A 72089-nucleotide genomic window follows, 5' to 3' on the forward strand; every position below is an offset into this window, starting at 1 on the left:
TAAATCCATATTGCATGGAACAAACTGCAACTGATCGGATCATGGACACACAGATCAAGCACACTCGCCAGCAGCACATCCAACTGTATCAAGTTGTCAAAGCAGGCCAACTCCTTCACCAGGGCAAGTGGCTCACCAAGGACCAAGGTCAGCAGAAGTTTCCTCATCTCATGGAGGAACTCAATGCAATGGGGACCATTGCTTCCTAAGGGGGGAGGAATGATCCAGGTGGATATTGGTGGCCACCCGCCTAGTCCACTTGGACCCCCACCATTGTTTCTTTTAGCTTTTCAATTTCCTTAATTGTAGCACAATTTACTATTTTTAGCAATTTTTCGAGTCCTAAACTTCCATAGCCGTTTTGAGGCCCTAAACGACGCTTTTTGGGAAATCTGGGAGCAACATAGTTGCTCTTCCGAAAGTTGTAGTTCTCAGATAGATCTTTCTAACAAGATATTGTACGTGTCAAATGGAGATCGTATGCCAAAGTTACGACCCCGGGAAGTTGATGTACCAATTTACCCAAACGGGGCCCACAGTTTGGCGTTTCATCTTCTAGGGTTAGATTTTTGGATGTTCAGGGTTTTTCATTGTTTCTCAACAATAAATAAGCCTTCGAGCCTCATTGTAACACAGTTCAGAGGCATGTAGCCACCACATCTCTTCTTATAGATAAGCTACCATAGTCCTAGCTGTTTATTTCCATTTTCTGTTTGTAAGCGTATCTAAATATTTTACATTAATGAAATGAAGTATTATTTCCGCTGCATCTTTGTGTAATTTGTTGTGTTCCTGTTTAAATCCGGATCAAAATACTCAAGAGCTTGAGCCATAAACCACTGCAGAACACTGTTTCCCTAAAAACTCTAAATCCCTCCCCACACTCAAATCCACAAGAACTGAGTATGGCTACCCCAATTGTAATGGATGTGAGGCCCATCACTACACCTCATTTAGACCTAGACCACCTTCCCTTGACTGACAGAGACTTCCAAATAAAAGATACCATTGTCATAGAGCTCCTACTCAAAGTGCATTGCCAAAGTAGGGACAGGTTCCTGAATCATGCTAATGAAATTGGCCTTTGGGAATCAAATTTTCCCAAGTACCAGTTCCCCCAAGTCCAAATTTTTCCTGAAATTGTTCATATGTGCTATGCTTGCTACATCCCCAGTCACAGAACCATCATGTCTCATGACCAGAAGGTCCTTTTCACCATTACCGCCGAATCCATCAATGAAATGTTGTAGCTCCAACCAGGACCAAATCTAACTCCCCTCTCAATTGGAAACCTATTGGACTTATTCCCCAAACTCAGCTCTGCCAAATTGGCCAAACTATTCCAAGCCTTCATCATAGAAGAAAAGCACATCCCTAACAACCCCCCTCCATATGTAGCAGCTATATTTTCCCCTTGGGGTCGAAATATTGCGGCCATGATATCTTGTGTTTTGGGTTACTCCACAAGTTAGTATATTGATGAAATTATCTTGGCTTTCATGTCCATCTATACTCCAAGACAACCTCTTGCAACCATTTATGATTTTGCCACATTCATAGCTGGCAGGATGCATGAGAAGTTCACAAGAATGGGAAATGAAAGGATTTTCAAATACTCTTCAGTGTTATACCATATGTTCTTATATTATCAGTCTAATAAGTTCCCATTCACCCTCCAAAAGCTGGATACCAAGGGTCAACCAAGGTCAGTGATTTTTTGGACCCCATTAATCCATGAGTATTAGTCTCCATACTCCTATTCAGACTTTATTGACTTATTTGTACATCTAGTTATGACAATGTTGACTGGAAACCCTCCTCCAAGAATCAGTTCAGAAATAAAGTGAGTCCTTCAACTGTCAAAGCAGACCAAAGTGGGTGACTGGTACCTTTACCAGAATCACACATAAATCAAGATATATGGTTGCATGCTTGCACCATACAAATTGCCAAGATACCTCCCTATGAGGTAGTTTGCATTAGAATACTACAAGCAAATTATCAACGCAGATGAGATAAACTTTGTAAATGCCAAGAAGAAGGCCAATTTCAAAATAAAAGACCAACTAGACCCCTTCATATGTAACTCTAGGGAGGCTAGGACAGAGGCAAATTTGATACTATAGAAGATGAAGTTCCAGAGAAGTTTTGTTTGGAGATATGACCCTTTGGAATTCATCACCAAGAAGAGGCAAAAGGTCAATCTGGGACCTTTTATTCACCATCCCATGCTTGAGATTGAAGCATATGCTAACCAATCAGAATGGGTGGAAGGAACCCTAGTAGATCAAGACAACACCAGAATAGACATAGAGAACACTCTAATCGATCTTGAAAAACAACTTGATGAGGGTTCTTTCCTGCAGGTGCTAGAGCAGTCAGACAGACCAAAACAGTCAGATAGGCCAAAGAAATCAAGCAAACCAGAGACTACCATGAGTACCCCCTCAGTTGTGCAGACTCCTCTAAATGAGGAGAAGTCCTAAAAAGAAGTAGGGAGGAGGTCACCACATCAACAAGGGTTACTTCACAGACTTATGTAAATACAAGCCAAGCAAAAAGACAGAGAGTGAATCCTGTCTCTGAACAGGAATACACAAAGGAGACAACAGAAGTCACCAGTACAGAAGGAAACAGGAGCAGGCCCATCACCCCAGCAGAAGGCACACCCTCCACATCACAAACTCAAGGGTTGGAAAGGCAGCTCAGTGTTGAGTTATCTTCCTTCAAAATGCCTCTTGACAAATACCAAGACATCAAGGAAAGGTACAGGGAAATAAAAGCAAGGAATGAGAAGCTTAAGGTCCAAACTTATGCCCAGTACCTGAAGATGACCCCTACCAATCAAACAAGGCTAATGTTAGCCTTTGATATCAAAGAGGGGAAAATGTAGATGACTTTTGTCAAGCCTACAACTCAACAAACAAAGATAGCCAAAGAGAGCCTCAGATTTCAAGAAAGTAGATTTTGAAGTGCTGGCAAGGGATATCCATCCCATAGACCAGATTGAGCTACACAAACAAATAGGGGAGATGATATATTCCACTGTGACTAGAAAGGCCATAGTTGCCCACCAACCACAGAATTCCTTAAACAACATATTGCACAATTCCAGTTGGAAAAGGCCTGCTCACAGGCCAAGGACATAAGAATCAAGTCCTTAGAGGACTTAGTAATTGAATTGGGACACGATCCCAAGGATATAAAAGCCACATAATAGTTAATTAAAAAGAAAAATGATGATATCGCTGCACTCAAGAAGCAGCTAAAGATACCCTAGCTGCATCATCCACAAACATTAGAGGTCCTGGAAGCCCAACAAGGACATGAAGAGCTCATGGACTTGGTCCTGAAGCTAAATGATCAACTCAAGGAGACAGAGAAGAAGTTGGACACTTTAATTCAATCAAAGCAAAGTGACTTGGCCACAACTTCTAGAATTGTCATCCCCACGGTATCCACTGTAGTTTCTTCTACACTGGCAGTATCACTAGCACCCACAACTCCACCTACAACAGCTTTGCCAGTAACAATAAAATCTACTACAGTAGCAGGAGCACCAGGGAACAAAGCAGCAGAACGTGTGAAAGCCATGGAAGATATGTCTATCCAAGCTACAGAGATGAAAAGATGAAGGAAAAGGTGGCGAGTTTGGAAACTGACTGCAAACTTGCCCAACTAAAGCAGAAAGAGGAAACACAAAGGGCCTAAAGAATGGGTGAGAGGATCAAAATCCTGGAAAAGGATTTGACACTTGAGAAGCCACTGGGACAAACCAAGGAAACATTATGGGCCAATATCATTGACTCTGTCAATGATATTTGGCCATCAATCCAAGTTATTTTTTAGCAAACAAAGCTAGTAAAGATAGCTACTGAAACTATCCAGAAAGTGAAGGAGGAATTGGGAAATAAGCCTGAGGATGCAAATAGACTCATCCATTTCCTCAATAGAAAAAACAAATATGAGCTACATGAGTTGAACATTGAAGACAGAACTGCCACCATTCTAGAAATAAGGAAAGTCCTTTCTAAAAGGAACCTTATGCTTAATTTGGAAGAAAAGCTCCACAATATGCAGGTAGCCATTGATAGGTTCATGGCTAAATTTCAGATTTTGAGGGAGAAGGGTCCGCCCAGTCCTATGGTCATAAATGATAAACTCATGACACAATTGGACTATGGCAACAGACTCAAACAGTTGGCTAAGGAACAAGCCAGCTCTTCATCCATTAAAGCCTTGCCAATGGGCAAAGTACTATATGACACATTTGAGAACTTGTTTTTCCTTGAGCATGAGGCAAAACATTTATTCCTCACCAAGCCAAATTTCGCTAAATATACTGAGGCTGATGAGATTTACAAGAGAATGGTAAATGTGAAATTACCAAATGCAAAATGGTGGGAGACAATGACAGATTTATTATGATAAATAAACAACTGAAAGTTATTGTGCAGTAAAAATGAAGGCAACAGAGTAAAACAAGTAAAAACAGCACGACAGGGTCAAAGAGTAGCAGGGTCAAAGAGTATCAGATGAAAGATCAAAGTAAATAAGGCTCTAGCGTAAAAATGCCACAACTATCAACCAGCATAAAGGGCTACACCTCAACCACAAAGGCCAACACAACCAAAATTAAAGGGACAACAAGAAACAATTCATTAGCTATCTCTATCTTCGTGCTAGAAGATATTTGTATTTCCTAGAATAAATCTCTAGTTGTTTTGAGATATTTTGTAATAAGTTTTTGTATAAATACTTCACAATTCGAAGTATGTGGGGGATTCCAAAACATTTCTATAGACTTTTTCTCTCGAATCAGAAATTATATTATATCAATGACTAGATTGGCTTACTAGATCAAGGAATAAAGATTAGATATTTTACAGGATTCTTGTGTAAAGCGAAATACAAATAAGTACTCTCTCATGTTCAATGTTGTTTTCTTTCAAGTTTTTCATAATCTTTATATCTCTAAAATCTAAATGTTATAACATGGAATGATATTTTAGAAATTGGTTAAATGCACTCTGTCTTGATTGTTATGCATTATTATATGTTTTCTTTCTTCACAGATCTAAGTTAAGGAATTCTTGATTGCTCCTTAGTTTAGGTGACTTCTTGTGATCTGTACCAAAGGATTATTAATTGCCCTTTGTTCATGATTATCCTCTGTTCTCCATTCTGATCTTGGTCTAAGGATTCTTGAGTGCCCTTTCACCCTGGTTGGAGTTACTTCCCCCATTACGCCTAAAGATTTGCATTTTGCTCTGCTAGCATGCCCTATGAAGATTCCTTTTAATGAATTGGTCTAGTCCTGCTATCCATTTGTTGACTCCATAGCCCAATGGCTTGAAGACCTAGCTCTATCCATCTGCTCTAAGAATTCCACCACCCAACCTTCAAATCAAAACCAAAACCCCAAAGAACATTAAGAACTAGCCTAAAATCCCATAAGAAACAAAGCTAAATTATATAGAGAGAGCCCTCTCTGAGTTATAGGTTGGCTAGAGCCTATACTTAAAAGATTGGTTTTTGGTTACCTCGGTTTCTTCCTTCTTCTGATAACTTCTAAGGAAAATTATGAGTGATAACAGGTTGCATTAAAGGCTCCCAGCACTGTTTTATATTTCCTTGAGTCTTCCATAATGGCATGGACTTCCTCTTTAATAGTTAACTAGCAAGCTTTGAAAAGGTTGGTGGTGAATCCATCTAGCCCGGGGGCTTTTCCTGATGGCATTGAAATTACAGCTTCCTCAACTTATTACATGGTGATTTCTTCGAGAAGCATAATATTGTGGTCTTGATTAAGGATTGTAGGAATATTGTTAATATTCTCCCTATTGGCTTGGGATCTATCCAGGTTGGATCCTCAAGGAGGCTTCCATAGAAGGTGTTCAATTCCTCAATATTTATTCCTGAGAGCATATCGTTTCTCCATCTGCTCTTTTGAGGGATAATATTCTATTTGTCTTCATGTGGTTGATCATGGATCTATGGAAGAACTTGGTGTTTCGCTCCCTGCATTTAACCATTAAATTCTAGATTTATGTTGCCGCAGTTTCTCTTATTTCTTGGCTCTTTCCTCCCATCTTCATTTCAGGTATTTTTCCTCCTGCTTCATTTGATCTATGATATCATGTTGAATTCTTCTTCTCCGTATATTTCTTGTCTTTGAGAATGTTCCCAAAGATTTATTTGTTCCACTATTTGATTTTATTTTTGATGTGTTTTAATTTCTGTTGAAATCGAAACATTTGGGATCCTCTTTGGGGAGGAGTTTCATTCCACCATTCCTTCATGTTGGCTTGGAAGTCTGGGTCATCCAGCCAAAAGGCCTCAAATCTGAAAGGTCTATTCTTGGGGGCTCCTAAAACGTGGATCTTTAAGGCAATAGGCCAATGGTTAGAGCCGACATGGGGTATGATTCTACCATCTATTTCTGGGGTGGTTAGGAGAATAGATTCTAAAATTAGGAATCTGTCGAGACGTGAAGGAATTTGTCTTTCCCAGTCTCTTCTGTGGTTCCAAGTGTGTATTCCATTGGTGGTCTACACATCGTCCATTTCCATCAGCTGTAGGGCCCTTTTAAAAGCCTTTGCATCCATATCAAATCTCCCGAGACCCCCTTTATTCTTAGAAAGGTTGATTATCATATTGAAATATCCACCTATGATTTTATGGGGGTAAGGAAACTCTTCAATTATTCTTCTTAGGGTGTTCAGCATGTGGATTCTATCAGCAACTCTGTGTAGTCCATAACCATTGGTAATGCATAATTTTAGGTGCTCCAATTAATTGAAGGACTAAAGTTATTGAGTTTTGGGTGGTTATGGATGTTTAAGCTCAAATGGATTTTCATTCAAAATTAATTATTGTCCACCTTTCGTACCTCTAACAACATGATCCGAATTGGATCCTAAAACACTCTCTAAGTTTTCATGACTCTTTCAAATTATGCTAAAAGATTCAAGTCCTAGAAAAATCAAAGCTATAAGAAGGAATCCTCGTAATAGTTGCAGTTGTGGCCAGAGCGGAGCAACGAGGACCCTTGATCGAGCACGCAGTCTGTTGGCCATGGTAACGCGCGTTGGCGCAAACTGACAAAACCGGAGGCTGAATCAAGAAACGGGGGTGGTTTCTGATTAGTGATATCGCAAGGCGTCCCCCTTAGTGAAGGAAGGCCCCGAAACACCCGAACCCGAAATCGCTATAAAATTTAGAAAAAAGTAACGCATCCGATTCTGTAGCACGGGATTCCACAAACCGGTAGGATATCGGAAGGCCTCGAGGCGGTAAGTAGTTTTGACTAAGTCTCGCCCAATGCCACACATCGAATGACACGCGTCCGGCGGATGAGAGAGAAAACCACCCTTATTAGATGGGTAAACATCGTGCGACTTGTTCGCCCGATATGAAAGACGACCATAGGATCTGGGGGGGTCCAGATCAACGGCAGAGATGCGTTCTGATGACTGACCGGATTTGAAAGTCAAAAAGCAAGATGACAGGGGATTTGAAGTCTGACGTGGACGATGAGTTGGCAAACGATTCATGTTTCATGAGTGATCTTGAAGTAAACGAAATTAACGGCCATTCAAATATGATTCAAGGAATCTGACACCCAGTTTGTTACGAAACAGGCGGCCACCTCCCTACAAGGCGGTACCTAGTAATCATGACACAGCGCAGAGGAATTCGAACGGACAAAGGTAAGGAAACTAGAAGGCTGGGAAGCGGAAACGAACAATCAAAAGAACATACTGGCTTTAAAGCCATGACCTGACAGAAACAAAAAAAGACAACAACACAATAAGGCAAACAACTAAGTGTATAAAATAGAGAGTAGAAGCCGAGCTGACCTGAAGGCAGCATCGAGCCAGACAGAGCTAGAGAGAGTCAGAGAGTCTATGTACTCCATAGAAGGCTTGAGAGGTTCAAACAAACTCCTGGGCATAGGCCTGTCATACTACTATGACCATCAGAGGTCGAATTTCAGTAAGGAGAGTCTGTGCACTCCATTCCTATTGACTTTTATCTGTTTAGTGAGACTCAGATTGAGCTCACTGTTGTAAAAACCCTGCTTAAAAACATAATAGAGAGGCCATGACTGAGAGTTGGACCAGGAGACGTAGCCCAGGAGCAATGGGTGAACTCCTTATTAAACTTGTTGTCTTACATGTTTTCCTGTTATGTTTTCTCTAACTGCCTTAGTGTCTGTGTATTTTGCAATCTTATCGATCCATTGCATAAGGTAACATAGGCACATTCATGCACATAAGTCTGTAATACCTGTAATTCTTTGTCCTGGATAAATTCCAGATCAAGTGGTATCAGAGCTCTAGGTTACTAAGGTTATACAATCTTGTGCTGGATCTTGTTGTTGAATGCTAACTAGATAAAAGCTTAAATTAGGAGAAGGAGAGTTGGCTAAAACGAACCCAGAAATTGAAAGAGTCTATTCTAAGAGGAAAATGTCAGAAGAAAATCCCTTGGAATTAGACCCCCAGTTCATGGATAGTTTTATGACCATGAGATCCATGGTAGAGGAAATGTATAGGGAATTTAAGAAAAATAGAGAGGAAGATTCAACAAACTGCAAACAAGACAAAGGAGTAGAAGAATCTCTCCTCCATGACCACTCTAAAGGCAAAGGGAAAGAAGAAAAATTTCTCACACCTCCTAATAGCAGTGAAAATAAAAAGAAGACATCTTTGATTAAATTAGATGTTAAATTTGATTTACCAATATATGATGGAGAGTTGAATGCAGAGAAGCTGGATAATTGGATCAGACAGATTGATGTTTATTGCAGAGTGCAGAGCGTTGATTCAGACAAGAGTAAGATTCAGTTGGCTAGCCTATGCCTTGGAGGCACTGCCTTGGTATGGTGGGAAGGCAGGACATAAGATGACATGAAGAAACATGCTAAGATTCTTTCTGTCTGGAGTGAATTTGTTTATGCAATTAAAAATCAATTCTATCCACTAGCCTACATGCAGAAAGCCATGATGAGCTGGCAAACTCTTCGGCAACTAAAAGCGCAAAGTGTACAAGGTTACACCCAAGAATTTAGGGAAAGAGCTTTGATTCTAGGAATTTCTTTAGACTCAGCTGAGACTCTGTTGAAGTATATAGGTGGTCTACACAGCTATATGAGGCACACTATCCTCATGTTTAATCCCACTAGTATAGATGAGGTATCCGTTCAAGCTATGCATCTATAAGCTAGAGGTAAGAATGGGAACCTAGAAGTTGGGGGATCATCCAAACCCACTGCAAGCAAAAATAAGGAGAAAAGAAAACAGAAATGGAAAGAGAGGAAGACAAACATTGTACAAAAAACCAAGTCTTCATGCACTCACTGTAAGAAGGATTATGATGATGAACACTGCTGGATTCTGCATCCGGAGCTGAAACCTAAGAAGTTCGAGGGCAAGAAGAAGAAGACTACTGCAACTATTCAAAAAGATTTGGGGCCAGACTTAGGAGATGAAGCAACAATCGCAGCCACAGGTATAAAAGGTAAAAATTCTGAAGCATCTACTAGTAATTTTGCACAATCTACTGATAATGAAGAAAATGAGAGAAAAAAACATAAGCTTTTTCATATTCGAGTTATTTCCAATCATCAAAAGATTGATACTTTCTTTGATAGTGGCTCACAAGTAAATTTAATTTCAGAAGCAATTGTAAAGAAGTTGGGATTACTAACCACACCTCACAAGAAATCATATCCATTAGGTTGGTTATGTGAGAAAGCAAAGCTACAAGTGACTAGACAATGTAAACTTAAGTTTTCTTTTGGGTCAGCATTTGTAGATGAGGTTGAGTTAGATATAGTTCCTTTGGATATATGTGGAATTGTTTTAGGAAGTCCTTACTTGTATGATAGAAAAGCTATTTTCTATAGAGTTGAGAATAAGTATCTACTCGTTAAAGATGGAATCGAATATATTGTAAGAGCTCATAAGCTCAAGAATAATTATACTCTCATAAACTCAGGGCAGATGGAACCAATTGTAAATTCATGCAAACAATTTTTACTGATGGTTGTAAAAGAAAATAAACCTGATAAAACCAATGTATTTGAGGGTCGTGATGCTAAACAACAAGCTGATTTAAAAAAAGTTGTTTCAGAATATGATATATTGTTTCAAGAACCTAAAGGTCTGCCACCCAAAAAGGAAATAGTGCATGATATTAATTTGCAACAAGATGCTCCATTGCCTAACATTAGAATGTACACGTTATCTGCTTTAGAGAATGCAGAAATCAAGAAGCAGGTACAGGAGCTGCTTGAGAAGGGGTTCATCAGACCTAGCACATCACCATGTGGGTCTCCAATTGTTTTGGTGAGAAAGAAAGATGGCTCGTGGAGAATGTGCATTGATTACCGAGCACTGAATAAGATAACGATAAAAATTCGTTATCCCCTTCCTCGCATAGATGATCTATTAGATCAATTGAAAGAAGTTGTTTATCTTTCCAAGTTAGACTTGCATAGTGGCTATCACCATGTTAGAGTTGTAGAGCAAGATGCATGGAAGTTTGCTTTCAAAACAAAGCAGGGATTGTATGAGTAGTCGGTTATTCCTTTTGGCTTAACTAATGCTCCTGCTACTTTCATGAGAGTAATGAATGATGTACTCAGACCTTTTCTTGATGATTTTGTTATTGTATATCTGGATGAAATTCTTATATTTAGCAAAACGTGGGAAGAACATTTAAAGCATGTTAAGCAGACTCTAGATGTTTTGAAAAGAGAAAATCTTTATGTTAAACTCTCAAAATGTGAATTTCGCAAAACAACTTTGAATTATTTGGGGCATATAGTAGGGGGTGGTGAATTGAAGATAGATCCCTCTAAGGTTGCAGTCATTGTAAAGTGGCCTAAACCCAAATCTGCTACAGAAGTTAGAAGCTTCTTAGGAGCAGCACAATATTGGAGAAAGTTTATTTCTAACTTTTCCGTAATTGCAGCTGCCTTACATGCTTTAATAGGATTAAACAAGGTGTTTCAGTGGGGAGGCAAACAACAGAAAGCATTTGACACCTTGAAAGAAAAGATTAGTACAACACTAGTACTAGCACTACCCGATCTTCAAAGACCATTTGAGATTGAAACATATGCCAGTGACTATGCCATGGGAGCAGTGTTGATGCAACACGTAAACCCATATGTTATCATTCTGAGACATTTAATTCTTCAGTAGTTAACTATCCCACATATGATAAAGAATTGTATGCATTAGTACAGAGTGTGAAAAAGTGGAAACATTACTTAATGGGCAAAGAGACAGTTATACATACTGATCATCAACCACTTCAATATCTACACTCCCAAACTAAGTTGCAGCAATCAAGACACTATAGATGGATGGGTTTTCTACAACAGTTTCATTTAGTCATCAAATATAAAAAGGGCATACACATTAAAGTTGCAAATATGTTGTCCAGACCAATTATAAATGCATCTACTATACTTAAGCATAATTCAGTATTGCATGAGAGCTACATTAAACAATATGCTCAAGATAAATATTTTAAAGATGCATATGCAACTTTAAGTCAAGGCAAACGAGTAGAAGAATTGGATTATCATGTTAAGGACCAACTCTTGTATCATTTTGGGAAGTTATGCATTCCACAAACTGAAAGAGTAAAGATAATTCGAGAAGCACACACTTCTCTAACATCAGGTCACTTTGGTATAAGTAAAACAGTTGCACAGCTGTTAAGATTTATTATTGGCCAAAAATGAAAGAGACGGTTTCTAGATATGTAAGAGGGTGTACCATGTGTGCTAAAAGCAAGCCCAACAATAGAAAACTTGGCTTGTACACTCCACTACTAATTCCTTCTCATCCTTGGGAAAGTGTTTCCATGGACTTTGTTGGAGGACTGCCTAAATGTAGGAAAGGTCATGACTATTTATATGTTGTTGTGGATATGTTCAGCAAAATGTGTATTTTAATACCTTGTAACAAACAGATTACAGCTGAACAAATTGCAAAGTTGTTCTTTCAGCATGTATGGGTTCATTTTGGATTACCCACTTCCATAATATCTGATCGAGATACCCGATTTGTTGGGAAATTTTGGTCAAGTTTGTGGGAATTGATGGACACTAGGTTGAAGAAGAGCACAACTTTTCATCCACAAACAGATAGCCAAACAGAAGTGGTCAACAGGACGGTGATCTAGTTGCTCAAAGGCTATTACAGCAAGCATCCCAAACTTTGGGATGAACATTTATGTTATGTGCAACATGCTTACAACCGAGCTAAACATTCTTCTACACAAAGATCTCCTTTCGAGACCTGTTTTGGTTTCACACCAAGGTCTCCCTTGGATTTTGTCTTTGGTAAAGACATAGTAGTTGATGGACACAATGATGTGGACAAGGCAACCAAGTTCATTGAACAAATCCAAGAGATTCACCAGGCGGTACAGGAATAGCTGGAAAAGAGCTAAGCCAAGTACAAGGCCAGACATGACAAGCATCGGATGGAGCATAGTTTCCAAGTTGGTGATCAAGTCTGGTTGTATATCAGCAAAGACAGAATGCAAGGTGAAGGTAAGAAACTGAAGCCAATAAGGTATGGACCTTTCAAGATACTTGAGAAAATTGGCGAGAATGCTTTTCGCCTTGATTTACCAGCTTACATGCACATCTACTCAGTCGTTGATGCAGACGGCTTGAGACTATTTGAACCTTCATTAATCGAAGATCCCGAAGAGCAGAGTCAATTGCCTTCTATTGATGATCTGTTGCCTAAATATCTTAATGAATTGCAGGAAGATACAGTTCTGGACAGGAAGGTAAGAACTACGCGCAGAGGGGACGTTGAATATCTCAGGATTGGACTCAAAGGTTCAAAGCCAAGCAGTGCGAAATGGATAGAAATTGAGCAAGCGAGGAAGCAATACCCTCACTTGATTGATGCTTAAAAGAAAACCAACTTTTGGTGGTCCAAAAGATTTTTTTGGTGGGAAGGCTATGATCTGAATTGGATCCTAAAACACTCTCTTAGTTTTCATGACTGTTTCAAATTATGCTAAAAGATTCAAGTCCTAGAAAAATCAAAGCTATCAGAAGGAATCCTTGTAATAATTGCAGTTGTAGCTAGAGTGGAGCAACGAGGACCCTCGGTCGAGCGCGCATACCGTTGGCCCATGGTAACGCATGCTGGCACAAACTGGGAAAATCAGAGGCCAAATCAAGAAACGGGGGTGGTTTCTGATACACGATTAGTGCTAAAACTCTAATCACGTATCGTAGGGCGTCCTCCTCAGTGAAGGAAGGCCCCGAAATGCCCGGACCCGAAATCGCTATAAAATTTGGAAAAGTAATGCATTCGGTTCCGTAGCATGGGATTCCACAAATCGACAAGATATCGGAAGGCCTCTAGGCGGTAAGCAGTTTTGACTGAGTCTCGCCCGATGCCACACATCGAGCGACATGTGTCCGACGGATGAGAGAAAAAACCACCCACATCGGATGGGTAAACATCGTGCGACTTGTTCATCCGATATGAAGGACGACCGTAGGATTTGGGGGGGCCTAGATCAATGGCGGAGATGCATTCCAACGACTGACCAGATTTGACAAGTCAAAAAGTAAGATGACAGGGGATTTGAATTCCGACATGTATGATGAGTTGGCAAAAGATTCATGTTTCGTGGGCGATCTTGAAGCAAACGAAATTAACAACCATTCAAATATGATTCAAGGAATCTAACACCCAGTTTGTTAGGAAATAGGTGGCCGCCTCCCTGCAAGGCGTTACCCGTAATGATGACGCAGAGGAGAGGAATTCGAACGAACAGAGGTAAGGAAACCAGAAGGTCAGGAAGCAGAAACGAAAATTCAAAAGAACAGACTGGCTTTAAAGCCATGACCTGACAGAAGCAAAAAAAGACAACAACACAAGAAGGCAGACAACTAAGAGCAAAAAACAGAGAGTAGAAGTCGAGCTGACCTGAAGGCAGCATCAAGCCAGACAGAGCCAGAGAGAGTCAAAGAGTCTGTATACTCCATAGAAGGCTTGAGAGGTTCAAGAAAACTCCTTGACATAGGCCTGTCATACTACTATGACCATCAGAGGTCGAATTTCAGTAAGGAGAGTCTGTGCACTCCATTCCTACTGACTTTTATCTATTTAGTGAGACTCGGATTGAGCTCACTGTTGTAAAAACCTTGCTTAAAAACATAATAGAGAGGCCATCACTGAGAGCTGGACCAGGAGACGTAGCCAAGGAGCATTGGGTGAACTCCTTATTAAACTTGTTGTCTTACATGTTTTCCTGTTATGTTTTCTCTAACTGCCTCAGTGTCTGTGTATTTTGCAATCTTATCGATCCATTGCATAAGGTAACATAGGCACATCCATGCACATAAGTCTGTAATACCTTTAATTCTTTGTCTTGGATAAATTCCAGATCACAACATTTGCTATGCAATTGTAGCCCTTGCAACACTGCTTCTAAAGAGTAGGTATGTCATCTATTCCTAATTTAGTTTCTTGAATGAGCACAATCTCTAGTTTACTTGCCATTATTTTCTACTTTAGAATCCTTCTTTTTGTGGGTCCATTTATACCTCTTATATTCCAGGATATAAAATTCATTGAGAAAGAGTTGGAGTTAGGGTGACGGCTCTTACCTTTCGCTCGTTTATCAGTCTTTCTCCGAGCTCTTGCAGTAATTGATTGGTTGGTTTTCTGCCTCTTTTCCTTCCCTCTTCTTTGGGATTGTATGGGATGTGAAACTTTATACTTGTGTTATTTTGGTCTCCATACTACCTCTTGTTGTAGCCATCTTGAGCTCTTCTTGGTAATGGTATGCCCCCTCTATTTTCTGAATATATTCTTCTCAGGTAGCTACTAGTCCTCACTTCTCCCATACTTTTTCAATCGTGTTGAGATCCATACTCCATAGGACCTATTCTATCATCTCTTCCTATGTTGTGTCACTATTGTCCCCTTGCTCCATTTCTACATCATCAATTCCTTGTCCAACAACATCTAGGCTTGCGCTGGGGTTGGCTTTTTGTTCCTGAGTTTGGTGGATGAGCGACGATTGATCTTTGTCACCTTCATCATTTGTGAATTCTTCCTATTCTTGTTCCTCCTATTCCTCACCCAGAGCTTCAAAATTATTCCTATTAACTTGGGATGTTGAGGCATGTTTTCCTTGGGTCCTTCGATTTTTTTTATTTTTGGACGCCACTTTCGTGAAGCCTTGTTCATATGTCCTCTTTTAAGATTGTGGGTTGGTGGTTTGGGAAGCATTATGAGGGAAATCCCTAAAGGGATGCCTGTGTTCATCACAATTTCAGCAATTAAAGGCTATGTGTTCATAATCAATGCTCTTGAGCCACACTTCATCCCTGAATACTAGTTTGATGGCTTTTGGAAGAGTGTTTAAGACATCAAGGTAAACACAGATGCAATCATATGATATCTAGTGCCCAACTCTAGTTCCTTCATACATTTTTATATATTCTCCTATTTGGTCACCAATGCCTTTAAGGACAGAGGGAGACCAATAGTGTGGGCAAGGAGTATAACCACACCCAGATGGAGACCTTGTGAAATCCTCCTTTTCAGGGGTGAAGTTTGTTGAAAATTGCAACAAGAAATTCTCAATTTTATTTTGCCTTGATTTAAATTGAGAAAATTCTAATTTCCACATTAGCATCCACTTGAAGATGTTAACTTGTGTGACATGGCTTGTGTCACCCAGTTTACTCAGTAAATTTGAGTTGGAGGAGTTAGAGTTTAGTTCAGCATGTGTGATTGCTAATTTGTAGCAATCAAGGTCAGTTATCTCAAGTTGTTTTCAGTTAAACTAGTTCCAAGTTTTGGAGGAACTAGTGGAAGGTCAGTTAAGCAGTGGGACTTTAGTCAAACTCAATGATCATCCAGTTAACTAATCAATCAACCCAAAATAGCTAGTGCATGCAGAGAATTTGAGTTACCCAGTTGAGGTGGAGATTCCAAGGCAGTGTAACATCAGTTGTAGACTAGTCTTGAGTGTATAGATGTTGCATGTAGTCAGATGATCAACCTAAGGAATTGTGCAATTCAATTAGAGGAATTTCCTAAATAATAGGGGCCTAATTCCTGAAGGAACATCACAAGGAAATAGGAGCTCAAGCAAAGGAAAATTTTGACTAAGTCTGGGTTAGAGGCCTTCAGTGAGAAGAGAGATAGGTTGTGCACTTGCAGGGTGAACTCAGTTGAGCAAAGCAATTGTAATACATCTATATTCATTTGATTAATGCAAGCAGACATTGGGGTTTTTAGCAAATTGCTTTCCCCATATAAAAATATTTGTTGCATGTGTGTTATTTCTTCTTGCATCTATGAGATTCTTGTTCTTAATTGTGAATTAATGTTCGTAGAGTAGTAGTGTAGGTTTTTGTCTTGTGATTTTGATTAAAACTTCATGAGCAATTGCAAATCTACAACCTAATTTCTACATGGTATCATAGCTAGATTCAAATTAGAGCAGGAAGTTCAAAATTGTTTCTCAGAGTTTCGAATTTGAAGATTAATGTAGCAGGATTTATTCATAGCTGAGAAGATAGCCTTCAATGGACTAAGGCTAGAGTATGCCTTGGAAGGCATCTCTAATTTTGTTGCATGGAAGGACCACATGGAGGCAATGTTGGATGACAATGGATTGCTTGAATATGTCAAGACAAATGTTGCAAAACCACAACCATTTGATGCCCATAACCTTGCTCATTGGGAGCAATATGCAGTCAAGGAAAGGAGAATAATATTGGAGGGAGTACGGCATCATAGTGTCTCGAATCTCCATGGAAAAGAAACGTCGTTCACAATGTGGAAATCACTGACATAATTGTTCGAGAATAGTAGTGACCATAGGAAGCTGGCGATCAAGGATAAACTTTGAAGTATCAAGATGAAGAAGAATGACACAATTCTGAAGTATCTGAGCAAGTTTTTACAATGTCGTTATGAACTTGGCAAGGTCGGTATTAATGTCCCTAAAGAAGACTTGGTAAGCCTATTCCTTCTGGGTCTTCTCAAGAGCTAGCATAGCTATCAAGATTCGGTGAATGGGAGGAAGAAACTACTAAATTGGGAGCGCTTATGATCCAATTTGGTACAGGAGGAAATAAGGCAGAATATTAGAGATGGGAGTTCATCCAAGGGTGAGGATGAAGAAAAAAAATGCATTGGTTGGAAAGGGAAATAAGGGAAAAGGGAAGAAATCCCAATCCAAACCGGAATCCAGCCAAGGGGGAAAGAAGAAAAATTTGTCAAAAATTAAATTCTTCCATTGTCATTTATTCGGGCATTATGCCACAAAATGTCCACACAATATGACAAGTAAGAAGACCTCAGGAGGAGAGATAGGTGAAGCTGTGGCTTCATAATTTGAACTTGACTTTACCCTCATTGCATGCATGACCAACACATTGATGGGGAGCATGTTGTACTTGGACTCAAGTGCATCGTTCCACGTGATGAGAAATAGATACCTTTTAAGTGACCTAGAAGAAAAAGATTTGCATATGCACATCGAGATGGGGAGCAATGTAAGGTATAATGCCACTGGGATTGGTACAGTCACCTTTCAGAGGGAGTCGAGCTCTCCCCTCAGGCTTAAAGATGTCATGTTCATTCCGGGCCTAAAGAAAAATGTCTTCTCTATTGTAGTTTTGGAAGATTGTGGTTATGATGTGATCTTCAACAAAGGAAAGGGATTCTTGCGACACATAACCAGGGGACAGGTGAAGCAAATTAGGGTCCGTGTGAAGAAACTGTACCAGCTAGATGTGGAGGATTATGTTGCATTGAGCACAAAGGTGGAGAAGGTGTAGAGCTGCGATGTTGGTGAACTAGTATATAAGACTTGGCCATTTGCATCATGGCACTTTGAAGATCATGCAACAAATAATCACAGGCCTCCCCAAAAGAGAACTTGAGCAATAGAATGTACCTTGGGGAAGTACACAAAATCCACATTCCATGATCGGGACAACAAAGCACATGCAGTTCTGGAAAGGATCCACTCTAATGTCTATGGACTATTCTCGACAACCTCCATTGCCAGGCACAAATATTTTTTCATTTTTATTGATGACTTCTCACGAAAGTGTTGGATCTTCTTCATGCAGAAGAAGGATGAGACATTATCCAAGTTTGTAGAATTCAAGGGACTAGTTGAGAAAGAAACGAGAAAGCAAGTGAAGGATCTTAGGAGCGATAATGGAGGTGAGTACGTGTCAAATGAATTAAAAAAAAATTGTACAAAAGAAGACATTCGACGACATTTGACAGCACCCCACCACCCACAGCAAAATGGGGTGGATGAGAGAAAGAACCATAGCATTGTGGGAGTAGCGAGGGCGATGTTTCATGATCAAGGCCTACCTCTGCATTTGTGGGTTGAGGCATGCAACACAATAGTCTATTTGTAGAACCAAAGTCCTCATCGGATTGTTGCCATGATTACATCGGAGGAGGCTTTATGAGGGAGAAAGTCAGATGTGTTGCACTTCAGTGTTTTTGGAGCCTTTGTTTACTTCCATGTCTCCAAAGAATCAAGGAAGAAGCTAGAGCCAACAACAGAATTGGGGGTATTTGTGGGTTACACAGAAACTCCCCACAACTACTGTGTGTACTTTCCATCCCTTAGAATGACAGGTGTGCTAAGGAATGTAAAATTGATGAATATAAAGTGATTTGGTGTCTCTTGTGAGGGAGATTCAGATCCCACCATAAAAGGAGATTTTAGCTCCTAAGGAGGAACCTCAAGAAGTTGTGGAGCAGCCACAAATTGAGGAGCAAAGAGTGGAGATAACCACTCAAGCAGAACCATCCAGAAAAGGAAGAAAAAGGACGAGGGAAGCTAAGATACTTGTGCAGGATGCGAGATAGAATGTGGGTGCTCCTTCAAATCAACACAGGCAGAGAAGATCACCAGATCGATACACCGGCTACATGGTTCTAATGACTGAGCTTGTAGAGACTGAGCCATCCTCTTTCAAGGAAGTAGTATAGAAACCTATGTGGGTTGACGCAATGGTGGAGGAATATGAATCGATTGTAAAGAAAAATGTTTGGGAAGTGGTCCAAAGACCAGCAGATAAATTAGTTGTGGGTTCGAGATGGATCTTCAAGGTGAAGTGTGTAGTAGATGGAAGTATAGAAAAGTGCAAGGCAAAATTTGTGGCCAAGGGGTACTCTCAAGTTGAGAGGATTTACTATGAGGAAACCTTTTCTCCTGTAGCAAGGTACTCATCCATTAGATCAATTCTTGCTTTGGCTACGCAGATGGGGTGGAAGATCCACCAGATGGATGTGAAAACAACATTCCTTAATGGATTTATTGAGGATGGGGTGTATATCGAACAACCAGAAGGCTTCGAGACTTTTGATCGAGAGTCTCATGTGTGCAGAATCAAGCAAGCGTTGTACGGTCTCAGGAAAGAACCCCGTTCTAGGTACACCGAGATCGATAGCTATCTCACTGGTTTGGGCTTCACCAAAAGTGAAGTAGATGCAAACCTCTATCATATCTTTGTAGAAGTAAATTGTTGATTATTGTCTTATATGTTGATGACTTGATTTTAATTGGTGACGAACAACTGATTAGATATTGCAAAAGGGCCTTGCAAGAGAGCTTGAAATGAAGGACATGGGTCTCTTGCACTACTTCCTCGGATTTGAAGTATGGCAAGGTGATGGGGAATTGTTTGTCTCTCAAGGAAAGTATGCCAATGAGATACTTCAAAGGTTATGCATGGATAGTTGAAAACCCATGGAGACACATCTAGCGACCAACTAGAGGAAAGAGGATGCCACTTCAGGTGAGGAAGTGGATGCTACTATTTACTGACAGTTGGTGGGTTCACTAATATATATTGTGAACACATGACCAGATATGTGCTATGCAATCAACCAGTTGAGCCAAGCTATGGTTAGGCCAACCAAATTATTTTGGAGGGCAGCTAAGCATGTTCTACAGTACCTCAAAGGCACTACCCAGTTTGGACTATGGTACAAACGGACAAAGGGAGTGAAGTTATGTGGCTTCACAGATGTTGATTGGGTGGGGAGTCCATTAGACCGAAAGAGTACATCAGGTGGAATTTCAGTGTTGGGTCCATAGTGGTTTCTTGGTATAATAGGAAGCAAATATCTGTGGCACTCAACGTGGCAGAAGCAGAATACATGGCTTCTAGTAAAGCAACATGTGAGGCGATCTAAATGAGAAAGATACTTGTTGGACTATCTGGTCAAATGATTGATCCAAATGTGATCTACTATGATAATCAAAGTTGCATTAAGCTCTCTAAAAATCCTATTTTTCACGATTGATCCAAGCATATAGATATATAGTATCACCATTTACGGGATTGTGTGTAGAGGCGGATAATGTTGTTGCAGTACATTCTGACAGAGGAACAAGATGCTAACATTTTGACAAAGGCCTTGTCAAGAGGGAAGTTAGAGTTCCATAGGTGCAAGATAGGGGTGGTAGATGATCCATTTCTTACTGAGAGGGAGTGTTGAAAATCGCAACAATAAATTCTCAATTTGATTTTGCCTTGATTTAAATTGAGAAAATTTGAATTTCCACATCAACAAACAACTTGGATGATGTTAAATAGTGTGACATGGCTTGTGTCACCTAGTTTACTCAGTAAAGTTGAGTTGGAGGAGTTAGATTTTAGTTCTACACGTATGATTGTTAATTTGTAGCAATCAAGGTCAGTTATCTCAGGTTGTTTTTAGTTAAACTAGTTCCAACTTTTGGAGGAACTAGTGGAAGGTTAGTTAAGTAGTGGGACTTCAATCAAACTTAGTGATCATCCAGTTAACTGATCAATCAACCCAAAATAGCTAGTGCATGTAGAGAATTCGAGTTACCCAGTTGAGGTGGATATTCCAAGGCAGTGTAACATCAGTTGTAGACTAGTCTTGTGTGTATAGGTGTTGTATGCAGTCGGATGATCAACCTAAGAAATTGCACAATTCAATTAGAGGAATTTCCTAAATAATAGGGGCCTAATTCCTCAAGGAACAACGCAAGAAAATTGGAGCTCAAATCGAGGCAAAATTTCACTAAGTCTGGGTTAGAGGACTTCAGTGAGCAGAGAGATAGGTTGTGCACTTGCAGGGTGAGATCAGTTGAGAAAAGCAATTTAATACATCTCTGTTAATTTGATTTATGTATGCAGACATTGCAGTTTTTAGCAAATTTCTTTCCCTAGATATAAATACTTGTTGCATATGTGTTATTTCTTCTTGCATGTCTGAGATTTTTGTTCTAAATTGTGAATTAATGTCCGTAGAGAAGTAGTGTAGGTTTGTGTCTTGTGATTTTGATTAAAACTTCACGAGCAGTTGTAAATCTACAACCTAAATTCTACAAAGTTCTCTTTCCAATAACACATTTAGATACTAATTGAGTTGAATAAGTAGGGGCCTCCTTCAAAGATACGATCCTTATCCTCCAAAAGATCGAATATCATTGTGAAGATCCCTTTAGAGTCTAACTGAAGCTTGATCTCTCCCTTTGGGCACCATTTCGTTTGTATCCACCAGTTGAGTGTTTTCTCTGCAGGCCAGAAGCCTGTGAACTTACAAATGATTTCATATTCTTGCATATAATCCTTGCAAGCTACAACATTTGGGTCCATGATCTTTAGGGTCGGTATCTTCTTTGTTTTGGGCTTGCATGAATTAACAGTTTGCAGTGGGGATTGAGGTTTTACACTGGAGCTTGTAAGCTGAGAGTAGGTCTGTTTGTCAATTCTTTTCCCTACCCCTCCCTCTCTTGAGTGATTGGCAGCGAGCTTCTTGAAGGCATTTTAAGTGGTTAGCTTTGTAAAAAAAAGAAGACACTGGATCCTTACCTTTGCGTGCTATGATTCGTGGAAGGAGGGGGCACCTCGACCCCCTCCTAACACTTCCATGGCGATGTTCAAAGTAGAACCCTAGATCAAATTCATAGCTTGACTCATTTGCTCTGTTGTCACCTTTGTAGAATTTCTATTGATCTTTGGCATAACATGGTTTCCACTTTTGTTCTAATGCTCTCCACCATGATGTTTCCTCCACCTGCAATTGCTCTCTGTTGTGACACTCCTTTTCTGGTAGTGTAACATCAATTGTAGACTAGTATTGAGTGTATAGGTATTGTATGCAGTTAGATGATCAACCTAAGGAACTACACAATTCAATTAGAGGAATTTCCTAAATAGTAGGGGACTAGTTCCTCAAGGAACAAGCACAAAAATTGGAGCTCAAATCGAGGCAAAATTTGACTAAGTCTGGGTCAGAGACCTTCAGTGAGCAGAGAGATAGGTTGTGCACTTGCAGGGTGAGATCAATTGAGAAAAGAAATTGTAATACATCTCTATTCATTTGATTTATGTAAGCAGACATTGGATTTTTTAGCAGATTGTTTTCCCCATATAAAAATACTTGTTGCATGTGTGTTATTTCTTCTTGCATGTTTGAGATTTTTGTTCTAAATTGTGAATTAATGTCCGTAGAGAAGTAGTGTAGGTTTGTGCCTTGTGATTTTGATTAAAATTCACAAGTAGTTGTAAATCTACAACCTAATTTCTACAAAGTTCTCTTTCCAATAACGCATGTAGATACTAATCGAGTTGAATAAGTAGGGGCCTACTTCAAAGATACGATCCTTATCCTCCAAAAGATTGAAGATCATTGTGAAGAACCCTTTAGAGTATAACTGAAGCTTGATCTCTCCCTTTCGGCTCCATTTCATTTGGATCTACCAGTTGAGTGTTTTCTCTGCAGGCCAGAAGCCCGTGAACTTACAAATGATTTCATGTTCTTGCATATGATACCTGCAAGCTACAATATTCGGGTCCATGATCTCTAGGGTTGGTATCTTCTTTGTTTTGGGCTTGCCGGAATTAACAATTTGCAGTGGGGATTGAGATTTTCCACTGGAGCTTGTAGGCTGAGAGTTGGTCTATTTGTCAGTTCTTTTCCCTACCCCTCCCTCTCTTGAGTGATTGGCAGTGGGCTTCTTGAGGCATTATAAGTGGTTAACTTTGTAGAAAAACAAGAGACTAGATCTTTACCTTTGCGATCTATGATTCATGGAAGGAGGGGGCCTCTGGACCCCCTCATGAAACTTCCATGGCGACATTCAGAGTAGAACCCTAGATCAAATTCATAGCTTCACTCATTCGCTATGTTGTCACCTCCATATAATTTCTATTGATCCTTGGCATAACATGGTTTCCAATTTTGTTCTAGTGCACTCCACCATGATGTTTCTTCCACCTGCAATGGCTCTCTGCTGTGAAACTCCTTTTCTGGCAGTGTAACATTAGTTGTAGACTAGTCTTGAGTGTATAGGTGTTGTATGCAGTCGGATTATCAACCTAAGGAATTGCACAATTCAATTAGAGGAATTTCCTAAATAATAGGGGCCTAATTCCTCAAGGAACAATGAAAGAAAATTGGAGCTCAAATTGAGGCAAAATTTCACTAAGTCTGGGTTAGAGGCCTTCAGTGAGCAGAGAGATAGGTTGTGCACTTGCAAGGTGGGATCAATGGAGAAAAGCAATTGTAATACATCTCTATTCATTTGATTTATGTAAGCATACATTGGAGCACTTAGTAGATTTCTTTCCCCAGATAGAAATACTTGTTGCATGTGTGTTATTTCTTCTTTGATGTCTGATATTTTTGTTCTAAATTGTGAATTAATGTCCGTAGAGAAGTAGTGTAGGTTTGTGTCTTGTGATTTTGATTAAAACTTCACGAGAAATTGTAAATCTACAACCTAATTTCTACAAAGTCCTCTTTCCAATAATTCATGTAGATATTAATCGAGTTGAATAAGTAGGGGCCTCCTTCAATGATACGATCCTTATCCTCCAGAAGATTGAATATCATTGTGAAGAACCCTTTAGAGTCTAACTGGAGCTTGATCTCTCCCTTTGGGTGCAATTTCGTTTGGATCCAACAGTTGAGTCTTTTCTCTGTAGGCCAGAAGTCCATGAACTTACAAATGATTTCTTGTTCTTGCATATAATCCCTGCAAGCTACAACACTCAGGGTTCGTGATCTCTAGGGTTGGTATCTTCTTTGTTTTGGGCTTGCATTAATGAATAGTTTGCAATGGGGATTGAGATTTTCCATTGGAGCTTGTAGGCTAGGAGTCGGTCTGTTTGTTAGTTCTTTTCCCTACACCTCCCTCTCTTGAGTGATTGGCAGCGGGCTTCTTGAAGGCATTATAATTGGTTAGCTTTGTAAAAAAAGAAGACACTGATCCTCACCTTTGTGAGCTATTATTCATGGAAGGAGGGGGCCTCTCGACCCCCTCCTAACACTTCCATGGCTACGTTTAGAGCAAAACCCTAGATCAAATTCATAACTTGACTCATTCGCTCTATTGTCACCTTCATCGAATTTCTGTTGATCTTTGGCATAACATGGTTTCCACTTTTGTTCTAGTTCTCTCCACCATGATGTTTCCCCCACCTGCAATGGCTCTCTTCTGTGACACTCCTTCTCTAGCTCCCTCACATGGCCTCCTTCCCCTTGTATCTCTCCCACCTGCATTGGTACTAACAAAAGGGGAAGTCTTCCCATCAGAAATATCTAACTCCTCCCTCTTGTTGTGAGATAGCATCTCCTTCCTCTTTGGCTCTCAAATCTTTCTCCCCATACTTGTTGATGGTGCACAAATTTTGGGAAGGACAGTCTAGGTTGCAAGAAGGCAAGGCAGGCATGCTCTGTGCATTTTTCTAAACGAATAGTCAGTGGGGTCTGGACTACCATATTTGTGCAATTTTCTAGAGGAGTGGGTCGGGCTACATGATGGGTCACTTGGCAGGGATTGCGCAGTTTTCTTGGGGAACTGCTCGAGAGACTAGCCGCCAAAACTACGCAATTCCCAAAGGGAACTGCTAGTTTGTTGCTGGGGTCATTGGCAGCCGAAACTACGCAATTCCCATAGGGAACTACAAGTTGGCTGCTTAGTCACTGGCAACAAAAACTGCGCAATTCCCATAGGGAACTGGTAGTCTCCTGCTAGGAGCTATTGGTGGGGAAATGTACCGAGGCCAGGAGGACGACCTGCTAATCATCTCTGCACAATTTTTGAGTTGAGCTGATTGATGGGTAGTGGAAGGCATGCTCATGAATACTGCGTAATTTTTGAGATGAACAACTAGTCGACTGTCTGGATGAGTGACTAGGAAAACTGCACAATATTCTGAAGGAGACAGGGACGAGCACTTGGTGTATGTCCGGCCTGTTTGTGCAATTTCCTCAGTCAGTTGAGCGAGTGAGGTCAGTGGCCTCTGCGCAAATTTTGAAGGGAGTCAGTCTGGGGTGACCGCTGGGTTTGACTGTCAGGGTGGCCAACATGAGAGCTGATTGCAACGGTGCTTCTATGCTATTCTGGTTGACATTTGATCGAGTCAACGATGGGGTGATGGTACAGGTGTCAAAGTGGAGTTTGGTCATCAAAACTTAAGCAAAATTACTAAGTGTGTGAACAATCGAAAGATGCATAGGTGATCATACGAACACACACTCACATGACTTGATGATGAAACAACCCAAACCATCCAGACACACATGTTCAACATGACTGACTGACGGTGTAAGTGACAAGCGCGATACTCGTGATTGATTGTTCATGATCGAGACGATGCTTGTGCAACAGTGAATTTGACTCTGTGTGTGAGTGTGACATATGCTTTCATAGCGAACATAAAAAGCACATACGAAGCGAAGACTTTGAGCATAACCAGAACATGGTCGCAAGCATGATTTAGACATCAACATGCAGAGACTTGAATGCAATGAACAAGCAAGGTGGATGTAAAGACTTGTTTAGTCAATTTAGTGTCCTAAATTGCTTGCATGAATTATCAACTGAGGTTTGTAGACTGATGAAGTGTGATGCACTATATGTGCTTAGTTAACTTTTCTCTTACTTCGTTGTTTTGTATTTTATGTTTGTTTTGGGGGGTTTCTGTTTTTTGATGTCTAAGAATATACAATCTATGAGAGATTTACATGGATCTAACGAGTTTTTAAAGAAAGGATAGGTTCCTAAGTTAGTCTAAACTCCTAAAATGGACTAAGAATCATTTTAACTAGTTAGGACCTAATAAGAGAAACAAAGCATCTAGCTTATCTACCATTTAGTCTTAATCTACCATTTAGTCCTAATCCATGGATCTAATTTTTACAACCAAAAGTAATATTGATGTAGAAGGTAATTCAATAATTGCATTCATTAGCCATTCAACCATTAAATTTTGGAACATGATAGAATCAATCTCCTTGAAATGATGTTTTGGAATGTCAAGTGATGCAACTAAGTAATGACCTGAAAACAAAAAAGAAAAGATGACAGTTTGTAATACTAACGATATGCTGAGTAAGCTCAATTACTACATGAACTAGATATTCAAAAACAATGAGAAGCTTAGCAACTGTGTATTCCATTTTTCATTCAATCATTTCTCATACAATATCTCAGAATAATAAGACTTGCACAGTTGTGATTTTTATCCTCACACTTTGGTTACAAACTGAAATGAAATAAAACTAAAGAAAATGAACTAGCAAAAAAAAATTAAAATAGAGTAATAGAAATTAAAATGAAAACAACAAGTAAAAACCTCCTTTAGTGTAGGGGCCCTCTGCCACTGATGTGGCTGGATAACAACTAATTAAAGATGCACTTTTAAACCACCATTGACAAAACAGAGTTTGTATTATCAACAAAACGAAGTCTGAACAGAGTTTTGAACAAAAAGCCTGTAATCCTTCCTTAGCTTCTAACTGCTTCTCGGTCTCATTTAACCGATATTTATAGAAAAACAACATAACTATTTAAGAGAAAATCTTGTTACAGGTGGCTTAATCTGAATCTATCATGACTATTTATAGAAAGACATGCTACAAATGGCTTAGTTCGAATTGTAATGAGACTGTTAGACTTCTGAACAGCTACAGGTGGCCTAATATGCATTAACTCCTCAACTCCTGATCAACTACAAGTGGCTTACTTTGCATTAACTCTTCAATAGAACCATTAGACTCTTGATCACCTACGAAATATCAAGTGTCCCACTGCTACTAGATAACGTGTTTGACTCCATTTTTGACCAAGACTTTAGGCATGCTTTTCTGTCAATTTGGATCGAGTGAGTAGGATAGAATCCATGTAGAGATGATTCTGGAGATGCCCATGTGGCCCAATACTTCACTTGACACCTGTAACTTGTCAAACCATGAGAGTAGCTATGGAACCCACAGTTAGATGCAAAATAGACTGCGTTCTGTAGCTAATTTGCAAAAATCTATTAAAATAGCAAGAACATGAAAATATAATTTGGTGATCATTTTAATGCTTTCCTAAGACAATATCTAGCATTTATCATTGATTGGATATGTAGTCTTGTAAGAAATCAAGAAAAAATGCGAGAATAAATGTCAAGGGGAAGGTAATTCTGAGGTTCAACAAGACTCACACGAACTCACGGAGTGAACCCGAGTGTGTGCAATATCAAGTGAAACTCTTCAAGGGAGGCTTCGAAATTGGTGCAGGGCGAAATTTTGGAGGGTGGTTGTAGCTGCTAGAACAATACTCTAAGTATCCTAAGCTCTATTTTCTTCACCCTCCCTTTAGTCACTACGACAAAGTAGTGTGCCCATTACCAAAGAGGAGGTGGTGGTCATGTCAATGAGGGAGGATCTCATGCTCAATTTTGCACTGAATCCTCAACCTGTGATTATCAAGTTCATACCTTGCATGAAATTTAATATGAAATCATTGTAGTTGAAGAGGAGGTGCATCGAGAATGTTAAGAAATATTGGATTCATAGATTTTGGACAGGGTTATCACATGCATTAGAGACATAGGAAATATTAGAGGTCATCATAATCATTATCTTTAAACTATTGATCTTTATTAGTATGTTGAGCTACTTCTTTGGAAGGTTCTTATTGATAGGAGGGAAGCATGAGACAACCACATTCACAGGTTGGAGGAATTGAAGCTATTAATGATTGATCCAGGTGGATATTGGTGGCCACCTGCCAGGTCCACCTGGACCCCCACCATTGTCTTTCTCAGCATTTTCAGTTTCCTTAATTGTAGCACAGTTTACTATTTTTAGCAGTTTTTCGGGTCCTGAACTTCCGGAGCCGTTTTGAGGCCCTAAACGACGTTTTTTTGGAATTCTGGGGCGACCGAGCCCTATGTTGCCTCCCTCCCAAAGTGGTAGTACTCGGATAGATCTTTCTAACGAGCTATCGTACGCGTCAAACGGAGATCGTATGCCAAAGTTTCGACCCCGGGAAATTGATGTACCAATTTACCCAAACAGGGCCCACAATTTGGCGTTTCATCTTCTAGGGTTAGGTTTCGGTATGTGAAGGGTTTTCCATTGTTTCTCAACAATAAATGGGCCTTCGAGCCTCATTGTAATACAGTTCAGAACAGTTCAGAGGCATGTAGCCATCACATCTCTTCTCATAGATAAGCTACCATCGCCCTAGCTAGTTTATTGCCATTTCTGTTTGTAAGCATATGTCAGTATTTTTCCATTAATGAAATGAAGTATTATTTCCGTTGCATCTTTGTGTATATGGTTATCTCTGTAATTTGTTGCGTTCCTGTTTAAATCTGGATCAGTGGTATCAGAGCGGTCTACTTTTTCTCTGTTTTTCTTTGCATGTCCCCAACAAGGTCGGGATATAAGGAGTTAGGGCTTGAACTGGTTGAACCTTTGCAAGACCAGCCTCGCAAATCCCGACGGCCTCCCATGGCGGACGAGAAGAAAGACGAGGGGGCAGGAGATCCCATCAAAATCTTGCTCGAAGAAGCGCTCGAGCGACAACGGAACGCGATGATGGACAGCTTTGCGCAGATCCTTCAGCGGCTACCCAGAAGCGGCGCATCGGCTTCCAGCAGCTCCTCTGGAAACGCCACACCCTTTAAGGTACAAGTTAATTTTGAAATCCCCATATTCGAGGGTCAGATAGACGCCGATGCCGTAGATAAATGGTTAAATCTGCTAGAGGGTTATTTTTCTGTTCATGAATTTTCGAGTCGGGAAAAGATTGTTTTTGCTCTTCTCAAAGCAGCCCCCCACGTCAAGGACTGGTGGGAAACCTACTGCGAGCAGAAGGATGAAAGTACTGGCTCACTATTTTCAGCCGCACCCACCTGGGATTCGTTCCGGGATGCCATCAAGGAGCAGTACTACCCTGTCGGAAGCTATGAGGATGAATACATAAAGTGGACCACGCTGCGGCAGGGAAGGGACCAAGATGTGCCGGAGTTCACCAATCTTTTCCATACCCTTCGCACAAAGTTGGGTATCAAGGATTCGGAGCAACATTTGATACTCAAATACCGTGGCTGCCTGCACAAGTACATCCAGGAAGAAATACAGTTCCTAAACATCCCCTCGCTCGACGCAGCATACCGGTATGCCGTCAAAGTCGAGCAGAAGTTTAAACAAAAGAAGCGAGACTTTGGATCTGCGAATCCAAAGCAGGGGAAAGGTGCCCCTAAACCACAGAACAAAGGACAAAGCCAAGGCGGGACAGCCCAAGACAACCAGCTGAAGCTGCAAGCAAAGAGCAACGCCGCGAAGCCGAGAAAGGACACTGGAAAATGGTGCGAGTTCCATAAGAGCTCCACTCACAACACAAGTGAGTGTCGGGCCAAACAGTCACTGGTGGCTGAGCTAAAGGTTTCAGAATCAGATGCATGTTCCGACTCTGAGTCAGAACCCGATAAGGGGTATGAAAAAGGGAAGCAGATCATTGATGCGGATCCCAGCGCCACTGTTGCTACCGCAAAGATCCAGAAAAATGAACCCGAAGATCCAGAGGAGGAGGAGCGTCTCTTCCACTCCCAGATGTGGGTCAAGGGCTCCCCGATACAGTTCATTGTTGATAGCGGGAGTCAAAAGAACCTCATTTCGGCAGAGGTCGTGAAGCGGTTGGGCTTACCGACCACAGCACATCCACAACCATACACCATTGGGTGGCTTTACCAAGGGCGAGATCTTCGCGTGAGCCAGCAGTGTCGCCTTCCATACAACATCAAGCCCTTCACGGATGAGGTATTGTGTGACATTGCTCCCCTTGAAGTTTGTGATGTATTACTAGGACAACCATACTTGTGGAAGCGACATGCTGTGTATGAATCAAGGCCCCGTGCTGTTATTATTACATTGGGAAATAAGTTGTTCAGGATACCAGAGGTACCACCACCTGCCGCCATCTCTTTGATTACTGCAAAACAATGCAGTAAGATCATTTCCAAAACCAGGAAATTTGTTTTCCTGATGATACGCCCTCAAGGGAAGAAGAAGACAGTGGCCGCGGCCTCCAAACGAGGTCCCTCTGCACGGCAGCTACAAATGGACAAGATTGTGGAGGAGTACAAAGACATCTTCACCTCCCCGGCAGGGGTTCCTCTGCACTGTCAAGTCAAGCACTCCATTGATCTGACCCCAGGTGCGCCGCTACCCAATGGACCAATTTATCGGCGCTCCGTTCTGGAGAACAATGAAATCAAGAGGCAGATTCAGGAGCTCCTACAGAAAGGTCACATCCGTCCGAGTTCTTCGCCCTGTGGGAGCCCGATAGTGTTGGTACAGAAGAAGGATGGAACGTGGAGACTCTGTATTGACTATCGGGCGCTGAACAAGATCACTGTCCGTAATAGGTACCCGATCCCGCGGATTGATGACCTCCTAGACCAACTAAAGGGGGCGAAATATTTCAGCAAGATCGATCTGAAGTCAGGATATCACCAGGTACCAATTGAACCCTCAGATGTGTGGAAGACTGCCTTCAAATCCAAGGAGGGCCTCTTCGAATGGTTGGTCATGCCTTTCGGATTGACGAATGCTCCTGCAACCTTTATGAGGCTAATGGATGACATCTTGCGGCCATTCACCAACTCCTTTGTAGTAGTATACTTGGATGACATTCTGATCTTCAGCCAGAGTTGGGAAGAGCACCTCCACCACATCCGACAGGTTCTCCAAACACTGCGGCAACACAAGCTATGTGCCAATTTGGAGAAATGCACTTTTGGCATGACCGAGGTCCAGTATCTGGGATACATCATTGATGAACAGGGGGTGCATGTCGATCCAGCCAAGGTCCAAGTCATTCGGGATTGGCCCTCTCCAACCACTCTAACAGAGCTCCGCAGCTTTCTAGGTCTTGCCAACTTCTACCGCAGGTTTGTGTTGGGATTTTCTCATATTTCTTGGCCCTTGAGTCAAGTCACCAAGGGCGGGGCGAAAGCAAAATTCTTTTGGTCTGAATCTCAACAGAAGGCATTCAGGGAGTTGAAGGATCGCCTCTGCACGGCACCAGTGCTCGCGTTACCAGATTTACAACAACCATTTGAGGTCGAGACAGATGCCTCTGACTATGCTATTGGGGCAGTCCTTACTCAACATGGACATCCAGTGGCATATCACAGTGAAACACTTTCAGACACAGTCCGGAAGTACCCCACTTATGATAAAGAGATGTATTCCATTGTACAGGCCTGCCGACAATGGAAGCATTACATTTTGGGGAAGGAAACGGTCATCCACACAGACCACCGACCTCTGCAATTCATACAGACCCAAGGGAAATTGCAGAATGATCGCCATCAGAAGTGGTCTACATACCTGCAACAGTTTCACTTGAATATCAAGTATAAAAAGGGCAGCACCAATAATGTTGCAGATTGCCTCAGTCGACCACCGATCATGGCGCTAACCACCGTGCTCAACTCTTGCGGGCACGAGACTTCTGATTGGCCACTTCTCTACAAAAGCGACCCAGAATTCGGCCACACATACCAGACACTCTTGGAGGGTCGGCAGGTTGCAGATTTTCACCTCCAGGATGCCCTATTATGCCACCTCGGTCACCTTTGTGTTCCTTCAAGCGAGCGTGCCAAGATGATTTGGGAAGCACACTACAGTCGGGCTGCTGGGCATTTCGGGGTCGAGAAAACAGTGGCAGTACTGCAAAACTATTTCTATTGGCCGAATCTTCGACAGGATGTTGGGAAGTACATCCGATCATGTACTGCCTGTGCCATTGCCAAACCGACCATTAAGAAGCAAGGCCTCTATACCCCGTTGCCTACCCCTAGTCGACCTTGGGAATCCATCTCCATGGATTACATGTCAGGCCTTCCTTCCACTAAGCATGGAAATGACTGTGTTTTTGTGGTCGTCGACAGGTTCTCAAAGATGGCCATTATGATGGCCTGCAAGAAGAATATCACAGCAGAAGCCACTGCTAAACTCTTCTTTGAACGAGTGTGGGTGCACTTTGGGATCCCACAGTCTATCATCTCAGATCGGGACAGTCGGTTTCTCAGCACATTTTGGTCCAGTCTCTGGTCAATGCTGGACACCAAACTCACGAAGTCCACAGCCTTCCATCCTCAAACTGATGGCCAGACAGAGGTTGTCAACAGGATGATTGTGCACATTCTGCGCATGTATAACTCAAAGCATCCACGCACATGGGACGAGAGCCTCCCCTATGTTCAGCACAGCTACAACCGAGCTCTTCACAGCTCCACTGGCCATAGCCCTTTTCAGGTGGGTTTAGGATTCCAGCCACTATGCCCCATTGATGTGGCCATGCCACTTGCAGCTACTCACATGAATTCAGCTCATGTCCAGTCCGAAACAGATAAGGCCACCAGCTTCATTGAGCGCATCCAACATATTCGCCAGCAGGTCCATGACATTCTTGAGAAATCAAATGCCAAGTACAAGCAGCGACATGATCAACACCGGGTGCCACACAAGTTTCAGGTGGGCGACAAAGTCTGGTTGCATTTGCAAAAGGAACGCCTTACTGGAGCCTATCGGAAATTGAGACCACTCCGATATGGTCCTTACACCATTACTAAGGCTATGGGAGACAATGCATTTGAGCTCAGCATTCCCCCATTCCTTGGCCTGCACCCAGTGTTCAATGTGGACCGCCTTCGGCCATACTTTCCACCATTGCTAGACACATCCGACATTGCAGAACAGCTCAAACCCACAGAATTAAATCCAGATTGCATGGAACAAGCTGCAACTGATCGGATCATGGACACACAGATCAAGAACACTCGCCAACAGCATATCCAACTGTATCGAGTTGTCAAAGCAGGCCAACTCCTTCAGCAGGGCAAGTGGCTCACCAGGGAACAAGTTCAGCAGAGGTTTCCTCATCTCATGGAGGAGCTCAACGCAATGGGGACCATTGCTTCCTAAGGGGGGAGGAATGATCCAGGTGGATATTGGTGGCCACCTGCCAGGTCCACCTGGACCCCCACCATTGTCTTTCTCAGCATTTTCAGTTTCCTTAATTGTAGCATAGTTTACTATTTTTAGCAGTTTTTCGGGTCCTGAACTTCCGGAGCCGTTTTGAGGCCCTAAACGACGTTTTTTTGGAATTCTGGGGCGACCAAGCCCTATGTTGCCTCCCAGAGTGGTAGTACTCGGATAGATCTTTCTAACGAGCTATCGTACGCGTCAAACGGAGATCGTATGCCAAAGTTACGACCCCGGGAAATTGATGTACCAATTTACCCAAACGGGGCCCACAATTTGGCGTTTCATCTTCTAGGGTTAGGTTTCGGTATGTGAAGGGTTTTCCATTGTTTCTCAACAATAAATAGGCCTTCGAGCCTCATTTTAATACAGTTCAGAACAGTTCAGAGGCATGTAGCCATCACATCTCTTCTCAGAGATAAGCTACCATCGCCCTAGCTAGTTTATTGCCATTTCTGTTTGTAAGCATATGTCAGTATTTTTCCATTAATGAAATGAAGTATTATTTCCGCTGCATCTTTGTGTATATGGTTATCTCTGTAATTTGTTGCGTTCCTGTTTAAATCTGGATCAATGATGGATGTGGAGGATCATCTGGTACGTTTGGAGATCGCCTTGCCTCCAAGTTCCATGGTGCCAACATATTTCAAGGCCACTAACTAGGCCATCAATTTGGACCCTCCTTCTCTTTTGATTCTCAATTTTTTCATTATTGTTGTTATGTTTATTATGTTTATAATTTTAGTCCACCTACTATTTTTTCTTAGGGTTGGTTTGCTCACATGTGGAACAATCTTCTTTCCTTTTAGTAAGACAAGGTTAAAGTTGGAGATGTGGACACACAAGATTGTCCATATTTTTGTGTTTGTAATTGTCGGTTTCCCTTCTATGAGGTAGCAAAACTTTCTAAACTCTCTATATGTTGGGTGTGGTTTCCCTCGATTGTTTTTTTTTTTTTGAACTATTGACCAAGAATTACTTTGTCTCTAGCCTAGTTTCCCTTGTGGCAAGACAAAGATTGATAGTAACTTCAGTGAAATGTAAATTTCTAAAATATCAATTAAAAAACCTAAATTACAAAAAAAAGGTTAATAAATGTAATGAAAGAACCATGTAAATCCTAATCATGTAAAAGTTCATCAAAAAGTTGTGAAAATGGTTAGAGCAAAGTTAATGGCATTGAAGTTTAAATGAAATATGTTGATAACAAGTAATTCAAAAGTTTTCTCCCATTAAATTATAGCCCTTAAGGCCTTCCTTTTCCTTCTCACTTCTTTTGAATCAACGAGAGTGTGCTTGGGATTCATTTAAATTATATCAATCTGAGGGTTGGTTTTTGGTAAAAAAAAATTCTAAAGTAATATTTTGCATTGGTTTTGCAATTGATTTTATGTAAGTTAAAAGGATTGATTTGGAAAGATCTTCTCTATGTGTACATAATTTAAGTTAAATGAATGTAAGTTAAGATCTTAAAAGATTAATTATGAGTTTTAATCAATTATAGATAAATAAGTACTAGTGGTAAGAGTGGGTGGGGTCACATTTAATCCTAATGGAAATTAGGAAACCATCTATCTTTAGGGGCTTGAAATTGCAAGAAACAATCAAATTGAGTTATATGCTTTATTTCAAGGTTTATTTTTCATTGTTAGCTTGGGAATAAGAGAATGGATGGTTATTAGAGATTCCAAGATCGTTATAAATTCCATGACCTATGAAGAACTTTTGAAACACTCCCAACCAACTTCAATCTTTTCCAAATCATTGAGATCTATAAGAACCTAGAATAAACCTCAATTTTCCATATCCTAAGAGAACTAAATGGTAGGGTAGATGACATAGCTAATGAAGACCTTGTTTTTTCCTAAGGAATTTTAAAGAAAAGTGGGGTCATATGTCATTATATCATCCCCTAAGTTTTACCCCCTAAGTGAACATGAAAGTGGTATCTCATTCAATGGACCAAGTGGTTGGTAGTAATAGCGCACAGGTTGGATATCTGGGGATATAACCTATCAGGATTTGTGAAAGTTTGTTAAAAAGGATTTATTGCATATACCTCCTACATTTACTTCCATTTTGAGTGGTGGGGTAATTTCTTCCAAGTTCAAGGCAAGAGTAATGGTTTATGTGCAATATTGTGGAGATCTAAGCTAATCATGAGGTAGACTTTTGGTTCTTTCTTTATTGGTGGAACTCTAGCTTGAGGCCTTGGTAAACTCTTTTATTATGCTTGATAGGTTTTGACATCAACCTATACTTCTAGCACGAGTTTATTCCCCCTAGGCTTTACTTTCATGGTATAGTTGAAAATAGATTTTTGGACTCTCTTTGGAATTTTGTTTGGCATTGGGTAGTGAGGGAATTAATTAATTAGTTTTGTTATGGATAAGGGTGCAACTCAAAGTGTCTATTTTCCTCACTCTTTTTTGTCTTCTATAACTATATTTGTTTGTAGTGAGCTAGTTGTTCAAGATTGGTTTCATCATTTGTTGGGTCCCTATTGATGCCTCAACTCCTCCCCTTAATTTCTTTTTTTCCTCCAAAATTATGAATCCCTACATATAAGTTTCGTCGATATCACCTTTGGATTGTTTTAGTTTGTTTCATTTTGAGTGATTTTGACTTTCTCTGGTTTTCAATTTTTATGGTTCCATTTGTTTCTTTTTCTTGCTACCTTTCTGATGACATAAAGTTCACCTAATTCTGACTTATGGTTTGAAAGTTATGATCAGTCAAAGTTGGGTTGTTTTTATTACCTAGGCATAACAACATGTATATGTGTTAACCCCAATGGTTAAGAGCACGTGTTTCTTCCAAAGAGGTCACAGGTTCAAAACCAAATGGGGCTAGAATATCTATGTCTTCGTAGACTTAACAGTCAAATCACTACACAAAGGTGGATCCCGTGTCCCATAAACAAGGGGTTCTCATACACCAATTTAGTGTTTGGCTATGTCATGACCTTAAAATTGGATTATTATTATTATTATTTGTTTTATAAAAATGTATAAATAAAGTTGTGTTTTTTTTATCTTTTGACAAATTCGGCTGCTGTTTATATTTCAAAAAAGTTTAGGAGGCTAAGCTCCAGAGTTACATGATTGGAGCTCGAAGGTTGAGCTTGCAATTTGACTACATTACAACATTATGCTAATTTACTGTATTTTCTAACTTGAAGAAAACTAACACAAGAGTAGATTCTGACGAACTGGAAGAGGAGTAGACAGACTTTACAAAACATCCTAATCTATATTTATGTGACTAATCTGTCGCGCAATAGATTCTTCTGGCTTGCTTTCCTGTTCAGCGATTTTGAAGCTGGAACAACTGGCGCTTGGAGCATTAAGCTTCTCCATCATATATTTGATGATATCCATGGATTCTTGAATATGAGCGCAGATGTTGGATAAAGCATTGAATTGCTCTTGCCGGGAAGAGACACAATAAAGAAAGAGGTTTAAGTCTACTTCATACTTTGCATTGATTATCCGAGTGGAAGAGTCAATATTTTCATTCAAAACTCGCTGATGCACCCTGATTTGATCCAATTCTTCCTGGAGATCCCGGTAGTGAAGGTAGTCCTCATTACGGGCCATTTGAGAAGCTTTTGCTCTATTCTAAAGGTGCACTTGAAATTTACTACGCCAAGAAGTAGCAGTTGGAATCATAATAAGAGAGTCTGAGTAGAAGGTCTGAAGAACAGATAAGGGGAAAAGATTAGAGATTAGGGAGTAGGGAAAAGGCCAAAGAGAGCTTCCAGAGAAGCCAACTGGAAGAGTTGAACATGCTGGCTGAGAAAAGAGAAGGATTGGACCGACCCTTAACAAGACAAGCAACGCTGTATTAAAAAGAGAAGGCGAGGGAGGGAGCGAAGGCTAACAAAAAACAAGGGGAGTAGAAGCGACTAGATGAGCAAGGGAGGGGATACGAAGAGGAGTAAAAAAATTGATAGAGATGAAGGCTTGTAGTCGGGGTGTCTAGGTATTTATAGCAAGCGGGCTGCAAGAGAGGTAGGACAGAGTCACGCGGTAAGGGGTAGTGGATTCACGAATTTCACATGAGCGACCAAATATCGAAGTAGATGAGAAGACTGTGGGATTGGGAGGCAAGATTTTCGGCGGCAGAGAGATTGCCACATCGTGATTGCAATGGATTTGGTCAGGGTAGAAATTTCGGCCAGTGTCAAGCTCAATAGGATTGTCACGAATCATGAAGAAGATCAGGGGAGGTATTGAAAAGAATCCTTATTGTTGCAGAGAATATTTCCTTTAGTTCAAATACATGCTTGACTGGCGAGTTTGTCTGCTTCTCGATTTAAGGTGCGGAGAATGTGGAAAAAATTTAGCTCCCAGGTTTGTTTGATCATGGTTTGACATCTGTTGATGAGTTGCTGTATGAGAATGTTGGAGGCTTTACGCTTACTATTCATGAGACTTATAATAATAGCAGAGTCCCCAAAAATCCATGCTTTCCTGATTCCATGGATCTGAAGTTGGTATAAGCCTTGCTAGAGAGCCAGAGCCTCTGCTCTGTTATTTGAAAGATTTCCTAGTCCCCACTCAAAGGTGACTAAGGGGTCTCCTTTGGGTGTATAGATAATTCCCCCCGCCCCCCACAGCTCTCGGATTTGACTTGGAGGCACCATCAAAAAAGAGGGTATGAGTGTTGCTGTTGCAAAGCCATTCATTAAATTCATCCTGCTTTAATCTTATTTTCCAATTGTGGCTGAGGGTGTTGATTGAGCTACTGAAGGTGTTTGCTGATGGGAGGATACTGCGCTTGTCTATCAGGTTCCTGATGAAGTCTCTCTCTTCGATACAGAGGCTGGCCATATCGATTTTCTTTATACTTTTGGCAGCAATGGTTTCTATTGCAAGGCTTTTAGCCTTACTACAAAGTTGTCTGGTTAATGTTCCCTGATCTCTGAAAACCTTGCGGTTCCTAGCAATCCAGATTTTCCATAAGAGAGCATATGGGAGGGCATCCCACACCCTCTTGGCAATGTTATTTTTCTTGGGTTGCCAGGGATAGCTTTTCTTCCAGTTGCTTAAGGCTTCACCGATGGAGTGTTGTGAATTCCAGGTGAAAGTGTCATTTGAAGCTATGCCTTTCCAGCAAGAGATAGCAAAGGGGCACGAGATGAAAAGGTGTTGAATAGTCTCTTCTGCCTCATGACAATTTGGGCATCGGGAGGGTCCAATAATACCTCTCTTTTGCAGATTTTCTGAGGTGAGGGTCTTCCCTTTTAAGAGGGTCCACATGAAGAATTTAACTTTAGGGATGGCTTCAGATTTCCATACTGCTTTCCAATACATCCATGGAGGAGTCGGGTGGTCCCTGTTACACAAATAATGATAACCTGCTTGTATTGAGTAGCTGGAGCCCGTGGGATCCCATCGGAATCCATCAATGCCATTTTTAATTATAGGTGCGATGTTATGGAGATGGATCTGAAAATTGTTGAAGATCTCTTTGAGATTATCAGGATGGGAGGGAAGCTTTGGGGACCTTTGAGACATTTTGTGCCATAAAGGAGATGGCTTTTTTGCAAAGTTTCCAAATGCTAGTGTTGCTTCTAATGGGTATTTCACTTGTTAGAAGTTGCTGCCTTGGGCTGTTGAGATATTTGGCCTCAATGACTTTTTTCCACCAAGCTTGCTGATCCTCAAGCAATCTCCAAACTATCTTGCCACCAAAGGCTAAGTTTGTGAGCATTGGAGATCTGATTCCAAGCCCCCCTTTTTCCTGGCTTTGAATAACTTGTTTCCAACTAACCAAGTTATATTTTTTCTTTTCATTTTTCCCACCCTGCCATAAGAAATATTTGAGAATACTCTCCATTTTGTGGTGAAATGAGGTTGGTGCCTGAGCTAGGGAGAACTGATATAGAGGGAGAGAAGAAAGGCCTGATTTAAGGAGAACCAATTGGCCAGCTGGGTTGAGCCAGGAGGATCCCCACTTCTGAACTTTTCTTTTCAATTTATCTAGCATTGTTTCCCATATTTCAGCTCTAGCATGTCCCATGCTCACAACCATTCCCAAATAGTTGAAGTGGTCCCAATTTAACTTGCACGACACCCCAAAGATGTTGGATATGTTTTGGAGTGTTTGAGCTGAAGCATTCCAACCATAAATGCAGCTTTTGAGGTGATTTATCATTCCCCCAGAGTATCTCATAAACTTATCTAAAAGAGTTTTGAATCTTCGGGCTATTATTGCAGACGCCCCTCCTATCAGCAGGGTATCATCAACAAATTGGGAGTGATTAATGTTTTTAAATCCATCTTCAAATTTGATTCCGGTAATGAGGCCTGCCTGACACTTATGGTCAAGGGCGCAACTGAAGGATTCAACCATTAAATTGAATAAGTAGGGAGAAAGAGGACAGCCTTGCCTCAATCCTATTGAAGATTGAAAGGCAGGGTCGAGCCTTCCATTGATAAGGGGGGCGATCAAAGTCCAGAGATACAGGTTCTTATGAGGTTGATAAAAGGAGAAGCGAAGCCCATTTTTTGAAGAGTAGCAAATAGAAAGGAGTGTCGGACCCTATCAAAAGCATTAGCCAAGTCTAATTTCAGAATGAAACCCTTTTCGTTCCTAGAGTGGCTTTAGTGGATGGCTTCCTAAACTAATAGGATGGAGTCGGAAATTTGCCTATTGGTCATGAAGCCGCCCTGATTTTCAGAAATTACCATTGGCAAGAGAGGCTTGAGATGGGAAGAGAGGATTTTTGTGAAGATTTTATATGAAGAGTTGTAAAGGGATATGGGACGAAAACGGGAAAAATTAGAGGGGCGGTTCTCTTTGGGAATGAGGGCTAGATGGGTTGAATTTGTGTAGCCTCCCATTTTATTTTTCCTTTGTATCCATTTGAAGTACTTGATGAGATCCTTTTTGATAGTTTCCAAGTGCTCCCTATAGAAGCAAATTGGGAAACCATCTGGTCCTGGAGCTTTGTTAGGCTGGAGGCCCCAGATGGCTCCCTTGATTTCTTCCTCCTTTATCTCTTTGGTTAGTCTTTCATTTACTTCTGTTGTGATTTTATTTGGCATATGCTGTAAGAGATCAGGATAGTTTTCTTCTTCCCCTTTTTCAGATAGGAGCTCTTTGAAGTGTGCTGAAGCCACGTTTTTGATAGCAGCTTGATCGTTGTGCTGAGTGCCTGTGCTGTCTGTGATAGTTGTTATGTTGTTTCTGATTTGTCTAACTGTTGCTTGCTTGTGGAAGAAGGCCGTATTCCTGTCCCCACTTTTCAACCAAACCTGCCTTGATTTTATTCGCCATTTTTCTTCCTCTTCTCTTCTGATATTGTATAATTGACTATAGAGATTTTCTTCTTGGATTTTCCTTACCTGAAGGTAGTCTTGATTTTCCATTGCATGGTGTAAATCTTCGATTTTAGCTTTCACTTCTAGCTCCTTTGCTTCTGGTTCTTTATATTGAGTTTTTGCCCAATCCTTGAGTGCATTCTTTACGTTCCTGAGTTTGCTTTCCCATATGAAACTTGGTGAGCCTTCAACATGCTGATGCCAAATTTGTTGGATTAGATCTTTTGTTGCTACAATGTCATTCCATAAAGGGTTGTGTTTAAAGGGGATAGGGCCCAGGGGGCAGTGGGATTCAAGGGTTAAAGCAGCGGGGTGATGATCTGAAGCAACAAAGGGAAGAATAGAAGCATAGACAGCTGTAAAAGTCGAGAGCAGGGACACATTTACCAAGATTCGATCAAGACTTTCCATAGTATTGCTTTTCCCCAACCTGTGGTTGCTCCAAGTGAACTTATGGTTCTTTGGGATTATATCAACAAGATCTCCAAGCTACATGACATTCTCCAGCTGATTTCTAAAAGGATCAGGAGTAAAGCTGCCTCCACATTTTTCGTTAGCATGCAGGATGAGATTTAAGTCTCGACCTAAAATTATGTTGTTGTTCTCTTCCTCCGCTATATTGTTGCTGAGGGAATCCAGCAAGATTCCTTGTCTCTATAGTGATTCGGAACATAAACATTATAGATGACAAGCTGTTGACTGCTCATGTTGTTCAAAATGTATAAATAAAGTTAATCTGTAAATATAATTTTCATTTATTTATTTAATTTTGTTTATTATTAATTTAAGTAGTATGGAAATATATCTTTAATTTTATTATATATTAATTAATTTTATTATTATTATTCGTTCTCTCACACCCTTAAGATGCACGGGGGTTAACGTGCGGAGGTCATGTGAAGGAAGCCACATGTCAGCAGCATGAGCCTCCCGCACAACCTCACAACATGAAAACTTTGCCTTGTAACGTGTGCAAAATTATGCAACGCATCCTTGCTCATGTCATCTCACTCGTTGCGCCACAACACCCACCACTTGCCACCCGCCACCATGTCACCTTACACATGGACCCTCTATGTCCCTCCCCTCCTCCTACACCTCATACACATGTCACCCGCCAGGTTTATAGCCACATCTTCACTCCGCACACCCACCACCTTCCACGTTTCTTGGTCCCATCACTTAGTACATCACCCAATGTCATAAAGGTCCTAGCGGAAAAGCTACCACGCATGATCAAACAATGGTAGAGGTCGCTTGTCAGACAACTGCAACAGGTTTCACACCAGAAAGATGCACGATGGTTAGCTAAGCTAGGGGTTGTGGAGCCGGACACATGTCATGTTATGCAACCATCTCACAAAATAGAAGAAAAGATAGATCATTGACTTGAGAAATAGCCTCTTCGAGGGGAAACCTTCTTTACATCACATAAATGAACAATTCTTGGATGATACAAATGAAAATACCTCCATTGTATATATAGGAGTCTAAGGGGTCACAATATAATTAGAGCCTACATAACAATAATAATGTAAGGGTGCATTAATAACAATAGTGGGCTTCTATGGAGCACAACAATAATAATACGGGGGCTACATGAATAATATAGGGACCTAACATGCCCCTCTCCTTCAAGAAAGTGTTTTCCTCAATGCTTGAGTAGTTATGGATGCTTCTGTATAAAATTCTCATCCTCCCATGTCAAATCTTCAGTGGATAAGTTCTTCAATTTAATGAGATATTCTGAAATTGATGGATTTTGTAGTTGTCGGGTTCTTATTTCCATGACTGCTTCAGGCTCAAATATGATTTTTCCTTCTGCGGCAAGTTATGGAAATATTTTTTAAACTGGGATCTTGTCGCTGATAACCTTCTTTAAGCATGAAACATGGAAAACTAGGTGTACTCGGGGAGATGTAGGGAGCTCCAATTTGTATGCCATAGTACCAATCTTTTGCAACACTTTGTAAGGACCATAATACATGGGTGATAATTTATTATCCTTCTTAGCTTGCTTGAGGGACATTTGTCTGTATGGTTGTAGCCTTAAAAATATCCAATTGCTTACATCAAAACTTCTTTCACTGCGATGCTGATATGCCTATTGTTTCATTTGATTTTGTGTCACAGTGAGGTTATCCTTTAAGAGTTGGAAAAATTATTTTTGATGCTCGATGTGATCTTCCACTGCTTCAACCTTAGAATTTTCTCTTAAAGATGATGTGGTGGACGATGGATGATATCCATAAAGTGCCAAAAATAGGGTCATTTTTACTGCAGTATGGAACGAAATGTTATACCACCATTCAGTCGGAGGTAACCACTTGACCCATTGTGTTTGTTTATCATATACAAAGCAACAAAGATATCCTTCCAAACATTTGTTGACTAGCTCAATTTTCCCGTTAGATTGAGGATGATAAGATGAGTTGTGAGCTAATTGAGTACCAAGACAAGAAAATAATTCCATCCAAAAATTTATAGTTAAAATGGGATCTCTGTCACTTACAAAATATTTGGGTTTCTATGTAGCTTTTCAATTGTTTCCCTAAATGTGGTAGCAACTATATTGACTTTAAAAGGATGAGATAATGCACAAATGTGTGCATACTTAGTAAGTCTATCAACTACCACCATGATGACACCCTTTCCTTCAAATTTGCGTAAACCTGTGATAAAATCCATTGATACCTGTTCCCTATGCTAACTTGGAATGACTAAATGTTGTAACAGACCCGAATCTTAATTGTCTCCACTTTATTTTGTTGGAAAACCAAACATTTTTCCACAAGCTTCTAAATATCAGATTTAACGCCATCCCAAAAAAAATCCTTCTTGACCCTATGGTAAGTTTTTAAAAATCCTGAGTTCCCTCCTAAAGGGGGACGGTGTGTAATTCCAAAGAATCTTTTGTTTGAGTTGGGAATTCTTATAGAGATATAAGCAATATTTGTACCATAATGAATCATTTTTCCAGATAAATGTAGTAGATGTACTGGGATCTTGCTGATGCTTTTTAACGAGTGTCCACACCTCTTCGTCATTCTTCCATTCATCCCTTGCTTCAGTTATCCAATCAGGTTGTATAATAGAAATGGCATAGAGTAATGCTTGCTGACCCTCATCCTTTCTTGAGAGTGCATATGCAACAATATTTTTCTTCCCTTTTTGTAGATGATTTCAAAGCCATAACCCAACATCTTTGTGACCCAATTTTTGCTGCTCTTCTGAAGATAATATTTGTTCCAAATGTTGAGTTGTGTTATATTCTTTCCACGACTAGCCCACATAGTTAACTGGGGGGTTAGAGGGGGGGCGGAGGGAGTGGGGCCGGGCAGGGGGGGGGGTGTGGGGGCTGGGGGGGGAGGAGCCCCCCCTTCGTTGTGTCGATTGCCCAGCGGGGCGGTCACAGGGGGGGCGGAAGCCCCCCTATTCGGGGGGTTTGAGGGGGGCGGGTAGCCCCCCTCTAGGGGGTCCGGGTAGCCCCCCTCTATGGGGTCCGGGGTAGCGCCTCGAGGAAATTATTTTTGGACCCTATATTAGGTTGGGCAGACCTACCTATGGTTTTGTGCATGGTTTTGGATGTGATGGTTTTTGGTCCATGGTATTGGATGCTTCGGCATGTATAAATATGTATTGTAACATTGAAAGGAACATAATTAAAAATCAAGCTGGTAGTCCCGGTTTTGGGATCCAGGGGAAATCTCTGTGTATATGTGTTTTATGTGTTATGCTCTCGCATTGTTTATTTTCTATGTTTTAGAATTCGTATGCAGGGAATTTATGTATGGGATTAAAACATACATTTGGTATCGGAGCTATTTTGGCTTCAAGGGGATGCCTTTGTTGCTGAGGGGTTTCGCTCGAGCCTGTGGTAAACCCTATTAAGGGGGAGATTTGCGGGATTGATTCTGGTGGTGGAAGAAGATGGCGAGTAGTGGAAAGATAGAGATTGAGAAATTTAATGGTCAGAATTTTGAGTTGTGGAAACCCAAGATGGAGGATCTGTTGGTGGACAAAGATCAGTGGATCGCAGTAGATCCAGGTACTAAACCAACACGAGTGTCTGATGAAGAATGGAAGAAGTTAGATCGGAAGGCAAAGAGCACAATACGATTGTGTGTCTCAGATTCAGTATTGTTGAATGTATCAAGGGAAGCTATAGCTAAGGCTTTGTGGGACAAGATAGGACTTTGTACCAATCTAAGTCTCTGGTGAATAAACTGTTCCTACAGAAAAAGATGTATAACCTGAGGATGAAATATGGAGACTGGGTGACAGAGAATCTGAATACATTTAATACTGTGGCAAGTGAGTTATTATCTCTTGATATTAAAATTTCAGATGAAGATATGTGCATCAGTTTGTTGTGTTCTCTACCAGATTCGTGGGATAGTCTGGTTATTGCAATAGGTAGCAATGCAACTGCCTTACAATTTGATGAAATAGTCTCATCCTTGCTCATGGAGGAGATGAGAAGGAAAAATATGGAGATCCAGAATGGTGATGCCCTGTCTGTACAAGGATGGTCCCAGAATAGAAACAAAAATAAGTCATCGGGTGGGAGATCTAAATCTCCAGGAAAATCTGTAAAGGTGGTGTGCTGGAAATGCGGAAAGGAAGGGCACTACAAAAGGGATTGTAAATCTAAAGCTCCTGACAAAGGAAAGGGATATGATGATGCTCCTTCCGCAGAGGTGAAAACCACCTCAAATGAAGGTGGGGATGTGTACTTGGATTCTTCAAGTACACATGTAGATCATGAGGCATGGTTGATTGACTCAGACGCATCCTTTCACTTCACTTCCCATAGAGAGTGGTTCTGCGGGTATGAGAAATACGATGGTGGTGATGTCTTCTTAGGGGATGATAGGAAGGCTAGAATTGTTGGTCACGAAAAAGTAAAGTTGAAGTTGCAAGGTGGAAGGGTTAGAACACTTTCGGGTGTTCTGCATATTCCTGCATTGGATAGAAATCTGATTTCTGTAAGCAAGCTAGAAGATGCAGGTGTAAAAACAGTGTTCGAGAAGGATACCTGCAAGATGGTTCGGGGAGCACTAGTTTTGATGCGGGGAGTTCGGATTGGAACTCTGTACAAGCTGCAAGGTAGCACTGTTGTTGATGGGTGCAACAATTATGTGGTTCTTGAAAGTGGAAAAAAAAAATATAGTGGTCTTTGGAGAGAAGACCATGTTGTGGCATCAAAGGCTTGGACATATTGGAGAGAAGGGCCTTTGAATACTTCGTGGTAAAGATATGGTAGAAGGTATGAGTAATAGCTCTCTGGATTTTGATTTCTGTGAAAATTGTGTATATGGAAGCAGAATCGGTAAAAATCCCCTCTGGTGGTAAGAGGGCGGAACAAATATTAGAGCTTGTGCACAATGATGTGTTTGGACCTATGAAGGTTCCATCGCTGGGTAAGCTTGTGTACTATGTATCATTTATAGATGACTTGTCAAGGAATACATGGATCTATTTCCTTAAGAATAAATCTAAAGTATTTGATAGGTTTAAAGAAGGCTCTAGTGTTGAGGTTAGATAACAGTGGAGAGTTTTGCAGCAAGGAATTTGAAGAATTTTGTAAGAAGTGTGGTATAGCATGGCAGAAGACTACTCCATACACACCTGAGCAAAATGGAGTTGCAGAAAGAATGAACAAGACGTTGATGGAAAGTGCAAGAAGCATGCTCAGTGGTGCCGGGTTAGGACAGGAATTCTGGGCAGAGGCAATGGAGACAACATGTTACCTAGTCAATAGATCACCTTCATCAGCATTGGAGGATAAGACTCCACAAGAGGTATGGACTGGTAAGAAACCCTCTCTTTCACATTTGAGGGTATTTGGATGTGATGCATATGTACATGTTCCAAAGGAGAAAAGAACCAAGTTGGATAGTAAATCTGAAAAGTGCATCTTTATTGGGTATAAGGATGGTTTAAAGGATTTGTTTACAGCCGAGATGTGGTGTTCAGAGAGGTGAAATATGTTATTAAACATGAAGTCCCATCAAAGGAACCTGAGAAGATAGAGTTTGAGCTAAAGGAGGAAGAATCAGACTCTACAGCAGAGGAGGAATCGAAAGATGAAGAGCCACAAACTCCGAGTGTGAGAAGATCAGTTCGAGAAAGAAGGCACCCAAAAAAATATAGTCCATCTGCTTTCTGTTCAAATTTTTATTTATCTATTACTGATGATGATACCAGAATTGTGAAGGAAGCAGTAGATTTAGAGGATGGAAAACTCTGGAAAGAGGCCATGGTTGATGAAATGGCATCTTTTCACAAAAATGAGTCTTCGGTTCTGGTGGAGTTGCCAGCTGCAAGGAAACCCATTGGTAGCAAATGGGTGTTCAAGAAGAAGACAAATGCAGAAGGAAAGGCAGAGAAATACAAAGCTTGGTTGGTAGAAAAAGGTTATTCCCAAGTGCCGGGAATTGATTTTGGTGATATTTTTTCTCCTGTTGCCAAGGTAGCTTCTATTAGATTACTTTTATCTGTTGCTACTGCTTTTGATTTTGAGGTAGAACAAATGGATGTGAAGACAACATTTCTTCACAGGGATCTGGAAGAGGAGATTTACATGAATCAACCTGAAGGTTTTGTGGTGAAGGGTGAGAAAGAACTGGTATGAAAGTTAGAGAAGTCTCTATATGGGTTAAAACAGTCACCAAGGATGTGGTATCAGAAATTTGATACATTTATACGGGGACTTGGCTTCACTAGAAGCAAAACAGATCACTGTGTGTATTTTAAATTAATTGGTAACCGCGTTATTTATATGGTCTGATATGTGGATTATATGTTGCTGGTTGGAAATGACAAAGAAATTATCCAAGTTTTGAAGACCCAATTGTCCTCCAAATTCGACATGAAAGATCTTGGTGTTGCAAACTATATTTTGGGCATGGAAATTAAAAGAGATTGGGCAAAGAGGAAGCTCTAGTTAAACCAGAGGAAGTATGTTGAGACAATATTGCAGAGGTTTAATATGCAGGATAGTAAACTGGTGAAGGTTCCTATTCCTGTAGGTGCAAAGTTATCTGCCGAACAGTGTCCCAAGACACAAGAAGAGGAAGAGGACATGTCCCGTGTTCCATATGCAAGTGCAGTTGGTAGTCTGATGTATGCAATGGTCTGTACTAGGCCAGACATTGCACATGCAATGGGATTATTGAGCAGTTTTATGTCAAAACCAGGGAAGGAGCACTGGACAACAGTGAAACAGGTTTTCAGGTATTTACGTGGCACAAGTGATTATGGGTTGTGCTACCAAGGAAGACTAGGATTAGATAGAGTGTTGGATATTCATGGCTTTGTTGATGTAGACTGGGCTGGAGATTTGGATCAGAGAAGATCTACAAATGGGTATGTGTTCAACCTATTTAGAGGTGCAGTCAGTTGGATGAGTAAGAAACAATCTATAGTGGCAATGTCAACTACAGAGGCAGAATACATGGCAGCCACTCATGCAAGCAAGGAAGCAGTTTGGTTGCAGAGATTATGTTCAAGTATGGGGTTAGTAGAGGGAGCTATAAGGATAGATTGTGACAGCCAAAGTGCAATTTTCTTGGCAAAGAACCCTACTTACCATTCAAAGACAAAGCACAACGATGTTCAATATCACTTTGTGAGGGATATGATAGAAGACAAAAAGGTGTTGCTGGTAAAGGTGGACACTTTGAAGAATATTGTAGATGCATTGACAAAATCTGTGAGCTTTGATAAGTTCTCTTGGTCTAGAGAAACAATGGTCATTGTAGGATTGGATAAATGACTAAGCTCTCTTGTGCCCCCCTGTGGAAAGAAAACAACAAGTGGGAGAATGTTGGGTTGTGTTATATTCTTTCCACGACTAGACCATGTAGTTAACTGGGGGGTTAGAGGGGGGCCGAAGCCCCCCCTTCGTTGTGTCAATTGCGCAGCGGGGGGGTCACAGGGGGGTTTGAGGGGGGCGGGCAGCCCCCTCTACGAGGTTCGGGACAACACCCTAGGGAAGTTTTTTTTGGACCCTATATTTGTTTGGGTGGACCTACCTATGGTTTTGTTCATGGTTTTCGCACATGGTTTTGGACGCGATGGTTTTCGGTCCATGGTATTGGATGCTTCGGCATGTATAAATATGTATTGTAACATTGAAAGGAACATAATGAAAAATCAAGCTGGTAGTCCCGGTTTTGGTATCTAGGGGAAAATATCTATGTATGTGTGTTTTATGTGTTATGCTCTCACATTGTTTATTTTCTGTGTTTTAGAATTCGTATGCAGGTAATTTCTATACGAGGTTAAAACCTACACCAAAAAGTATTTAAGACTACCGTGTTCTATTTTTACTTTGCAGTGTCTTCCCATTAGGTAAGGTCGCCATTGCTTTATTTCATTTAGTATTTCCAACATTTCCTTCTCATAAAATAGGTTTGTATAAAAACCTTCCCTTGATTGGATGTCTTTTAAAAGCAATGGGTCTTCCTTCTTGCATTAAAACAACACCAATTCCATTTCTTGAGGCATCACATTTCACAATAAATGTTTTTGTGAAGTATGATGTAGCTAAGACCGGTGATTGGAACATTGCCTCTTTAAGGTGTTCTAAGGAGTTAGTTGCTTTTGTACTATAAGAAAATGCATCTTTCTTTAGTAATGTTGTTAGAGGCGCACCTATTTTCCCATAATTCTTAACAAACTTTAGATAATACCCTGTCAACTTGAGAAATCCTCGAATATGCTTTAGAGTTGTGGGGATTTTCCATTACTAATGGATTTAATTTTGTTAGGGTGTACCTTAACACCCTCATGAGATACAATATGACCCAAATATTCCACCTCTTGTACTCTAAAGAAACATTTGGAGGATTTTGCATATAATTGTTTCTCCCCCAATAGTTTGAGCACCCTATCAACATGATCCTTCCAAGATTTGTAGTAGATTAGTATATCATCAAAAAATACTTACACAAATTTGCTAAGGAAGGATTTGAAAATGGAATTCATCAAACATTGAAATGTGGAAGGTGCATTAGTAAGGCCAAAACGCATGACCGAAAATTCATAATGACCTTCATGAGTTATGAATATTGTTTTCAGAATGTCTCCAGTCTTCATTCTAATATGATGATATCTGTAAAGACCCCAGGTTAAAAATTCATGTAATGAAGTTAATACAGGAAAAATTAGACCAAGGTCATGGGACATGTATTCCAAGCTCAATGTTGGGAAAAGTATCCTAGTGGGTATCACTTGTTGTGTATTATGGCTAAGGGAAATTGGCAAAGGCAATGGAAAAGGCTTGGAAAAGGAAATAACACAATATTATTGGCATTTATTTTGTGAAAATAAAGGAAAATAGGAGAAAAGGAAGATGAACAGTCACAAATTTGCATGAGAGGAAAATTGAAGGAAAATATAGGGAAAATGAAGAAATTAGAGGCATCATAATAAAAATACATGAAAGCATCATTTGGGGCCTTTTGTCCGTTAGTTTTTGAATTATTCTGAGAGAGGACAAGAGCACTAAGAGGACAAGGAAATCAAGTAATCAAAGGAAGGACAAGAAAAGCAAAGATCAAGGAAGGAAAACTTGGATCAAGTAGCTTCATCGGAAATACTTGCAAGTAGCAGGTTGCATGTATGATTTTCTAGCTAGTTTTGGCATGCATGATACATGCATGTGTGTCTTTGGTTTATTTGTTGTCATTGACATGGGGTTTGTCGAGTTTCTACATTGGTTTTAGCCTTACCTTGCCATTTCCAGATAGGCTTGAGCTTTGGCTTGTCGAAAGGTTTTGGATCTGGGTGAGGTGGTCTCAAGAAAATCCCAAGGGTTGGGGGTGGATATGGTTTTTCCTGATAATCCCTCAACAAGTGGGTGGAAACAGGAAAATTCCTCAAGGGATGGTGAAGGAATTTTGAAGCATCCAAGCTTGGTTTCGTTTTGTGATCTCGGGACCGGTTTAGGTCAGATCGCGGTAGTGTGAGGGTGGAGGTGGTTTAACCTTTGGATTCCCTTGTTTGTTTATGGATTGATTTATCCCATGAGATCACACATTCATGCTTGGAATATGGCACAAGGGTGATTGGATGAAAGAAATATTTGGTTCAACCCAATTTATGGTCAGGTCATACGTGGAAGTCCCTGACTTGGTTGGCTTTTGCATATGGGTAATAAGAGCTCATTTCTACTTGTCTTTATGAGTAAATTTACTTGATATTGTGTGGCTTTAATGGTTGTTATATCATTGTTAATTATTTGGTTATATGTTGGTTATAAACATGGTTTTATGACAATTTCAAGTATAGTTCTTATCACCTTTTAATTAATGAATGATTGGTTCATGAATGCATGACCTAATTGGTATTATTGTAGCTATTGTGAGAGGGCATTAGTCTTTCTTGGTAAACCTTAGATAAGTTTCATATCTCTATGTTCAGATATGCATTCATGACCTATAGGTCGCATTTTCACTATGTGTTTGACAGAATGACTGCCATGGTTAGATCGAGTTAGGTCAATTACTTAAGTAAGTTTTGTGTTAGAGGCTTCGTCTCTGTGTTATTTATCATTTATGGAAGTTTCATCAAGTTCTGAGCAAGGGTTTGGATCCTAGCCTTGAAAAAGTGTCTTAAATCTCTCAGTTGCTAGGACAGAACTGCCTAGAAGAGACTACAGTCGCTGGGAAGCAGGCCTGATTGGATTGTTACAATCACTTGGAGGCCTTGTCATGGGAGCGACTAGGGGTCTAGTTCACTAAAAAAGAAAGTTATCTCAGGGGTTGGACATATAGAATGGTTCATTGGTTCTTGGGGATCCTGTAGCACTTGAGGGAAGTCAGTAAGGTCTTGTTTTGTTGGTTCCATTTCCTTAAGGTCATCTAGGAGGTTGAGTCATAGCATAGTAGCCCCTCACCTCATGTTTACCTCGGCCAAGTCGTTGAAAGTGGGTATATATGAGAGGAGGCATGTTACAGAGTGGTATCAGAGCATGGTTCAAATACTTGGACATGAAGGGCTAGATGCACGTGGTTATGCATGCATTGTCATGGTTATGGTTGCCATGCATGAGGTCGTGGTATGTTATGCAACCAACTCACAAAATAGAAGAAAAGATAGATCAACGCCTTCACAATTAACCTCTTCGAGGGGGCAACCTCCTTTACATTACACAAATAAACAATTCTTGGATGATACAAATGATTAAACCTCCTTTCTATATATAGGAGTCTAAGAGGTAACAATATAATCAAAGCAGACATAACAATAATAATATAAGGGCACAACAATAACAATAGTGGGCTTCTATGGGGCACACTAATAACAATATGGGGACAATAAGGGCACAATAACAACAATAAGGGCTACAATGACAATAGTAATTGGGGAATCACTAGTATTATAGGGGCCTAACATGCCCCTCTCCTTCAAAAAAGTGTTGTCCTCAACTCTTGAGTAGTTCTGGATGCTTTTGTATAAAATTCTCATCTTCCCATGTGGAATCTTCAGTGGGTAAGTTCTTCAACTTGATGAGATACTTCGAAATTGATCGATTTCGTAACTGTCGAGTTCTTGTTTCTGTGACTGCTTCAGGTTCCAATATAATTTTCCTTCCTTGTTTGAACTGGGAGCTTGTCACCTATAACCTTCTTTAAACATGAAACATGGAAAACTGGGTGCACACGGGAAGCTGCAGAAAGCTCCAATTTGTATGCCATAGTACCAATATTTTGAAACACATTGTATGGACCATAATACTTTGGTGATAATTTATTATCCTTCTTAGCTTGCTTGAGGAACATTTGTTTATATGGTTATAGCCATAAGAATACCCAGTCACCTACCTCAAAACTTTTTTCGCTGCGATGTTGATCTGCCTATTGTTTCATTCTATTATGCGCCAAAGTGAGGTTATCCTTTAAGAGTTGGAGAACTTGTTGTTGATGCTTGATGTGATCTTCCACTGCTTGAACCTTAGAATTTTCTCTTAAATATGATGTGATGGATGGTGGATGATATCCATAAAGTGCCAAAAATGGGATCATTTTCGCTGCAGTATGGAAGGAAGTGTTATACCACCATTCATCCAAAGGCAACCATTTGACCCATTGTGTTTGTTTATCAAAGACAAAGCAACGAATATATCATTCCAAACATTTGTTTACTATCTCAGTTTTCCCATCAAATTGAGGATGATAAGATGAGTTATAAGCTAAATGAGTACCAAGACAAGAAAATAATTATGTCCAAAAATTTCCAGTGAAAATGGGATCTCTGTCTCTTACAATAATATTTGGGTTTCCATGTATCTTTTGAATTGTTTCCATAAATTCAGAAGAAACTTTATTGGCTTTAAATGGATGTGATAATTCACAAAAGTGTTCAAACTTAGTAAGTCTCTCAACTACCACCATGATGACACTCTTTCCTTTGGACTTGGGTAAACCTGCGATAAAATCCATTGAAACCTACTCCCAATGTTGGCCTGGAATGGATAAAGGTTGTAATAGACCTGGGGTCTTAATTGCTTCAACTTTATTTTGTTGGCAAACTAAACATTCCACCACAAACTTTTGAATATCTAATTTAAGGCCATCCCAAAAAAATTCCTTCTTAACCCTGTGGTAAGTCTTTAAAAATCATGAGTGCCCTCCTAAGGGATAAGTGTGTAATTCCATAAGAATTTTTTCTTTGAGTTGGGAATTCTTGCATAGGTATAAGCGATCTTTGTACCATAATGAATCATTTTTCAAGCTAAATGTATCATATGTACTGGGATCTTGTTGTAACTTTTGAATGAGTGCCCACACTTCTCTCATTCTTCCATTCATCCCTTGCTTTGTTTATCCAATCTGGTTGGATATTAGAAATGGCGTAAAGCAATGGTTCGACATCCTCATCCTTTCTTGAGAGTGCATTTGCCACAATATTTTGCTTCCCTTTTTTGTAGATGATTTCAAAGTCATAACCCAACATCTTTGTGACCCATTTTAGCCGCTCTTCTGAAGATAACATTTGTTCTAAAAAGAATTTAAGACTATCATGATATGTTTTTACCTTGAAGTGTCTTCCCATTAGGCAGGGTCACCATTTCTTAAGTGCATGTAATATTTCCAACATTTCCTTCTCATAAATAACATTGTGTAAATACTTTCCTTTGATTGGACGACTTTCAAAAGCAATGGGTCTTTCTTGTTACATTAAAACAACACCAATTCCATTTCTTGAGGCATCACAGTCCACATTAAAGGTTTTTGTGAAGTCAGGCGTAGCTAAGACCAGTGCTTGGCAGATTGCCTCTTTAAGATGTTCAAAAGCCTTTGTTGCTTCTAGAATCCATGAAAATGCATCTTTCTTCAATAACGTTGTTAGAGGTGTTACTAATCTCCCACAATTCTTAACAAACTTGCGATAATACCCTGTCAACCAGAGAAATCCTCATAGATGCTTTATGGATGTGGCGATTTTCCATTCCTTAATGGCTTTAATTTTGCTAGGGTCTACCTTAACACCTTCATGAGATACAATATGACCAAGATATTCCACCTCTTGTACTCCAAAGAAACATTTGGAGGTTTTTGCATATAATTGTTTCTCCTCCAATAGTTTGAGCACCTTGTCAACATGTTGAACATGATCCTTCCAAGACTTCATGTAGATTAGTATATCATCAAAAAATACTAACACAAATTTTCTAAGGAAGGGTTTTAAAATGGAATTCATCAAACCTTGAAATGTAGTAGGTGCATTGGTAAGGCCAAAAGGCATGACCAAAAATTCATAATGACCCTCATGAGTTCTAAATGCTATTTTCAGAATGTCTTCAGTCTTCATCTTGATTTGAAGATATCCTAAATGAAGATCCAACTTGGTGAAGTAAATTCATCCATGCAATTCATCCAATAATTCATCAATGGTAGGAATGGGAAATTTATATTTAATAGTGAGGTTGTTGAGCTCTATATAATCCGGACACATGCGCCATGATCCATCCTTCTTGTGCACCAATACTACTGGAGTAGAGAAAGAACTTTGACTAGGTTGAATTATACCAACCTCTAGCATTTCTGCAACCATACGTTCAATTTCACTCTTTTGGGCATAGGGATATCTGTAAGGCCTAATTTTTGGAGGAACACATCTTGGAATCAAATGAATAGCATGATCATGATCACGAATAGGTGGGAGGCCTTTTGGAGTCTCAAATACCTTGGAATGATTGTCCAAGACTTTTTGGAGATCTAGAGAAATAAATGATTTCGATGTGGGAACCTCTAGCGAACATTAAAATCTATTGTACTTAAGGATTGTAGCTCCTAGTACAACATCAGCACCATCCATTGGAATGGAAAGCATTGAGCTATTCAATGCATATTCTCCCATGGATAGCTTGATAATATGGCACTTTCTAGAGCAGTTTATGGTTCCTCCACTTGCAACCATCACTTGACACATCAGCCCTATGAACACATCAGTCCTATGCTCCTTTAGAATATCTTTTACCCTTATATTCAATTTTTTGATGTCCTCAATGTGCTCCATCATTGAACCCTTTTGTTTGAGATTTATCAATTGGCTAAAAAAGGTGTTGCTTTTTGTATCCTCATAATGTGCTATCATTTCTTCCCTAAAAGTTTCCCAAGTGACAATTTGTTTACGAGAGCAAAGCCATGCATACCTTTTGTGTGTTTTGCACATTATGGAGATCGAAATTTTGCTCCGTCTGTAGTATCCATGTTACAGGATCCTTGCCATCAAAATTCCTCATATTTATCTTTGGAACATGGTGGGTCTTCAATCCAGCGTTAGAGTCTATGAAATCATGATTAACATTTCTTGCGTTCTCATCATGAGTTTCCTTTACTACCCTTTCACCATCACTAAACATTTCTTGTATCAACATTGTTAAATCTGTCTTCAATTCTTCCATTTTTCCTTCCATCTTGGCTTCCACATCATTCATCTTAGCTTTAATGCCTTTCTTTAAACCATCCATCTTATATTCCACGCCATCCATCTTAGCTTCCATGCCTTTCTTTAAACCATCCATCTTAGCTCCTGTTACTTTTTATGAGAGTGAATTTTGTTGTACTTGGTCTCGTAATTTTGATATATCATGTTGCATTTCTTCCTCTTCTTCATGAGTCATGCTAGAGCTTTCAGGTTGCTTACTAGGTGTTTCCATTTTATTTCTTCAGGGCATCAATTAATGATAATTATGCTTCACTATGCCCTTTGAATTCCTTCAAACTAATTTTTCAAACCAAGCTATGCAAAATTAAAAAAAAAAACTACACACCTTTTTTCACTTTGTAGGAGCTCGATATTGAAGTTGATGTATCTCTGAAATTTCGGATCTTCAAGGTCTGAAATTGCTAGCTGTTGTAGCCCTCTGAGTCCTCTTTCCAACGCCACCAGTTTGATCGAAATTGGATTCTCCAAGAAAGAGTTATGCCCAATCTCCCAAGATGACCTGATTATACACTTTTTTAGTAGATCGAACTTGTACAAAGTTCCACGTGTCACTGCTTCAACCTTCAGACCTAAAAATGATGAACAGAAAACTACAATTCATTCTCTTTCTGTAACTTCTTACGAAATTTCAATCTAATACTCAAAGAGAAAGTTATGACGATTTTCTCAAGGTCACCCATTTGAGATATAATTCGGGATCCTTAAAAAATCCTAAATTCTGTGAATCATATATCCGAAAATATAGCGAGAAAAGCTTTGAAATTCAGACCCTAGGTTCAAAGATATTTTGTGTGAAATGGGTTTTTTTAGCTTTTGAAATGTCGCAGAAACAAAAGTTATAGTGAAAATGCCACGATGCCCTATTTGGGGTAGCGAAACCCTAGAATCCAACCTCTGATACCAAATATTATGCAACCAACTCACAAAATAGAAGAAAAGATAGATCAACGCGTTCAAAATCATCCTTTTGAGGGGGAAACCTCCTTTACATTACACAAATGAACAATTCTTGGATGATATAGATGACTAAACCTCCTTTCTATATATAGGAGTTTAAGGGGTCACAATGTAATCAAAGCCGACATAAAAATAATAATATAAGGGCACAACAATAACAATAGTGGGCTTCTATGGGGCACACTAATAACAATATGGGGACGATAGGGGCACAATAATAACAATAAGGGATACAATGACAATAGTAATGGGGAATCATTAGTATTATAGGGGCCTAACATGGTATGCAGTTGGTATTGTCATACATGATGTTGATATATTGATATGACTATGATTATCCATGTACATGCTAATGTGGACTGATTTTGCAGATGAGATAAGCCTCTCTTGAGCATCATTGAGGTATGATTTTTATTATGGTATCTATTTGGTTATTTGACATGGTACACTTGTATGAAGAAGAGAATCAAAGATGACGAGAAAAATGGTAGACTACAGTTCACGTGACTCTCCCTACAGATCAGTTGGGCAACAAGGAGATGAGTATTCTCCTAATATAGCAGATACATTGAGGAGTTTGAAGGCAAAAATAAGGAGTTTCAAAGTGGACAATTATAGGTTAGTTGAGGCTCATGAAAGACTTGCAAGGGCTTAGGAAAACTAGGTAGAGGTTAATGCTATCATCCTTCAAAGTTTGTTATACTTGCAAAGGTAAGGGTAGTCGATGATTAGTCAAGAGCAAGAAGAGAAGACAAATGGAAAATATGATAACAAGTCATGGTTAGGATACAGGTTGGATAGAGGGGAAACAACCAGAGGTGGTCGATCATTGGACACACATGATAGGAGGACTGGTATGTATGGGTATCAATCTAGTTCCTCATCTAGGAGACATCATCATCACTGCCATCATCCTGATAGGAGGAATGAGTACTTGCCTGAGGAATTCAAGAAAGTAAAGCTGCCTACATTTGATGGAGAGATGAAGAAGTCAAAAGATGTCGAGTCATGATTTCTTATGATGAAGAAATTCTTCAGATTGCATAACTACTCAGAGAACATGAAAACCAAAATAGCCACCTTCAGTCTTAAAGGGAAAGCAAATATCTGATGGGAAGATGTGAAGAATGTCAAAAACATTCGAGAGGAAGAGTTGATTTGGGAAGAGTTTGAGTGACTCTTCAAGGAGAAGTACATGTCTGAGAGATATTATAATGACAGGGCTAAATAGTTTTATGAATTACAAATGGGTTCTATGACAGACGATGAGTATACTAGTAGGTTCCTGGAGTTATTGAGGTATGTGCCTTACCTCAAGGATGAGAAAGCAAAGATTCAAAGGTTCATCAGTGGCTTTCCAACAACATATAGAGACCATATTGAGTTTAATGAGGCATGGTCATTGGAGGAATCCATCAGGAAACTGAAGCATTGTTATGAGCAATAAAAGCATAAAGTTGAGCCTAAGTGTGAATTGAAGGGCAATGAGAAAGTTAAAAGGAAGTGGCCAACGAAGCGGGGAAGACTTCAAGATGCGGGTGAGAAAGAAAATGTTACTCCTTATAAGAAATTTAATGTAGTTGAGAAGGGACATGGGTCGTAGCCTGGACAACAACAAATCAGAGGTGATGGTAGGGGACCGTTGAAATGTTCGATATGCAACAAAGATCATTGCAAGAAGGATTTTTCATTGTACCAGGGTGGCAGGCCTCATATCTATAGTGCTTAGGAGGCACAGATAGTTGGGGATGTTAGCCATAACATTCCTCAGATTTATGCAGTTGTGGACAATAAGCAGGTAGAGCACCTGACATGCATCATTGAGATGGAAGGTAAGCTCTATGGTCAATTTGTTTCTATTTTGATTTACCTTGGATCTAATATATATTTATGTTAATCTTGACCTAGTGGATAAGTGTGGTTTGAGAAAATAAGTGCATGTAGAATCTTGGTTGGTTCAGTTGGCTATAGGTACTAAGAAGAGAGTTCATCAGTCGGAAAGAGATTGTGCATTTGAATTGAATGGTATACCTACATCAAAACATATGAATGTGCTTCCATTAGGGTCATATAGTATGCTTTTGGGTATGGATTGGTTGTACCACATGACCAAAGAATATTTCTATGAAAAGGCTATTGAGTGCGAGGATTATAATGGGGAAAAGAGAATCTTGTAGGGAAAGAAGAACCCTACATCAGTGAGGATGATTACAATTATGTAGACTAAGTGCAATCGCAGAAAGGGATGTGTACTATTTGTAGTCCATGTTTCCATTGACAAGGGTAAGGATGTTGAGGAAGCATAAATCTTCAAGAGATACCCTATGTTGCAGCAGTTTTGGGTTGTGTTTCCAACAAAAGTTTCAGAGTTACCTGCTCATAAGGAAGTGGACTTTTCTACTGAGTTGGTACCAGGAGCGACACCAACATCAAAGGCACCTTATAGGATGAGCACTCTAGAGTTGGTAGAATTGAAGTTGTATTTGAAGGAAATGCTTGATAAGGGATACATTAGGCCAAGTGTATTGCTTTGGGGTGCACCAGTGTTGTTTGTGAAGTAGAAGGATGATACTCTCATGTTGTGTATTGATTACAAGCAGTTGAATAAGGTAACCATTAAGAACAGGCCATTACCAAGGATTGACGAACTGTTTGACTAGTTTAAGGGAGCAGTGGTGTTCTCGAAGATTGATATAAGATCAGGATACCATTAGGTACGCATTAAAAAAAAGGACATCTACAATGATTTGAGATCAGGATACTTATTACAGGAGGTTCATCAGAAACTTCTCACAAATGCATATCCTATTACATCATTGCAACGAAAAGGAAAGAAATCTGAATGGGTCGAAGAATGTGCAACAAGTTTTGAGCATTTGAAGCAGTTGTTGACAAATTCTCTAGTGTTAAATATTGCAGATCTAGATAAAGTGTTCATGGTGTGCACAAATGCTTGAAAGAGAGGACTTGGCAGAGTCTTGATGCAACAGGTTAGGTGGTGTGTTATGAGTCACATAAACTAAATGAGCATGAGAAAATTTATGTGACACATGATCTTGAATTGGTAGAGAAATTTCAGGCATTGAAGATGTGGAGGCATTATCTTCTTGGTAGGAATCTTGTGTTGATGACTGATCACAGTGGGTTGAGGTACCTATTTGAACAACCGAATTTGAATAGGCAAGTTATATTTTTCGCTACCATTAGTGAGTTTGACTTCGAGATCAAATACATTAAAGGAAAGGAGAATAGGGTTGCAGATGCTCTTAGTAGAAGAGTAGAGATAAATCACATAAAAATTATGAGTTCATATGGGATAGATTTACAGGATCAAATCTTACAGGTAGAACAACATGATGACAAGTACCAACAACTTAAGCACAGGTTATAGCATGGTACATGTGATGAGGATGTGGACTATAGTCTCACAGTAGATGTCATATTTAGGGACAATATCTATGTGCCGGATCACAGTGAGCTCAAGAATCTTATCTTGAGGGAGTTTCGTGTCAATCCATATTCAGGTCACTTAGGATATGATAAGACATTGACAACGGCGAATAAGTTCCACTATTGTGTTGTCGCTGTGAAAAACACCCTCCAAAATTTTGTGCACACTCGAATTTTAGAGCCTACTATAGATCTTGCGATCAGTCATTCCAAAGTCACTTATTAGTCAGTTGATGCTTTTGCATTGAGGGAAATATGTTGTTAATGCGTTTCAAAGGATCTATATTGTTGTGTTGTCAACGTGTTTCAAGTGTGTGATCACAGTCAAGTCATATCATTATTCACATCAGTCTCTTTGGTCCCACACTTAGCTAATTTTTCGAAAATTCCCTAATAACCTAGCCTCATCCGACCTTCCTCAATTGCACACTGAACAATCCCAACCCTCAAGATGCATCCTTGTCCCTTGAGAATGTGTAATGTGCGGTTCCTGCTTCCCAGGACTATGCACTGCGTAGTTCCAATGCTCAAGCCCCGCCTTTGGCTCCCAGAATTGCATAATCCAGCCCTCCAGGCTGGCCCCAATTGCGCACTGTGCAATCTCTAAGCTCAACCTCAAACCTTGAGCTCTTGAACTGTGCAAATGCACAATCAACAAGCCTGATTTGCCTCCCAGAACCTCGTAGTTGCCTGAAACATTGCAAAATCCATTTAGCCTGGCTCAGTGACTCCCAAAACTATGCAATTTCTCTCTCCTGCCCAATCAGTACTGTGCATTACGCAGTCTCAAGGCTCATGCCTCAGCCATGATCTCTTGAACTATGCAATTACACAATCACCTAGGCTCCTCTATCGTCCATAATCGTGCAATAGGCTGATCTAGTGCCCATCCCCTTATTCTATCACACTGAGCTCCCAAATTGCACATTTTTCTTCCTCAATCCAACCTGAGCTTCGCATTGCGCAGTCTCAAGGCTCAAGCATCAACCCTAACTACCTGAGTTGCAAAATTGTGCAGTTACTAAGCCTCTTTCCCAACTTGTCACCCGGTTCTAGCTCATTCGGTAGATTAATGTACACCATCTTAGACTAGGGGTTTATCAGACTGATATCATCTTGTCATGAGTAGATTGCACATTCAGGAACTCTATCATGTTATGACAAGATGATGAAGAAGGATATGGAGGAGTACATGTCAGAAGACACATATGGAGCTGAAGAGATAAGATGATCATCAGGTGAGAAGACGAAGGAACACCACACTATAACAAAAGATCAAGATCAAGATGACATGGAAGACTCCTCATAGTGCAGTCATAAGGGGGAGGAAAAAGAATAACATGTACCATCTTTTTAAGAAGACACAAAGAAATAAGAGAAAGAAGGACATCTTGGCACTGTCACATCATCATGCAATCCATGTTATCAGTGTCATGTCATGTACTATCACAAGTCATCATATGCCACATCATTATTGTGGATTATGTAATTATATATTCAAAATGTTTTGTATAGTGGAAGTCCAAAGGACACATTCAACATACGAAGAGTCATGTAAAGTCGAAAAGTCATAGGAAGTCAAACAGTCATGAGGGTAGTCAAAGAGTCAAAAGGAAGGTGAAGCATCACCTCTTGGTTATATATACACCCTCATTATATGAGCAAGTCACGTTTCACCATGGCTCCTCTCGCAAGGCATTAGAGAGGTAAGCTAGTTCTTTTGAGGAGCAAGGAGTGGCTCCAACACTTATTGTGGATTATGTAATTACCTATTCAAAATGTATTGTAAAGTGGAAGTCCAAAGGACACATTCAGAATATGACGAGTCATGTAAATTCGAAAAGTCATAGGAAGTCAAAGAGTCATGAGGGTAGTCAAAGTGTCACAAGGAAGGTCAAGCATCACCTCTTGGTTACATATACACCCTCATTGTATGGGCAAGACACTTTTCACCTTGGCTCCTCCCACAATGCATTAAAGAGATAAGCTAGTTCTTTTGAGGAGCAAGGAATGGCTCCAACACTCCACTATTGGAGCTAGTGATGTTCATTGTATACATGTGTCTTGGAACTTTTACTTAATAATATAAGCCTTCAAGGCCAACACGTTCTTCATGCATGGATTATGAATATTTGTAAGACTATTCTGCGGATTTTTATATTTCATGTTTGATTTCATTTGTGCTAAAGTAGTTGAACTATTTTGGTTATTTTAGTACTTATCTTATTGAGAATGTGTTGTAATGGTTGTTATCATTGTCCCATCCTTGTGGACTATTCCACGGGATACTAGACAAATCTTTCTCATTGATTGGTTGTAATGACCATCACATCTTTTATGGACTATTTCATTGGATGTTAGATAGATCCTTCTTGGCTGCGTGTGTCTCTAATAGGGTGGTACTATTACCTCTCTATTAGAGGCTCACTTTACTATTTCCCTCCGCAGTAGAATAACTTTGACACACCTACAACCGAATACTCAGTAGACACACCTTCTTTCTTTTTGAAGGCACACATGCGTTCCTCTCTCTTGCTGACAGTTAGAGCCAAGGAAAATCTATAAGAATACATGACAACCGAAACGATACTTTGGATGGGGCTCCTATTCCAAAAGGTGAGAGGTCTAACTGCAGCTTCACATCGGGGAGATCCCTTGGTCGATGGATTTCTAGCACTGTCAACAATCGCGCTAGAAGGAGGGCCAGATGACAAGTTGTGCCCGTTGAGTCTGTTTTGAACCTCTTATCTCAAATGGATCATCCTCAAATCTTACGCCTAGGGTGTTTCTCTAATCTATCCAATTATCAATTTTCAATCCCCGACGAGCCTCTTTATCACTTGTCTCAGTTAAAGTTTAATGGTGAGGACAGAACATCTATACATTTATGATTTTCTTAAATCTTGTGAATCTTATGAAATCGATGATGAAGAGTTTGCTTGTGGACTTTTTTTCCTCATCCTTGAAGGCCGTGTTAATTAATGGTGCCATACCTTCCCACCCACCTCCATCCATTCTTTCCTTCATTTCCTCAAGGATCTTTATCAAGCCTTTGATAGGTATGATTACCGAGATGTTTATAAAAGAATCAATCAGTTAAGAGTGAAGCCTCATGAATCAGTTCAGGATTTCTCTAATCGATTCCCTTACCTTTGTTATGAATTTCCTACAGAAGATGCAATTTGGGATTTATTTAAACAAAAGTTTCAAAGTTTGGTTCATGCCTCTTTGCACGGTGAACCTGAAACCCTTGATGTTTCTACTTCCCCAACTCTTGCGAATAATGAGACACCTCTAATTTCAGAGATGAATTTATTGCTCCTTTTATTCTTTGTCCTCCTCCTTTTCCATTCCGATGAGGGTGCCTCTGTGCGATGATAATAATGTTGGGAAATATGCAAATCAAATTCCTAATCCATTTTGTCGTTCTTCTTCCTCTTGTCATGACTCATATTCAATGGAGGAAATCCCAGAATTGCTCATGAGGCCCATGGTGAAGACTAACTCCTCCATTCCGTAAGATGATGTTACTATCCATAAATATAGTCTCGAATCTGACCTAGATTTATGTTATCCTCTATCATATACATGCCATGACTCTTTGTACTGTGATCCGCTCGATCAACCTACTCCACCAGCTATTTTTTCACGCGCTCTCAATTGTTGAGTTGTTGGTTCAAATTGCGATCATATACAAGGCAGCCAACATTACACAAGTAGAGGAAAAGGAAGGTGAAGATGTTTTCAATATTTCTTCTATTTTCCAAAATCCTCCATGTGAAGATGATGTGATTCCATTTTTGGATGATTTTCAATCTGCTAATCTCAGTAGTTAATCGAATGCAATCAATGCTTTCAATCAATCCGTAGCCTTGGGAAACAATCATTGCGATGATGATGATTTTGTTGATGTATGTGATTAGGAATGCCTAGGTGCATCATCTGATATTTTGGTTTCTCATGAAGACGTTACTTTAGATCCAGGATATGATTCAGTTAAAGAAGATGTGATTATCATAACTTCCTCTTCATCTCACTATCCCTTGTGCTCTACCATTGGAGATGAATCTACTCACGACAAAAATAAATTATGCTCTTCAAGTCCTTCATCTGATGAGTTAACCTCTCAATTGGCACAAGGTGGTGAGATTATCCATGATGCAAATGAAAACAATCAAACCATTGAGTACACTTCCCATCCCTCATCATCTCTTCTCTTGCATGAAGACAAATCTTCAAATAATCTTGCTCACAAAATTTTCTCCATTCATTCATCTTCTAATTTGCGATCAAAAGAATCTTTCGACTTGAGTAATGTCATTCTTGAAGTTGAAAAATACAATAAAATCAGTGACAAAGATGGTTGCCAGTCGGTGAGCAATGGCTTTATTGAAACCAATAGTAGCAATTGTCCTCAAACCATGCACAATATGGTTCATTCTTCAAAATGTGATTTTACAATCCTAGAAAGTTCTGGGACCCTCCAGGGAGTTGAGGCCCTTCAACTTTTGTTGACGGTTATGTCATGATCTCGTGACTCTGGTAAGCCTCCCGAACTAAGTCAAATATGGTTTCTCTCGCACAATCCTTATCTTTGCATGGTTTCACTCGATGTAAATCTCTTTCTAAAATATTTTTGGTATTTTCGGATGTAATCTTTCAAACTTTTGAGATTTGGTTTCTAATTGGATTCAAGAATATTCTTCAGTTTATTCATCTTCATGCAAATCTCTCGCATCAAACTCAGGTTTTGAATGTGTATCTCTCATGGAGTCCTGGAATTGTGAATATGATGATTTCAAAGAATATCTTTAGCCGAAGGAATCATCCCTATCAGATTCATTTCTTAATAATTAGCTCTTGATTTCCTTGTGAATGTTGTATTGCGAATCTTTTCCTTCATCGCACCTGAACTCCTCTTGAGTGATAATGAATGCAAGTGTTATTGCGCAAATCAAATCCTTCTCTTCTCACTATGTCCTAACTGGTCTCATGTGTTTGTTGTGTTGACATCCCTTTTAAATTATTTCGTTGATTACGATGCTTGTAAAGTTCATCACTAGTTTTAGGAAAATGATTTGTCATATTTGCCCTGCGAGGAAGTTGGTTCGATTATTTAGAGCATATGCAGAGTTGTTCAATTTGATTTATCTTTGTTAATTACAAATTCGGAATCTGATGCTTTAACCAACCAATATGATCATGATTCTATCTCTAATGTCTATCATTCAACTTATTATTTTCCCATCAGCACATCCAATGACGGTTTTTCTACATCCTTTGATATTTATGATACTAGTTGAGTAGTTGAGGCACTTCAACCTTTGCTGTTGGTTATGTCAAATCCTCAATTTCTCGACATGACTGCTGAATATGATCATATATATTTTCCCTCACAAGATTCTCATCATAATCCTATGCCTGTAGCTGAAAATTCATCTTCTCAAAGATTTCGTGGTTTTCGAGAGGATTATCATGAATTTTACAATCCAAACGCAGAATGGTTGGAATAGTCATACCTAGAAAGCTCCGTCGCAAATAACAAGTTTCGATCTTTCATCATGCTTGCTAAGGAGTTTGGTGCGGATGGAGACACATTCGCGGTAAGCTTCAGAGGATTGTTGAATGTTGGTTCTCATAAAAAGGTAAGAATATAAACTGGTTAGAATCGATGGCTATGACCTATATTTCTTCTGACATGTAAGACCTTCAAATTTTTGTGCAAGATATTCAAGTTCTTATCTTTTATATTGCATATTGTTTTATATTTGTTTTAATCGATCACATATTTGTGATTACGGGTTGGGAAAAATTACGGTGGCTACATTGGAAATCGCACTATACATGACCCTGAACTTCTAGGTGGTTAGGTTAGGAATGTCTAGATGTATTTTAGTTTACCTGCACATCCATCCTACATTCATTTCCTGTAGTTTGTCTTGTGGTTTCACATCATGTTTTTCTTTAGCCATTTTCTATCCTGTCTTCTGGTTTTGTTTCCTTGTTGTGTATTGTCTCTCCTTTAGTTTTGTGAGACCGTGCATGAAGATTCTCTGTTGGCTCAAAGGGAATGTGGCAAAATAGAAAAGGAATTTGTAACACTGGAACATTTGGCTAACTCTCTTTCCTTCTTCCTTGTCTTGGTTACATTTTTTTGTCGTTGATGTTCTGACAGAAAATATGATCCTTGCGTTAAGAAAGCCTTGTGTCGAACCATGACCTCTTGCCTGCACCTAGGTTTTTTATGTTTCGGTTTTTTCAAGCTAATCGAATCAAGTAGAAAAGGACAAGTGTAAAATCTAAACGAGCAAACCAATATCAAAGGTATTAGATATCCTTCTCTGAAGGGAAACCATCTCCTTCTCTCAATAAATTGGGATCCCTCTTCCATCCATGAAATAAATAAGTGCCGATGCACATTCCTATATAAATAAATAAATAAAGGCGAAAGAAGAGAAAGGATTCCTATGCAAAGAGGTGAAGCAAGCAACTTCATCGGGGTATTCTCCAGGCTCACTGGTAGCAGAGCAATGTTTGTGTTCCTGAAGTGACTCTATCAGGGTACTCTCCAGGGCTGCTGATAGGGGAGAAACACGAGAGATGAAAAGCTATACGCTTAAAATCTAAAGCTCGTGAACTTCATTACCCTATCTTGATTCGAAACATTGTGTGATTGTTGATATTATGTTTGTGTTTAGTCGAGTAAAGGAATGAAGGGGACCATGTTTATGCACGGGGTAAGTGGGGAAAACATGGTAATCTCAACGATGAATTAATACTTCCAAAAGGACAAGACCCTGCATGAAACAATTGACAGAGGCAAAGAAATTGGAGTTCTACCAGTGTGCTGGCAAGTGTCATCGTTGCGACAAACACCCTCCAAAATTTTGTGTACACTCAAATTTTGGAGCCTACTATATATCTTGCGATCGATTGTTCAGTAGTCACTTCTTGGTCAACTTATGATTTTGAGCTCCTTTCTTGGATCGAAAGTGTCGAAGTCACTTGCTCACACATGCTTAGTATGTAATAAGTGCATGAGCGCATTCTTTTACACAAGCTTGCACAATCATAAAATAGTCCATCAAGAATGTGTCTGTGCAATGTTCAATCTATGTTGATAGTTAGTGCGCACTCACAACAACAGTTTCTCACATTCTTGTTGCGTTTGTACTTCTATTTCAGTGAGTTTTGCAAATTTTCGTTTCCACGAACCTTTATTTTTGCGAGTGTCATTTTCATTTTTTCGGTTGTTGCTTTCGCATGCTTTCACTCTAATTAATCTGATTTTCATGTTGCCTTTGTTTTGGCATGTGTTACTTTCTTGTTGTTCACGTATCCCAAGAGTCGTTCGCACTTTAGAAATTGTCATCTTTTCGCATGTTAAGTGTCGCACAATATACATAAGCTTGTTTTGGTGGTTTCAAGAGGTTATCTTTGTGCAAATGAGTTTATATTACCACGGAGACATCTATTGCACTCATTTCCGAAGTTTTAAGCATTATCACACAAGTGTCGTCATGGTCATCGCAAAGTGTACCTTTAGTGTCGCACTCGTCGTAAAGTCATTGAAAAGTTGTCGCGTCGAGGGAAATATGTGGTTAACGTGTTTTAGATGACGTATGTTGTTGTTTCATCAAAGTGTTTCAAGTGTGTGATCACAGTCAAGTCATATCACTGTTCACATCAATCTCTTCGGTCCCACACTTAGCCAATTTTCAGAAATTTCCCAACAACCTAGCCTCATCTGGCCTTCGTCAATTGCACACTGTGCAGTTCCAACCCTCAAGCTGCATCCTTGTCCCTTGACACTGCACAATATGTTGTTCCTGCTTCCTAGGACTGTGCACTACGCAATTCCAGTGCTTAGGCCTGACCTTTGGCTCCTAGAATTTCACAATCCAACCCTCCAACCTAGCCCCTAATGCATACTGCACAATCTCTGAGCTCAAGATCAAAACCTGAACTCTTGAACTGTGCAATAACTAGGCTTGATTTGCCTCCCAAAATTGCGTAGTTGGCTGAAATAGTGCAGAATCCCTGCAACCTGACTCACTGTCTCCCAAAACTACGCAATTTGTTTCTCTTGCCCAGTCAGTACTGTGCATTGCGTAGTATCAAGGCTGAAGGCTCAGCCCCGAGCTCTTGAACTGTGCAATTGCACAATCTCCTAGGCTCCTATGTCCTCCATAACTGCATAATAGGCTGATCCAGTGCCCATACCCTCAACCTGTAACAATGAGCTCCCAAATTGCGTAGTTTTCTTCCTCAGTCCAACCTGAACTGTCAATTGCATAGTCTCAAGGCTCAAGCTTCACCTTTGACTACCTAAGCTGGGAAATTGTGCAGTTACTGAGCCTCTTTCCCAACCTTTCACCTACTTCAGGCTCAGTCATTGGATCAATATGCATCATCTTAAACTAGGGGTTTATCAGATTGATTGATCCAGGTGGATGTTGGTGGCCACCCACCTATCCCATTTGGACCCCCACAACTGTCTCTTTCAGCTTTTTCAGTTTCCTAAATTGTAGCACAGTTTACTATTTCTAGCAGTTTTTCGGGTCCTGAACTTCCGGAGCCGTTTTGAGGCCCTAAACGACGTTTTTTTGGGATTCTGGGGCAACATGGGTCCATGGACCGATGTTGCCTCCCAAAGTGGTAGTACTCGGATAGATCTTTCTAACGAGCTATCGTACGCGTCAAACGGAGATCGTATGCCAAAGTTACGACCCCGGGAAATTGATGTACCAATTTACCCAAACGGGGCCCACAATTTGGCATTTCATCTTCTAGGGGTTAGGTTTCGGGATGTGAAGGATTTTCCATTGTTTCTCAACAATAAATAGGCCTTCGAGCCTCATTGTAACACAGTTCGAAACAGTTCAGAGGCATGTAGCCATCACATCTCTTCTCAAAGATAAGCTACCATCGCCCTAGCTAGTTCATTTCCATTTCTGTTTGTAAGCATATTTCAGTATTTTCCATTAATGAAACAAAGTATTATTTCCGCTGCATCTTTGTGTATATGGTTATCTCGGTAATTTGTTGCGTTCCTGTCTAAATCTGGATCAGTGGTATCAGAGCGGTCTACTTTTTTCTCTGTTTTTCTTTGCATGTCCCCAACGAGGTCGAGATATAAGGAGTTAGGGCTTGAACTGGTCGAACCTTTGCAAGACCAGCCTCGCAAATCCCGACGGCCTCCCATGGCGGATGAGAAGAAAGACGAGGGGGCAGGAGATCCTATCAAAATCTTGCTCGAAGAAGCCCTCGAGCGGCAAAGGAACGCGATGATGGATAGCTTCGCGCAGATCCTTCAGCGGCTACCCAGAGGCGACGCATCAGCTTCCAACAGCGACTCTGGAAATGCCACACCTTTCAAGGTACAAGTTAATTTTGAAATCCCCATCTTCGAGGGTCAAATAGATGCAGATGCCGTAGATAAATGGTTAAATCTGCTAGATGGGTATTTTTCTGTTCATGAATTTTCAAGTCGGGAAAAGATTGTTTTCGCTCTTCTCAAAGCAGCCCCCCACGTCAAGGACTGGTGGGAAACCTACTGCGAGCAAAAGGATGAAAGTACAGGCTCACTATTTTCAGCCGCACCCACTTGGAATGACTTCCGGGATGCCATCAAGGAGCAGTACTACCCTGTCGGAAGCTATGAGGACAAATACATCAAATGGACCACACTGCGGCAGGGACGAGACCAAGATGTGTCGGAGTTCACAAATATTTTTCATACCCTTCGCACACAGTTGGCTATCAAAGATTCTGAGCTGCATCTGGTACTCAAATACTGCGGCTGCCTACACAGATACATCCAAGAAGAGATGGTGTTCTTGAACATCTCCTCACTCGGCACAGCATACCGATACGCTGTCAAAATCGAGCAAAAGTTCAAACAGAAGAAGCGAGACTTTGGATCTGCAAATCTGAAGCCCAAAGGACAAAGCCAAGGCAGGGTGACCCAAGACAACCCGTCGAAGCCTCAAGAAAAGAACAACACCATGAAGCTGAAGAAGGACATAGGAAAGTGGTGTGAGTTCCACAAGAGTCCCACTCATAACACAAGTGAGTGTCGGACCAAGCAGTCGCTGGTGGCCGAATTGAAGGCTTCCGAATCAGATGCATGTTCCGATCCTGAGCCAGAACCCGACAAGGGGAATGGAAAAGGGAAGCAGATCATTGATGCAGATCCCAGTGCCACTGTTGCCACCGCCAAGATCAAGAAAAATGAGCCCGAAGATCCAGAGGAGGGGGAGTGTCTTTTCCACTCACAGATGTGGGTGAAGGGTTCACCGCTGCGATTCATTGTCGACAGTGGTAGCCAAAAGAACCTAGTTTCAGCAGAGGTCGTGAAGCGGTTGGGCCTACCGACTACACCACACCCGCAGCCATATAGTATCGGGTGGCTTCATGAAGGACGAGATCTGAAAGTTCGCCAGCAGTGTCGCCTTCCCTACAGCATCAAACCCTTCACAGACGAGGTATTGTGTGATGTTACACCTCTGGATGTTTGTGATGTATTATTAGGCCAGCCATACTTGTGGAGGCGACATGCTGTGTATGAGTCCAGGCCTCGTGCTGTCATTATTTCTTTGAATAATTCATTATACAGGATACTGGAGGTAGCCCCACCTACCGCCACATCCTTGATCACTACTAAGAAAGGCAGCAAGCTCATATCACAGACCAGGAAATTCATCTGTCTGGTTCACTCCCAAAATAAGGGGAAGATCGTTGCTACATCCATGACCCCTGCAAAGGGTTCCTCTAGACAGCAGCAGCAGCAAAGGAATACGGTCATGACAGAACACAGGAACAACTTCTCCTCATCCACAGGGGTACCACATAAGCTTCAAGTGGGCAACAAATTCTGGTTGCATCTGCAGAGAGAACGCCTTACCAGAACCCATCAGAAGCTCAGACCACTCCGACATGGTCCTTACAGCAATACCAAGGCTATGGGGAACAATGCTTTGGAGCACATCATTCCTCCATTCCTTCGCCTGCACCAAATGTTCAATGTGGACCATCGTCGACCATGCTTCCCACCATCACTGGACACATCAGAGATTGCAGGACAAGTTCAGCAGATGGAGGAACTCAATGCAATGGGGACCATTGCTTCCTAAGGGGGGAGGAATGATCCAGGTGGATGTTGGTGGCCACCCACCTATCCCATTTGGACCCCCACAACTGTCTCTTTCAACTTTTTCAGTTTCCTAAATTGTAGCACAGTTTACTATTTCTAGCAGTTTTTCGGGTCCTGAACTTCCGGAGCCGTTTTGAGGCCCTAAACGACGTTTTTTTGGGATTCTGGGGCAACATGGGTCCATGGACCGATGTTGCCTCCCAAAGTGGTAGTACTCGGATAGATCTTTCTAACGAGCTATCGTACGCGTCAAACGGAGATCGTATGCCAAAGTTACGACCCCGGGAAATTGATGTACCAATTTACCCAAACGGGGCCCACAATTTGGCATTTCATCTTCTAGGGGTTAGGTTTCGGGATGTGAAGGGTTTTCCATTGTTTCTCAACAATAAATAGGCCTTCGAGCCTCATTGTAACACAGTTCGAAACAGTTCAGAGGCATGTAGCCATCACATCTCTTCTCAGAGATAAGCTACCATCGCCCTAGCTAGTTCATTTCCATTTCTGTTTGTAAGCATATTTCAGTATTTTCCATTAATGAAACAAAGTATTATTTCTGCTGCATCTTTGTGTATATGGTTATCTCGGTAATTTGTTGCGTTCCTGTTTAAATCCGGATCATTGATGTCGTCTTGTCATGAATGGATTGCAGATGCAGGTACTCTATCATGTTATGGAAAGATGATGAAGAAGGAGATGGAGAAGGAGGACATTCTATAAGACACATATGGAGTTGAAGAGATAAGATAGTCATGAGGCGAGAAGATGAAGGAACACCAAACTATAACGGAAGATGAAGATCAAGATCACATGGAAGATTCCTAATCTTCAAGTCATAAGGAGGAGGAAGAAGAA

The sequence above is a fragment of the Pinus tabuliformis genome, chromosome 4_2 (assembly GCF_031772625.1).
Source record: "Pinus tabuliformis cultivar Carrire ecotype Pingquan chromosome 4_2, CPIR1, whole genome shotgun sequence".
Classification (NCBI taxonomy): Eukaryota; Viridiplantae; Streptophyta; class Pinopsida; order Pinales; family Pinaceae; genus Pinus; species Pinus tabuliformis.